The 64120-nt window shown below is 43.4% G+C and overlaps 1 protein-coding gene across 3 annotated transcripts; it reads left to right on the forward strand.

Annotated features, from left to right (window-relative positions):
* The first annotated feature begins 15639 nt into the window (after positions 1–15639).
* On the forward strand, positions 15640–60551 carry lamb4 (laminin, beta 4). 3 transcript variants are annotated; one of them, XM_034535960.1, is made up of 34 exons: positions 15640–15699; positions 17474–17649; positions 18904–19039; positions 19831–19904; positions 20822–21010; positions 23930–23993; positions 24224–24435; positions 25000–25120; positions 25240–25428; positions 30305–30460; positions 30635–30738; positions 31328–31407; positions 32014–32209; positions 32529–32660; positions 32741–32929; positions 34060–34172; positions 45794–45914; positions 46237–46411; positions 46866–47009; positions 47146–47377; positions 47635–47792; positions 48232–48456; positions 50217–50434; positions 50706–50802; positions 50873–51251; positions 52046–52206; positions 52744–52943; positions 53047–53244; positions 53968–54112; positions 54329–54524; positions 57427–57562; positions 57646–57816; positions 59317–59470; positions 59580–60551. In XM_034535960.1, exons 1-34 carry the CDS (start codon positions 15678–15680, stop codon positions 59717–59719), a joined length of 5403 nt encoding a protein of 1800 aa, XP_034391851.1. In that variant the 5' UTR covers positions 15640–15677; the 3' UTR covers positions 59720–60551. The 3 variants fall into 3 exon arrangements, 2 of the variants coding, with proteins under 2 accessions (XP_034391851.1, XP_034391852.1); XM_034535961.1 differs by having other exon boundaries at positions 32744–32929; XR_004609625.1 differs by lacking the exons at positions 57427–57562; positions 57646–57816; positions 59317–59470; positions 59580–60551 and having other exon boundaries at positions 53047–53248; positions 54329–54409.
* The last annotated feature ends 3569 nt before the right edge of the window (positions 60552–64120 follow it).

Below are 64120 nucleotides of genomic sequence, written 5' to 3' on the forward strand. Positions count from 1 at the left end.
CGAGCGTTAGGGAGGGTGCAGTTTCCCGGGGTGGCAGTGACGGCCCGTGCAATAGGGATTCCCCGTTATCCAACGGGGTCTCCCCCCCTTGTTTCATTTACCTAACCAGCCAGTGCCTCCAGTCCTCCTCGGCGGTGCTCCTCCTGCGCTCGGATGGGACCCTCTTGGCTCTCTTCCCTTATCACTAGATGGGTATCTTGATACAAACCTAAACTCAACCACAGAGGATGATATTCCCTAAATTCCACGGCCCTAACCCCAACCGGGTGAAATACTAAAAAACTATTTTCACCTTTCGGCCCTAAACACAACCTTGGTGAAGCGCTAATTAAAACTTATTCAATTTTCAGCCCTAAACACAACCTTTGTGAAGCACTAATTAAAACATACTCATTTTCGGCCCTAAACACAACCTTTGTGAAGCACTAATGAAAACTTATTCAATTTTCGGCCCTAAACACAACCTTTGTGAAGCACTAATTAAAACTTTATTCAATTTTCGGCCCTAATCACAACCGTGATGATTTATGATCACCTAGCCCAGTAGCTTTCCACTTACCACAACCAAGTGGGGTGTAGGTCTGGACTCCAACCAATAATAAAAAAAGACCCCCCTCTTGTTGAATATGATTTTCTGTATACACAATGTTTATTGAATACTTACCTGGTACAAGACAGATTTAAGTTCATGCATTAAAGGATTGTGACAATTGTACAGAAGCGTGCATTACAATGGTCCAATCCAATGTGGTCTTTATTTCACGGCAATATGTTATATCATGCATTCATGTACATGTTAATCTATACATTGTAAATACCTGTTGAATGTGTATTCGGAATTGAGGGATGCTGGTGGGTCACATGTTTAGAGGTACATGCTGGGACCTTTGACCTCTCACAGAACGGAAGTCCACCTGCCTTCTTCCGCTTTCTCAGAGCATGCTAGGAGCACGCTTTGTCCAGCACTTCTCCACAACCTGTAACTAATTAGATTAGTACAGAGCCATTGTATTTTATTTTATTTTCTGACCTGATGAAGGTTTATGCAAACCGAAACGTCGTCATTATTTTGTTGTTTTATTGTTTTATGCTTGTTTAAGCAACAGACCTGAATAAAAGGTAAAACTAAGCTTCGGAGAACTTTTTTCACGGTCACGCACCAGGTGCGCCTCATTAGCCTTTAGCATGACATCCCGCAACCATGAACGACACGAGAACTGGACCACGGTGGAGTACAGCAGAGGCCGTAGACCCCGCCGTCATAGCCCGGACCCCCGCAAGAGGACTGCATCCTCTCACAGAGGTAGGACATCCTCGGGCCACCGGGTGCGCGATGAGCGGACCGATGGAAGAAATGCCGGTCGCGCGCACAGCAGACATGACGAGCGGAACGCAGCGCGACGCGACATCCCCCGGGCCACACATCGCAGCTCTTCACGCCCAGCCCAAAGATCGTATGCTTCAGTGACCAGGACCGGGATAAGACTCGACCAACAGGACTCACAAAAAAGACCATCCTCCCCATGGGGGCGCAGGGAGCGCAGCCGCAGCCATGACCGGACGCGCGCAACGGCGTCCGGGAGGAATCTTCCAACGGAGGAAAAAGGGAGAAATAATTCGACCAAACGCCGAGAAGAACCTCGCGCACATCTGGACCATTCCAACCATCAGCAGGATCACCGCAAATATCAGCGGAGCCCGGTAAGAAGACCCAATAGACACTTTTCCGACCGCAGAAATGACACTTATGAGCCGCGTCGAGACTCGCCTGTGCGGTCCCGCGGAGCGCGCGCCCAAGCCGCTAGTGGCGAACGCCGACCCGACAGAGACTTTTATTATTCGTATCATCACTCACCGGTACGCTTCCGGGAGGCACGGGCCCCAGCCACATACGGCGGAGGTCGTCGGGACACAGACAATAATAATTGGCACCGGAGTATACCGGAACGCTCCCGTAGAACGCACGTCCCGGCCGCGAGCGGCGACCGCCGACGCGAAGAAGAAAGAAAGTTTGACAGGTCTCACCGCTACTCACCTGATCGCTCGCGGGAGACACGAGCCCCTTCCACACACGGCAGACGCCGAAGAGACACGGACAATGATAACGAGCAGGATAACTTACCTTTTCGCTCCCGCGGAGCGCGCGCCCCTGCCGCGAGCGGCAGAAGCCAACGCGACAAAGACTTTGATAATGTTTCTCCGCGTCGGAGCTACAGTGGGAACAGGCGTCACGAAGGAGCTTCACGCTCGGATGGCACCGATACCCACCGGGAACCGACAGGGGAACAACAGAAAAAGAAAAGAAACGGCAAAGACCGACACGGAGGAGACCGCTCCAGCGACAGCAGAGGGGAAGCGACGCAGCACCACGGCTCCTCCAGCCGCGACGAGCCGCAACAGGACAGGCAGAAATCAAACGACCCAGATTTCGCAAGAAAATGTCACATCTTGCACAAGGTAATAAAGACGGTCCACCACTATATTAATATAACGGGAAGAGATCCTCCCTTCACAATTAGGAAAACTATGAGGCATTTAGCCAATTTAATTAAACCTGCGCTGCCTAATGCACGGATTAAAAAACGCATTGAAGACAACGCTGAAGAATGGGCCGACAATACTCTGACCATTCTCAGGGAACACTACGAGGAAACTTCAAAGGCTCAAATGGAGGACTTTAACACACTCACGACCAAAGAATGGCGGGAGCCCTTCGAGATCGCTTCAAAATGGGCCAAACGGAATTTTGGAAAGAGACTGACTAATAAGACAATACGTGAAGCAGAGACAGTCATCACAGAGGCAATAGAGATGCACAACAGGGAGAACAGCTCATCATCGGAGCCTCCATCCTCAGCAGCAGAGAGGGGATCGCCCCCTCCTCTCGATGAGACCCTCCCTGAGTGGCCTCTTCCCTCACAGAATGAGCAGCCTGCACCTCCACCTCCTCGAGCCAGAGGGACTGCAGCAGTCAGACAAGGAGAACGGGAGGAGGCACCTGCTCATGCAACAAACACACAAGTCCGGGAAAACACTGTGCCCCCCACACAAGCCGCGGTGGCACAGAAGGACCGCCCACTACAGACCTGCAACCCAGAGGAAGAATCCTCATCATCTCAAGACAGCGGCGCCACGCCTGACAGGTTGGAGATCACATCCACACCAGAACAACTTCTCCCTCTCGCACAGAGACCAAGACAAATATTGCCACGCCCACTTGTAAAGGGCCCCTCCTTCTCCTTGTCTCCGAAAATTCGGACCAAGCCACGCTCTCACTCCGCACCTTGCAGCCAAAAGGAGCTGCCGGTCGGGGACTCTTCGGATGAATCCACGAACACAGAGCTAGACAGACTTTTTGAGGGGGAACCGACAAGCAACTCCATCTTTACACCGGTAACAGTGAGGAAAATTCAGTCGGCAGTCCAGACCCGCCTGGCCTCACCCCCATCTTCATCACCCACAGGTGGACTCTCAACACCAACAGCAACAAGACCTCATCAAACCACACAGCACCTCTCTTCAAACAACAAGATAAAAGACTGGACTATGAACATTAGAAAGAGATTGGTTATCATAGGAGACTCAAATTTAAGCAGATTCCCGGCATATGACATTGCTGATCTACAAATAGACTCATTCCCAGGGGCCACTTTCAGGAACGGAGAGGCTATTCTGGAGTCCATCTCATCGGAGGTGGAGGTCGACATCATGATCCTGTCCTTCGGGATCTGTAACAGAGTACAGAAGACGGAACAGACGGCCATCAAACAGCTTCAGGGAATGATGAGAATGGCACGGAGACAATTCCCCTGCACCCGGATTTACATCCCACAAGTCAATTATGACCCTGGCCTGCCGGTAAAAGAAAGGAAGCGTCTGGACCAACTCAACATCTACATCGCCACCCTCGAGGACCACATCCCGATGCTGCCAGTCTCGCAGTTCCACACGAACCCAGACAACATCCACTGGACCCCGGAGACGGCGAAGGTGATTCTGGACCACTGGTGTTGTATTTTAAATTGAATGTCCCCATAAACCTGCCACCACAGGAGGGGGATAAATCTGTGATTAATTTAACTAAAAATACCTGCTTCACTAAGGAGCAACTCTCAGTTCTGGCTAGAGGATTAAACTTTATTCCATCATTAGGCACCAACAAGCATATTAAGGAACAAACTAAATTGGATATCCAAAATTATCATAGGAAACTCAAACTAGCAGCGTACTATGAAGGGGCACACGACAGAAGGGCTAAACCTTTCACTCAACGGTCCACATGGACCCCCCCTCTCACAAATCTGCCACAGGAAATTAAGGGAATTATTCATGCTAATGACAGATACCTCAAAAACAGATTCTATGTGCACAAGGTGGCAAACAATCTAGAGGATTTAGAAATGGAGGCTCTTACAGCTCTTTCTAAAAACAAACAGATTATCATTAAACCGGCAGACAAGGGCAGCTCGGTCGTGATCCAAGACAGGAACAATTACTTATGGGAGGGCTACAGACAGCTCAATGATAAAAAATATTACACTAAATTAGAGAAACCAATCTATCCCGACACAATTCCAGAAGTCAAAAAAATACTACAGTCTCTTTATGACAAAAAATTCATAGATTTTAAACAGAAGACTTACTTAGCTGGACCCCCTGTTCCCAGGGCCAGAATATTCTACATGCTGCCAAAGATCCACAAGGAGCCAGAGAAATGGAGCGTTCCCCACAAAATCCCACCAGGTCGCCCTATCGTTTCGGACTGTAGTAGTGAAACATATTGTACGGCGGAATATTTAGACTCTTTTCTTAACCCGCTCTCCACTCTACATCCTAGTTACATCAAAGATACATATTATTTTGTTGAACGGGTTAAGAAACTTACTCTTCCAAAGGATGCAATCCTCTTCACTATAGACATAGATAGTCTATATACAAACATTGAGTTGACAGAGGGCCTCCAAGCCATTAAGAAAACATTCCAGAAGTACCCGGACAAACACAGACCCGAGAAAGAACTCCTCCAACTACTCAACATTAACCTAACGAAGAACGACTTTCTATTCAACGAGGAGTGGTACCTACAGACCAAAGGGACAGCCATGGGGAAGAAATTTGCCCCGGCTTACGCCAACATCTTCATGGCAGACTGGGAGGAGTCAGCACTTAAGTCCTGTGACCTCAAACCTCTACACTACTACCGCTATTTGGACGACATCTGGGGAATTTGGACTCATTCTGAAACAGAATTTGAGGAATTCCTCAAGACATTAAATAACCACAGGGACTCGATTAAAATTAAATCCACTCAGAGCTTCAATTCGGTTGACTTCTTAGACACTACGACTTTTAAAGGACCGGACTTTGACCTCACAAATAGACTTGACATCAAAGTTTTCTTTAAACCGACAGACACCCACGCATTACTCCATAAGAGTAGCTTTCACCCCAAACACACATTTGCAGGACTCATTAAGTCCCAATTGTTGAGGTTCCATAGGATTTGCACCCAAATCAGTGATTTTAAAACAGCTTCTCAGACTCTATTTCATGCACTGACCAGCAGAGGGTACCAGAGATCTTTCTTAAGGGCTTGTGCCAAGACATTTCTGGAGACCAAACCAATAATCATCACGACCAATCTGCCCTTTATTACCACTTACTCACCATCCACAGTACAGGTGGCGCAGAATATCAGGAGAAACTTCCAATCTGGAATTCGAGGAACAGATATCCTACAGGACCACAGTATCATTACAGCATTCAGAAGGAACCCAAACATAAAAGATAGGTTAATTAGGGCAAAAATCGCTCCTTTAACAAAAATTAAACACAAACAGGCGGAATATTTTAATCACCGTAAATGGTTCAGAAACCACAAGTCGGGGGAAATATTCAGAAACCTCAACACAGGAAATTATGAATCCAAAAACTGTATATACTTGGTCGAATGCAAGGTATGTTCCATTCAATATGTGGGGGAAACAAGGAACAACATTGCAACAAGGTGCGCACAGCACAAATACAATATCCTCCACAAGAAGAAAACAGAGACTCCGTTGGTCAAGCATTTTATGGTCCATGGCTGGACAGCATTCAATGTCATGAACATTGAGTGCAATCCGGAATGGTCCGCAGGCCAGAGAAGGAGAGCAGAGAAATCGTGGATTTCCAAACTAAATTCCAGAGAGCCGGGAGGGCTTAACGAGCGTTAGGGAGGGTGCAGTTTCCCGGGGTGGCAGTGACGGCCCGTGCAATAGGGATTCCCCGTTATCCAACGGGGTCTCCCCCCCTTGTTTCATTTACCTAACCCTAACCCTAACCCTAACCCTAACCCTAACCCTAACCCTAACCCCTAACCCTAACCCTAACCCTAACCCTAACCCTAACCCCAACCATTCTATTACGCACCTAAAACTTAACCCTAACCGTTTAACCCTAACCCCAATTCCTAAATAACAAATCTAACCCTAACCCAGTCCTCTTTACTAACCTCAACCATTCTATTACGCACCTCAAACTTAACCCTAACTACTTAACCCTTACCCCGATTCTTAAATAATGAATATAACTCTAACCCAATCTTTTTTACTAACCTCAACCATTGTAACACTTACCTAAACCCAACCCACAATATTACCTCTTCTACCTTACCTTAAAAACCTCTTATAACCTAAAACTGTAGTCCCTTAGATACCAAAACTTAGCCACTTTATCCCCTCCTACCTTCCGACGCTCCCCTCCAAAGGAGTGTCGGATAGGTATGCAGAACCGCTTAATCCAAGCGAGGAAGGGTTCTTGGCGTATTCACACCACCCCTTCCTATTTCTGCTCCCCTTTATTCCGTATTACTCTGTGCAACGGGTTAAATCCGTATATTAGATTCAATTTCCTGGGTCAAAGTGTAAAGGCGAGGGGAATACTAAGTGATATGCGTCGGCCAGTGCATTGCCGTAAGTCTCTATTCAACTGCGAAGTCAGCGGACGACGTGGGGAGATTTATGTGAATATCATATACACCTAACCAGCCAGTGCCATCGGACTACTAGGTCCCCTTTAAAGCGAATATACTTTGACCCAACCCCAATCCACCTTAAAATAATCTTAACCCAATCCAATCAAAACTCAAACCGGGCTCTCTTCTGCGCCTAGTGTTGGTTCCGCTGGGGCAGTCTTGGACCGAGGTCAGCTATGCTGCCACGAAGGGTAACCCTGTTGTCTCTGGCGGTCCACGCGGTTTCCTTCATTGACTGCGGAATTTGGTTTTCACGGACATTGAGAAAACTTACAAACTACGACCCCCTCTCGTATAGCCCCCCTTAGAAATATAGAAGAATAGAACGATAGCTTACCTGATCTCCTTCACTTGGTGTCGGTTCTGCTGGGGGCTTACCTGGTCCGTGGTCAGCTCGGCTGCCGCGAAGATTTCGAATCTGCTTTCTGGGTTTGACTGCTGGGGAACCGACTATAACTGTAGGAGACAGATTAAATAACTTAGAAACTACAACATAATAAGAATTTATAACTACTACAATCATATAACAACCAAGCTAACGTTAACTATAGAAACTACAACAATCCTATAACAACCAACCTAACGTCTAAATAATCTTAACCCAATCCAATCAAAACTCAAACCGGGCTCTCTTCTGCGCCTAATGTTGGTTCCGCTGGGGCAGTCTTGGACCGAGGTCAGCTATGCTGCCACGAAGGGTTAACCCTGTTGTCTCTGGCGGTCCACGCGGTTTCCTTCATTGACTGCGGAATTTGGCTTCCACGGACATTGAGAAAACTTAAAAACTACGTACACCGCCACCTCTCATATAGCCCCCCTTAGAAATATAGAACGATAGCTTACCTGATCTCCTTCACTTGGTGTCGGTTCTGCCGGGGGCTTACCTGGTCCGGGGTCAGCTCGGCTGCCGCGAAGATTTCGAATCTGCTCTCCGGGTTTGACTGCTGGGGAACCGACTATAACTGTGGGGGACAGGTTAAATAATTTAGAAACTACAACAATACTATAACAACCAACCTATTACAGCTAACAAAATACCAATTATCCACTTTTAAATTTTAATTTAAGATTATTAATCAAAGTAAACAACCCAAAACCAGGCATGCGCATACTAATGAGCTCCGCCCCCTCAACTTTGACCCCAAAGATTCAAAAACATGATTGTTCCAAAGATTATCTTACAACAAATCCTTATTACACAGTTATAAATACAAACACCCACACACAGGTGCTTAATACAACCCCCAAACATTAACCATAAGTATTTAAAGATCAGTGAACCTAAAAAAACGAACTAAAAACAGTGTTATACTCAAAAAACGTGGCTACAATTATAAACACTAACACACAGTTGCCTCTTATATATAACCCCCACACATTAACCATAAGTTATTTTAGTTCATTAATCACAATAAACAAGCTTATATCGTTTTTCGCATACTAATGAGCTGCACCACGAGCGAAACACACTTCTGACTACAATTATAAACACTAACACACAGTTGCCTCTTATATATAACCCCACACATTAACTATAAGTTACTTTAGTTCATTAATCACAATAAACAAGCTTATATTGTTTTTCGCATACTAATGAGCTGCACCACGAGCGAAACACACTGCACCAATATAGACCAGGGCTCTCATTTAACACTTATAATAGAACCTTCCTGGGGTCGTGCGGTGTATGGGGCACAGGAAGGGATTCTCAAAATGAGTTATATAGACCTTATATAATATAATAATTGTAAAAATTAAACCAATTAAAAAAAATATACTTTAATTATTTTAACATTTTAAATTTTAATTTTGATACTGCAAAAGTAAAAAAATCTCTAATCTTATAATCTTTCAATTCTGATACCACAAATCTTAATGATAGATATTCATTGATTCTTATCCCTTAAAAGTCCCTTAAATAAACTAAACCTGAACAAACTGCCTAAAAGCACGACTTAACAACCTACAGGCCTCAAACCGAGCCAGTGACCCCTCATATTTGCTGTAAAGTAACACGGCCTGGGACTTGATCATCCCAGGGGGGCCTTCCTCAGAAGAGGGTGTCTTGTGATAATGGCCGAAACACTCAATGATCCTGAGGTCCATAACTGACGAACATGTTCTTTGCAGAAAATTTGAAGAAAGGGGTCACTGTATACCTAACATGGAACCTTAGAAAAGACCAATCGTTAAACCAAGCTTTCCTCGACTCTAAATACAATGATCTAAATTAAGTATTCATGATATAATAAACTACCTTTTAACCTGAATTCTCTATCAACCATATCAACCCTCTGCTCCTCCGATTTATCCACCAACTCGTTCATTTCCCCTAAATAACGATTCTAACCCTAACCCAATCCTTTTTACTAACCCCAACCATTCGATTACGCACGTCAAACTTAACCCTATCTAACCCTAACCCAATCCTTTATACTAACCTCAACCATTCTATTACGCACCTAAAACTTAACCCTAACCGTTTAACCCTAACCCCAATTCCTAAATAACAAATCTAACCCTAACCCAGTCCTCTTTACTAACCTCAACCATTCTATTACGCACCTCAAACTTAACCCTAACTACTTAACCCTTACCCCGATTCTTAAATAATGAATATAACTCTAACCCAATCTTTTTTACTAACCTCAACCATTGTAACACTTACCTAAACCCAACCCACAATATTACCTCTTCTACCTTACCTTAAAAACCTCTTATAACCTAAAACTGTAGTCCCTTAGATACCAAAACTTAGCCACTTTATCCCCTCCTACCTTCCGACGCTCCCCTCCAAAGGAGTGTCGGATAGGTATGCAGAACCGCTTAATCCAAGCGAGGAAGGGTTCTTGGCGTATTCACACCACCCCTTCCTATTTCTGCTCCCCTTTATTCCGTATTACTCTGTGCAACGGGTTAAATCCGTATATTAGATTCAATTTCCTGGGTCAAAGTGTAAAGGCGAGGGGAATACTAAGTGATATGCGTCGGCCAGTGCATTGCCGTAAGTCTCTATTCAACTGCGAAGTCAGCGGACGACGTGGGGAGATTTATGTGAATATCATATACACCTAACCAGCCAGTGCCATCGGACTACTAGGTCCCCTTTAAAGCGAATATACTTTGACCCAACCCCAATCCACCTTAAAATAATCTTAACCCAATCCAATCAAAACTCAAACCGGGCTCTCTTCTGCGCCTAAGTGTTGGTTCCGCTGGGGCAGTCTTGGACCGAGGTCAGCTATGCTGCCACGAAGGGTAACCCTGTTGTCTCTGGCGGTCCACGCGGTTTCCTTCATTGACTGCGGAATTTGGTTTTCACGGACATTGAGAAAACTTACAAACTACGACCCCCTCTCGTATAGCCCCCCTTAGAAATATAGAAGAATAGAACGATAGCTTACCTGATCTCCTTCACTTGGTGTCGGTTCTGCTGGGGGCTTACCTGGTCCGTGGTCAGCTCGGCTGCCGCGAAGATTTCGAATCTGCTATCAGGGTTTGACTGCTGGGGAACCGACTATAACTGTAGGAGACAGATTAAATAACTTAGAAACTACAACATAATAAGAATTTATAACTACTACAATCATATAACAACCAAGCTAACGTTAACTATAGAAACTACAACAATCCTATAACAACCAACCTAACGTCTAAATAATCTTAACCCAATCCAATCAAAACTCAAACCGGGCTCTCTTCTGCGCCTAATGTTGGTTCCGCTGGGGCAGTCTTGGACCGAGGTCAGCTATGCTGCCACGAAGGGTTAACCCTGTTGTCTCTGGCGGTCCACGCGGTTTCCTTCATTGACTGCGGAATTTGGCTTCCACGGACATTGAGAAAACTTAAAAACTACGTACACCGCCACCTCTCATATAGCCCCCCTTAGAAATATAGAACGATAGCTTACCTGATCTCCTTCACTTGGTGTCGGTTCTGCTGGGGGCTTACCTGGTCCGGGGTCAGCTCGGCTGCCGCGAAGATTTCGAATCTGCTCTCCGGGTTTGACTGCTGGGGAACCGACTATAACTGTGGGGGACAGGTTAAATAATTTAGAAACTACAACAATACTATAACAACCAACCTATTACAGCTAACAAAATACCAATTATCCACTTTTAAATTTTAATTTAAGATTATTAATCAAAGTAAACAACCCAAAACCAGGCATGCGCATACTAATGAGCTCCGCCCCCTCAACTTTGACCCCAAAGATTCAAAAACATGATTGTTCCAAAGATTATCTTACAACAAATCCTTATTACACAGTTATAAATACAAACACCCACACACAGGTGCTTAATACAACCCCCAAACATTAACCATAAGTATTTAAAGATCAGTGAACCTAAAAAAACGAACTAAAAACAGTGTTATACTCAAAAAACGTGGCTACAATTATAAACACTAACACACAGTTGCCTCTTATATATAACCCCCACACATTAACCATAAGTTATTTTAGTTCATTAATCACAATAAACAAGCTTATATCGTTTTTCGCATACTAATGAGCTGCACCACGAGCGAAACACACTTCTGACTACAATTATAAACACTAACACACAGTTGCCTCTTATATATAACCCCACACATTAACTATAAGTTACTTTAGTTCATTAATCACAATAAACAAGCTTATATTGTTTTTCGCATACTAATGAGCTGCACCACGAGCGAAACACACTGCACCAATATAGACCAGGGCTCTCATTTAACACTTATAATAGAACCTTCCTGGGGTCGTGCGGTGTATGGGGCACAGGAAGGGATTCTCAAAATGAATTATATAGACCTTATATAATATAATAATTGTAAAAATTAAACCAATTAAAAAAAATATACTTTAATTATTTTAACATTTTAAATTTTAATTTTGATACTGCAAAAGTAAAAAAATCTCTAATCTTATAATCTTTCAATTCTGATACCACAAATCTTAATGATAGATATTCATTGATTCTTATCCCTTAAAAGTCCCTTAAATAAACTAAACCTGAACAAACTGCCTAAAAGCACGACTTAACAACCTACAGGCCTCAAACCGAGCCAGTGACCCCTCATATTTGCTGTAAAGTAACACGGCCTGGGACTTGATCATCCCAGGGGGGCCTTCCTCAGAAGAGGGTGTCTTGTGATAATGGCCGAAACACTCAATGATCCTGAGGTCCATAACTGACGAACATGTTCTTTGCAGAAAATTTGAAGAAAGGGGTCACTGTATACCTAACATGGAACCTTAGAAAAGACCAATCGTTAAACCAAGCTTTCCTCGACTCTAAATACAATGATCTAAATTAAGTATTCATGATATAATAAACTACCTTTTAACCTGAATTCTCTATCAACCATATCAACCCTCTGCTCCTCCGATTTATCCACCAACTCGTTCATTTCCCCTAAATAACGATTCTAACCCTAACCCAATCCTTTTTACTAACCCCAACCATTCGATTACGCACGTCAAACTTAACCCTATCTAACCCTAACCCAATCCTTTATACTAACCTCAACCATTCTATTACGCACCTAAAACTTAACCCTAACCGTTTAACCCTAACCCCAATTCCTAAATAACAAATCTAACCCTAACCCAGTCCTCTTTACTAACCTCAACCATTCTATTACGCACCTCAAACTTAACCCTAACTACTTAACCCTTACCCCGATTCTTAAATAATGAATATAACTCTAACCCAATCTTTTTTACTAACCTCAACCATTGTAACACTTACCTAAACCCAACCCACAATATTACCTCTTCTACCTTACCTTAAAAACCTCTTATAACCTAAAACTGTAGTCCCTTAGATACCAAAACTTAGCCACTTTATCCCCTCCTACCTTCCGACGCTCCCCTCCAAAGGAGTGTCGGATAGGTATGCAGAACCGCTTAATCCAAGCGAGGAAGGGTTCTTGGCGTATTCACACCACCCCTTCCTATTTCTGCTCCCCTTTATTCCGTATTACTCTGTGCAACGGGTTAAATCCGTATATTAGATTCAATTTCCTGGGTCAAAGTGTAAAGGCGAGGGGAATACTAAGTGATATGCGTCGGCCAGTGCATTGCCGTAAGTCTCTATTCAACTGCGAAGTCAGCGGACGACGTGGGGAGATTTATGTGAATATCATATACACCTAACCCTAACCCTAACCCAAGGAGTGTCGGATAGGTATGCAGAACCGCTTAATCCAAGCGAGGAAGGGTTCTTGGCGTATTCACACCACCCCTTCCTATTTCTGCTCCCCTTCATTCCGTATTACTCTGTGCAAAGGGTTAAATCCGTATATATTAGATTCAATTTCCTGTAAAGTGTAAAGGCGAGGGGAATACTAAGTGATATGCGTCGGCCAGTGCATTGCCGTAAGTCTCTATTCAACTGCGAAGTCGTCGGACGACGTGGAGAGATTTATGTGAATATCATATACACCTAACCCCCCTAACCCGCAAAATGTTTTTCAGTGTAGCCACATCCAGCTTCACAGCATGTTCTGAGGCGGCTGGTCCATTCTCATGGCCTGGTGGATGTATGGAGAAGGATGCATGCCGACTGCCGACAGTACACGTGGACTTTAGAGAGGGAAGGATCTCATCAGCCAGGTTAGACCGTATTTGTGTTTTTAATGACCATTTAAATATTTTTTAAATGTGCAGTATTGTTTCTGCTGGTTTTACTGATCATTCTTTGCTTTTATGTCATGTTTTTATTAGAATTTTTTTTCCCCAAGAGCATGTATTGGCATTTTAATTCAGTTTTAACTTTTGATAAGATTTTTAGAGAGGTTCTTATTTATTTCTGGGATGTTTTTAGGCTGAGGAAGAAATATTTTAGCAGTCTTAGGCAGTGGTGGGACCATGGTAAGTTTGAGATTAGGCTTCTTTGTCTGCCAGAGAGGAGGGGGGACAGGGCCTCATCGACCTGGCCAGCCGGACAGCCACTTTTAGAATACAGTTTGTTAAAAAATACCTGACTAGTCCGGAGTTTTTAGTGTGGAGAGATGTGGCCAGCTGCATCCTCAGACGTGCTAACAACCTGGGGCTGGATACTGCTATGTTTTTAATGGATTCTAGCGTTTTAAAATTAAGTGGTTGGCCCTTTTGACTCGTAAAAGGTGCCCACAGTCTGTACTGGTTGCTGAGAGAATCGCTGATTTACAGGGCCAAGCTGGACATCAGCAGCAGCGTCACCCCTGGATTGATGGGAGCACCGCTGAGGTCACGGACCCTGTGCCTGCAGCAGCTAGTGGATGCTTTGGGGCTGAGGCCGAGCGACCCCCCGGCCCTGGGCGTTCTGCTGGGTCTGCATTCTGTCCGGGTGGCGAGGAGGCTTCGGGAGCTGTGGAGGCAGAGGCTATCTACCATGTTTTTACTGAGTGCAAGAAACTTTCAGGTTTCTTCACTCTTTTAACATTGTTTTTTAGTCTTTTTAATGTGGTTTTTACTGAGAAGGTTTTTATCATGGGAGCTGCCTACAGAAAAGCAGAAAAAGAAAAGTGGCAGCTCCTCAACTACCATTTATTTAACATGGAAAAAGCGAGTGGAGAACTGGGAGGGGCAGGAGGCCATGGCAATGTGGCTCAAGCACATTGGAGACTTGGATGCTTTTAAACAACGTTGGTGTTTAAAAACCTTGTTTGTTCTGTTGTTGAAGAGGAGCTGGTGTTTGCGCAGTTTTTTATCAGGTGGTTTATTTATTTAAAAAAAAATCAAGACCTGTGGGTTTTTTTTAAAACACATTGTAAAATTATGAATGTGTGAATAAAGTGTTTTTCAAAAATCAAAAAAAATCTCTCTCTCTTTCTCTGCCTCTGGCTACGTGTGTCTCAGGTGTGCTGTTACCTGCCCAGGTGTGTTCATTCTTTTCGTGTGGCAGCAGAAGCAGGTAGGCTCACATTCACTCTCTCTTTTCCATAAATCAAAGCAAACCTGTTAGATAGCAGATGAATATTGTGTCCCTGAGGTGTAATCAGTAGTTTATGATCGTTGTGTGTAACATCTTAACATTATGTAGTTATTGTTCATTAAGTGACTGAAACCAGCACACGTATTGATGAGGCAGATTATACAATGTTATGATATTATTATACGTAGCTTCTGTGTATTCACTCATATGGAAACAGTGAAGTCATTGCTACCTGTCTGTCTACCTACCTACCCGTCTTCCTGTCTGTCCACCGACCTGCCTCTCTACCTACCCGTCTTTCTGTCTGTCCACCAACCTGGCTCTCTACCTTCCTACTTGTCTACATGCCTACCTGCCTGCCTAACTTCCTACCTTCCTACTTGTCTTCCTGTCTGTCTGTCCACCGACCTGCCTGTATTCCTGCCAGTGCACTCATTGCTTGTCTCTGGGGTCTTCCAAATCAAACAATAGCGGTGTTTACTCTCATAAATTATATTTGAGGATAATCAAAACAAGAAATCCCCACAATTACTGTTGAGGCCCAAACATTCCCCTTAAAGATCATCAGTCCCCAGTGTGTGTGTGTGTGTGTCTCCGTTTGTGTGTGTGTGTGTGTGTGTGTGTGTGTCTCGGTTGATTTGCAAGATAAAACTGAGCTCAGATCAGCCAGCAGACAGTAAATGATGCATTTAACTTGTGTTTGAATCTTTGTACATTTTTAGTGCTCCTGCAGAATCAATTAAACATCTCAGCACAATATGATCTTCATCCTCTTCATCGGTGAGTTCAATCAGGAGAGACTTGTTTAGAATTGAACAATAATTGATTACATATGCATAACATTTGAATAGTGCAAAGTCTTTGACGATTGGACGCCATCCTGAATTAGGATAATCGAGGGGCAGTGATGCTTATAAAGACAATCTCCCAAGTATGAATAAATACATCAATACAATATAAATATATATACATCCCATCAAGTTCAGCGATTTCACTGTCGTCATCTTGTTTTTTGCAACCATTGAACAGGAAGTGACCGCATTTGGATGTAGAGAAGCCGAATATGGCTCTGGTGTTGACCTGTCAATCAGGACAGGATGTTTGGGTGGACGTATCGCGTGTATTGATGAAAACAAAAAACGCGCACACAAAATTTGTCCACTGCATTTAACCTATCCTTAATTAAGGAGCAATGGGCTGCTGTGAAGCTCCCGGGGAGCAACTGGGGGTTCAGTGTCGTGCTCAAGGACACTTCGACATGCAACTATGGGAGAGCGGGGATCGAACCGGGTACCTTCTGGTGACCACTTATCCCCATGAGCTACAGGTTGGATGTATCGTGTGTATTGATCCAGGTTGGATGTATCTGGTCTATTGATCCAGGACTCAATTAAATTCAGTTCATTTTGTATAGCCCAAAAATCACAAATTCGCCTCAGAGGGCTTTACAATCTGTACACATAAGGCATTCCTGACCTTTGACCTCCCATCTGATCAGGAAAAACTCCCCCAAAAAACAGGGAAAACCCTTTCACAGGGAAAAAGGGAAGAAACATTCAGGAGAGCAACAGAGGAGGATCCCTCTCCCTGGATGGAAAGAAGCAATAGATGTCATGTGTACATATGAAAAGCGTTACAGAGTTACAACACATTCAATGAATATGACAGAAATTATGAATAATGAGTAGTAGACATGGACCACGATCCAGACCTCCACAATCCATGAAACAGAAGGAGGAAGAGAGGAGGGGTGGTGCATCAGCAGGTCCATGGCAGGGCTCAGGACCCACTTCAGACACAACCAGATCCAATAGACCCTATGACTCCGGGAAAGAAGTAGAGTTAGTAATGTGCAATGAAGAGACTAAAAAGGAGAGAGAGAAGAAGAGAGAGGAGCTCAGTGTATCCTAAAACATCCCCCAGCAGCCTATACGCCTATAGTAGCATATCTAGGGGCTGGACCAGGTCAAACCTGATTCAGCCCTAACTATAAGCACTATTAAAGAGGAAAGTCTTAAGTCTACTCTTAAACGCGTGATCCAGTTTTTCTTTTTGAGACAAGATGTGCCTGATTTTTTTAAATATTACGTAGATGAGAAAATGTAGTCCTTGAGATTTGCTTCACGTGGGATCAAAGATAACTAGAGATTCTTTACAGTGGTGTTGGATGCCAGGGCAATGCCATCTACAGAAACCACATCACCATATAATTGTTGCACCTGGATGCATCAGGTGTATTGATCCAGGTTGGATGTATTAAGTGTATTGATCCAGGTTGGATGCATCAGGTGTATTGATCCAGGCTGGATGTATCAGGTGTATTGATCCAGGTTGGATATATCAGGTGTATTGATGCTGGGTTACCCTCAGTCAGTTGTTTATGGTATCAAAAAGCAGAAAAAGTGTCTTCAGACATGTAATCACTTGTTGAACTCGTGTAGAATTTTTCTACTTGTTGTCGCTTGCTTTTCTCCTCAGTCTGCTACATTCTTCTTCTACATAGAGTATGATATGTAATGATTCTCGACTGACCTAGTGATCCATCTTCCTGCAGTTTTTCTTCCAGCAGCTCGACTCCAGGAAACCCAGTATCGCCAAGACCAGTGTCCCAGTGGCTCCTGTAATCCCCAGCTGGGTGACTTGATGGTGGGTCGAGCGCCTCGGCTGTCAGCCTCGTCCACCTGTGGTCTGGATGGTCCACAGAACTACTGCATCATTGGATACCTGGAGGTCAGGTCACCTTAAATCAAGATTTCTGTCGAAAGGAAAAGAGAACCGAACCCTCTGCGATGAACTCAAACTGTCGCTTTTTGATAATTGAATAGAAACCTGGGATTCAAGTACAGAATCTAGTCAAAATATAAGTAGTGCAATTAATACAATTAGAAGTAGTATGAGTATGTAGTAGCATTCCGATTTTCACAGAAACACACACACATTTTCTCTGTTCTCTGCTCTCTGTCTGATTGACATGTCTCTGGCTCGAACTCTGACTTTCATACTGCAACATGTTCTGATCCGTCGCTGTATTATCTCACACTGCTCTTTCCACCCTGAGGAATCACCGCTCCTTATTACATTTTCCTTCTTTCTTTTTCCTCCACCTGCAGTTTATTTGTCATCTCTTCATTCTTTACAAACTTTATTCTTTCACAGAAATGTTCCGAACTGTTCTTTTGAGATTTTTCCGTTATTTACCGTACTGTTCTTTACTGTTCTTCACTGTTCTTTACTGTTCCATTATTTAGTGTTCTGTTCTTTACAGTTCTGTTCTTTACTGTTCTTTTCTGTTATTTACTGTTTGGTTCTTTAGTGTTCTGTTCTTCACTGTTCTGTTCTTTACGGGTCTTTACTGTTCGATTCTTTATTGTTCTTTATTGTTCTTTACTTTTTCCTTTCTTTACTGTTCTTTACTGTTCGGTTCTTTAGTGTTCTGTTCTTCACTGTTCTGTTCTTTACGGTTCTGTTCTTTACTCTTCTTTACTGTTCTGTTCCTTACTATTCGGTTCTTCACTGTTCTTTACTGTTTGGTCCTTTGCCGTTCACTGTTCGGTTCTTTACTGTTCCATTATTTACTGTTCTTTGCTGTTTGGTTCTTTACCATTCGGTTCTTTACCGTTTTGTTCTTTACTGTTCTGTCCTTTATTGTTCTTTATTGTTCTGTTCTGTTCGGTTATTTACTGTTCTATTCTTTACTGGTCTTTACTGTTCTTTATTGTTTTTTTACTGTTCGGTTATTTACTGTTCGGTTATTTACTGTTCTGTTCTTTACTGTGCTGTTCTTTATCGTTCTTTTCTTTACTGTTTTGTATTGTTCTTTACTGTTCTTTTCTGTTCTTTACTGTGAAAAATCTAGTGAAGTTGTATTGAAACGGGTCAAATAGTCAGATGCTGCGAAAGGAACTGAGACTTCATAATTGATTGTATACAATGAAGTATTGACAATTATTGATTGGTTTGGTTTAATATGTCTTCATCCATCAGGAGGAGCAAAAATGCTTCACATGTGACTCTCGGCTGCCATACAATCACCATGGCAACCCCAACAGCCACCGCATTGAGAATGTCATCACGACCTTCGACCCCGAGAGAAAAACAAAGTGGTGGCAGTCCGAAAACGGTGGGTTTCAAACAGGGTGAGGGTTTGGGGTAGTGTGAGGGTTCCTACGATCTGAACTCAATGTTTTCTTGCCAGTTCTTTAATTGTTTTTAACTGTTAAATGCAATGTTGTCACATTGTTCAATATATTAAATATCAAGACTATCTTATTACTCTTTTTGAAAACAGTGACATTCACAGTGAAGAGCATCAGGAGCTGATCCACAGTCCGTATGGTAGCCACAGCTAATATCTTAAATCATGTTTTCTGAGATCAATGATTTTCACCTTTTTCTTTCTCACCCGTTCTCTCACTTGTGCTGTTTCATCGGTTTGTTTTTTTGGGATTGAAATATAATAATTAGTTTTCTCCTGTAATGTGGTGAAATGGATCCTCCTCTGTTGCTCTCCTGAAGGTTTCTTCCCTTTTTGTCCCCCTGAAAGGTGTTTTCTGTTTTTTTGGGAGTTTTTCCTGATCAGAGGTCAAAGGTCAGAGATGTCGTATGTGTACAGATTGTAAAGCCCTCTGAGGGGAGTTTGTAATTTGTGATTTTGGGCTATACAAAAACTAAACTGAATTGAATTGAAAGTTAAACCTAATACAGATACTGGTTGCTAATTAGCAGAGCTAATGGTTTCTGAACAGTGTCCACTGTGACTTCTGGGAAATGTAAGAGCATTCAAACAGGTTGGAGAATCAGTGTAAACAGGAGAATATGTTTGGGTAACCGTCAACGTACCATCATCAATAATCATCATATTATCATAGTTCCATATACTAACTCAACTACGTACTGTTGTCTTGTCTGTAGGATTTCATCAAGTCAGCGTCCAGCTTGATCTGGAGACCGTGTTCAAGTTCAGTCATCTGGTCCTCACCTTCAAGGTAAAAACACTTTTCTACATACCTGTTTGTAACAGGTTCCTGCTGTCACGTACGGGTTTCTTCCCCCCGCCTCCAGCACTAAAGGATGAGCACACGCCGTGTATATTTGGTAATGGTCTTTATTTCGTTGCAGACTGTCCCTCTGCTCTCCACTCTCGTGCCTAATTCGTATCCATCTAATATATGGCAAAGACACTCAGACCTTGATCCTATTCAGCTGAGGACAATTAGGCCTATTCCTCGGCACCTGTTCCCAGAACCACTCCCCCACACCTCTCCGCAGCTGAGCCTAACAACGCCCCAGCCACCACACTGTTCAGATTAATTATTAATGATCAGAGGCAGTGAATCAATGGCTTCCCGAACTCTGATTGGCGAATGTAATGTCACAGACGTGCAGTTTGTTTTGCACAATGTTTCTCTGGAACTGTTTGATGCATCCTGACTACAGAACCTTCATTGTCCTTTGGCAGATGGAATTGCTTCTTCAAATTTAGCTACAGTACTATAAGATAATTATCTGGTGTAGAAACCTTTGTCTAACGGTGTACACTCCGGTAGTAGTTATTAGATAATGGTCTGATAAAAGAGGGTTCTGTGGAAACACTATTAAATGTTTTATTGTAATGCCATATGCAAGAACAAGGTTGAGGGTTAAAGCCGTGAGTGGGTTTCTGTACTCTGATAGAAGCCAGTCAAATCTAATAATGAGATAAATGCAATACTATGGCTAATACTAGTACTAATCATTATCGACATCAACATGAATATTAAAATCGCCTACAATAATTAGTTTATAACACTATAACAAATAGAATTGGCTCTATGGTTTTCCAGGTTGGATGTAAAAGACTAAGAACAAGGCTTTCAATGCGCTCTCTCTCTGTCTCTCTGTCTCTCTGTCTCTCTGTCTGCAGAGTTTCCGTCCAGCGGCCATGTTAGTGGAGCGATCAAAAGATTACGGACGGAGCTGGAAGGTTTTTCGGTACTTTGCAGAAGATTGTTTGCTTTCCTTTCCGTCTGTTTCCAATCAGCCAGCCAACAGCATTGACGATATCGTCTGTGACAGCAGATACTCTGGATCAGATCCGTCCACCAACGGAGAGGTAACACATCCAACGCATTTTTATTTAAGTCAAATCCATTTTATACATACACCATAACAAATCAGAAATTTGGCTCAGGGGCTAACATCTATCCTTTTTAGCCCTCACTTTGGAGAAGTCAAAAATCTTCAGATCCAGTATATGTTGGGAAACAGCTGGTGATACCCTCGGGCTGTGCCTCAACTAATTACAGTGCTTGGACACTAAAGGTCTTTGAGGTGGACAGTAGAGTCCCATCCAAGCACTCTAATATAACATTGAGAACAACTTGAGGGAATGCCTCTTATTTAGCTCTACACAACTTTGAAGGCAAGTATGTACCAAGCTAGCAACACGATTGTGGGAGCTTCAGACCCTTGGTAAGACCCCTAAAAGTCCCCTATGTGAGTTGAGGTTGCTAATGTAAAGTTATTTCTAGTGGACAGATTCTTTATTTCAAATTCATTTGAATTTAATGATGGGTGTTATGTTATTGCTCATGCTTCTGATTAGATAGAGCTCAAATTGCCCCCACTAGGAAAGTGTCCCGACAATTTGGAAGCTTTAAAAGAAAAGAAATTTCAGACCTCGCCCCTAAATTGATCAGACCTCTGACATCAGAGACTGTAACTTTGGAGTAGCACCTAATATGTTGATCTACTTGATTCTGTTTTTGGGGATTTTTTCCTGATCTGATGTGAGGTCAAAGGTCAGGGATGTCGTATGTGTACAGATTGTAAAGCCCTCTGAGGCCAATTTGTAATTTGTGATTCTGGGCTATACAAAATAAACTGAATTGAATTGAATATTTACACCTATTACGGGTGTAAGCTGTGTCAAGTCTAAGTTAGACCCCCTTCATGAAAAGTTGTGATTTTGGACAAAGTTGGAGAACAGAATATATTAACTTAATTGGATAACCATAAAAAAAGAATCAGAATCAGCTTTATTGAATTGGAATTTGACTCCGGTTTCACGTACGCTCTCATCGTACATACATATTTAAATTACAAATAACAGGATGAATATAAAGACAACAATAGCAACATGTATGTACAATATAAACAACAACAACAACAGTGAATTGGGATTCAAGTACAGAATCTAGTCAAAATATAAGTAGTGCAATTAATACAATTAGAAGTAGTATGAGTATGTAGTAGCATTCCGATTTTTGCATCATGTGTCTCTACGTGAAGTGTAGACCATGTTGTGTAATTTTCATGTGAAGCTGATGCATTTTAGGCTTATTTGTTTTGGCCAGTAGGGGGTGCTTTGAGAATGTGAACATATACATGCATCATGTGTCTCTACATGAAGTGTAGACCATGCTGTGTACATTTCATGTGAATCTGATGCATTTTAGGCTTATTTGTTTTGGCCAGTAGGGGGCGCTTTGAGAATGTGAACAGATACATGCATCATGTGTCTCTACGTGAAGTCTAGACCACATCATGTAAATTAAAATTAGAAAAAAAAGTGATGAAAAAAGTAACTGTGGCCTGGATTTGAACACATGACTTCTGCTCTCAAGGCAATTGCTTATACCACTACACCACCAATTTGATGAAAAAATGCGTGTAAGGCCAATACATTATTGTCTAAAAATTGTAATTTTCGAATGTTTGTTCTTAGAAATGTGTTCAGGCCTTGACTGGCATCATGCATGATTATTTTTGGAAAGATTGGTTTAGTTAAAGCAACAGTCTATAGCATAACGAAACACAGAAAGGGGGCGTTTATTTGAGTCACGACAAGTGAGAAGCCATGAAAAGTCAGTTCTTATTCTGAATAATCATCCTCAAGTTGATCGGATCTTTTTTGTCGGAGAAAACCTTAAATGTATAACGTCGAAAAAGTGACAAAAATGAGCAAAAACGCGAAAAACTGACAAATTCGGCCAACTTCACCGAATTATTGTAGCGTTCCCTAGTGTTCAAATCGCACAAGATTTTTTTGCATGTTAAGGGTTTGCAATGTGCACATATGTCAAATAATTTCGAGTGATTAGTCACAATAGTGTTGACGCTATGAGCATTGAAACACAAGACAGAACCCTAAGATTTAAAATAATGGTTGACATATTCTAGGTCATCTGGCTTCAATGATCTGATTGATATCATTTTTTTTTATGATTTGGACCCAGCATGTAGTAAAGGCAGTCAATTATGTGTTTTTCACAAAATTAAAAATGGTGGAAAAATCTAAGTAGGCGGACCTTAGGGGTCTGAGAGGCTTTTTTGTAGAGCAGGTGGATATGGACATGTGTGAAAAGTTTCAAGTAAATCCGACATTCTGGGTGAGAGGCGTCACCAGTCAAACTTTGAGGGGGCGCTAGAGAGCAACTACAAAATGAATACATTTGACTCCTTTATCATACGTCTATGTTCACCAAGCCTGACAAGCTTGCCAAATTTGGCTAGTTTTCCAGCTTGCCCCAAAATGCGCCCAATGTGTAAAAATAAAAAGCGGAATAATAATAATACCCCAAGCGAATTCAATAGGGTCCTCTCGGACTGACTTCGTCAGTCGCTCGGACCCTAATAATGCAATTCATAAAGTAATCTGAGTATTACAAAAAGAAAACGGGGCTGAACCAATTTCTACCTGAACTAGAGAAGCAGACAGGCAGTGACAGCGAGGTCGCATTAAATAAGGTGAAGGATCGGTGAGCGTTGGGTTAAGATCTGGGGTAAAAATGTGCAGAGCTGTCAAGTCTGGAGAGGCCGCAGTCAGAGCGGCGAACCTTATAATAACTGGTACTACAACGGATAGTCAGGTCTGCAGAGAGAACTATTGGTTCCATCCCGGACTTGTACACCTCCAGTCAGAAAGCAGCCTGGAAAGATCACTGCAGTGCGACGATAGTTCACTTTGTTGCATAAATATCTGTGTTTGTTCGGGGTGACTTATATTTAAAGATTTTACTCTGTCCAACAGGTGGTGCTGAAAGCTCTAGATCCTATCTTTGAAATAAGGAACCCGTACGCACCAAACATCCAAGGTGAGTTTACCTTTACACCAGAATACTGCTCTCTGTGTATGAAAACCATCTTTAAGTAGGAATATAAACACTTTTCATCTTGTTCATATGAGACACATGAAGAAGAATATGTTATACATGTAAACATTTTCATATGAGACACATGAAGAAGAACATGTTATACATTTACACATGTTCATATGAGACACATGAAGAAGAACATGTTATACATTTAAACATGTCTCTCACAGATCTGATCACCTTAACAAATATCCGTGTGAACTTCACTCGTCTCTTCACGTTGGGCGACATTCTGAGTCGAAGACGCAGGAACCCTCAGGACAAATATTACTACGCTCTGTACAACATGGTGGTCAGAGGGAGCTGCTTCTGTCACGGACATGCCAGCAGGTGTACACCTGTGGACGGAGGACGGGGGGACGTCTTCACCCAGACTGGCATGGTATGGAAAACAAGTAGCTGGGCTCAGTTCTGGACTGGTTTGGATCAGTTCGGCAGACCCATGCCCCCTGAGACGCATGATGTCATTCACATGTGATCAACACAGATTCATCAACAATCTGTCTGATGTCATGAACTGACTGAGACAAATCTGCTCTTTTCTAACATTCAAATCTCTTTCTCTGTATGTGTGTGTGTGTGTGTGTGTGAGTGTGGCATACATATAGGCTATATAATTTAAAATCCACAATCACAAATATCAGTGAATATAATTTGTAAAAAATGGACCGTAATCAGGTGGGCATCCTCCAGCAGAACATAATGGAGATGGAGAGTAAAATAGAAAATGCAAATTTGTCATTAGAATCAGATCTTGTCACACAATCATTTATTTATTATCAGTGTGAAGATAGACCCTAACCCTAGGCTGACTTACATAAAAGGATTCAGGCGATTCAGTGCCCGGTCAGATAGACTTTGGAACCAAATGTTCTGCATAGTCTCTCCTAAGATGAATGTCTGAAACAGTCCACAGATGAAAAGACAGATTATTTCTGTTCTTCAGGTTCATGGTCGGTGTGTTTGTCAGCACAATACAGCCGGAGAGAACTGTGAGAGATGTCAGGAATTTCACCACGACTCACCCTGGAGGCCTGCAGGGAGAAACACAGCCAACACCTGCAGGAGTAAAAGCTGAACCTTTCCACATTTCTTTTAAAACATAAAGTAGGCAACATAACATTTGTTGTGTTGGAATTAGGATGATGGTTATTATTTACTCTTTTTATAATCGTGTCTCTCTCAGGATGCAACTGTAACGGTCACTCGAACTCTTGTCACTTCGACGCCACTCGTTTTGAAGCGACAGGCATGCAGAGCGGTGGTGTGTGTGAAGACTGCCTCCATGACAGGACGGGGTCTCAGTGTGAACGCTGTCGGCCTTTTCTGTTTCAAGATCCACAGAGAACGGCGGACGACCCGCATGCCTGCAGACGTACGGTTCAACTACTTTCATTTATTTACTCTCACCCGTGTGTATTCTCAACTAGACACATTCAACCTCGCTTTTGATATTATTTGTTTTTAGATTCAACCCAAAAGTGACACATTCCAAAATCCACATTAAATAACATCTATACCTGTGAAACATCAATAACCAAATTAATAATGTATTCTGTGTTATTGGATATTGCAAGAAAGTCAATAATAATTAAACCAAACAATGAATCTCGACATAAACTCACAAAAGGAGAAATGAGTGTCTGGGTCTTCAACACATTTGCAAAGATTAACCAGCTGTGTTTAGTTTTAATAGTATTATAATTTAGTATCATTAAGTGTCACATTAGACAAACTATTGAAAAAGACTTGATGCACTTTATGGGTTCTGGAGATGTGGGTTAGGGGGTTAGAGTCGACGTCTTCTCGGGTGTTCCCATAAGGTCTGAATGCTCGTCTGCTCGTCTTTACCTCTGGACAGCATGGGGACGCGGTCCACACGGGACATGTGTGACGACCCTGTCTGCCACTGTGGCTGGTGTCCCTGCAGGTGGGCAGAGGGTCCTCAGAGGATTGGGAACACCTGAGTTCATCAGCAGCTCTGGCAAAACATCTGCCTTGTGTGCCAGTGCTGCTGTTAAAAGGTTCTCTGGTCTCAGTTGGTATCTCTCTCTGTCCTGAGAACCCCGTTTGGCCCTTTGTTAAAGATTATGGTTTGTCGCTACAATACACAACATTACATACACACTTCCCACTCATGCAGATGGTTGGGTTGCAGAAAGTTGGTGTTAGGTCATCTGTTCGTTCTAGGAGTTTTCCAGGTAAAGCGCCCCGGGGAGAACCTGAAATGAGAAGAAACATGTGCCATTACTGCCGTGAGGCAGGCCACTGGAAACACGGCTAGGAGGCAATATGCTGAAGACGGAGGGGTGAGACCTTCTGTCCGGGCTTTAAGTGTTCCTGGTCCTGTTGGGGTGCGGGTTTGGCAAGTTTGACATGTGGAATCTGGCATGGCTGGTGGCCCTCGATGAGTCCTATCGGCCATTTGTCTCAGAAGGGTTTGTAACACAGACTGGTAGTGACATTAAGGTGCCTGTTAAGATTTTGAGGGATACGTGTGCTGTCAACTCCTATGTTCGGGACTCCTTTTTGCCATTTTCGGATGACATGGATACAGGAGATAAAATTCTGATGTGACCATGGTCCTGATTCTCCCCAGAGGCTGAGCTATGTTAAGGGGATTCATGCTGCCAAACGTGACAGACCTCTGTTGAGAGTTTTCTGTCTGCCAGCCTAGTTCTAACCTTTAGGGTAATCCTGGACACAGAAAGTGGCTGAGTCTGCTATCTAAGCTTCAGAAATCCATTCTCTACCATTGACACCAAATATGCATATTTCTTCGACCCTTTCTTTGTTTTGTGCTTAGCAGCTCAACAGTTTTGGGTTTTAGCATTCAGCAACAAGGAATTCTTCAAGATGCCGTGGCTGCCTCAGGGTCTCTAAACCCAACCATATCTGAATGACCACATCATGTGTCCGGTGCTGTTTCAGACACAGCCAGGTCCAATGGACTCTATGAGGCAAGAAGGCACAAAGACTCCGGGGAAGAAGTAGAGTTAGTAATGTGCAATGAAGAGATGTGAATTCTTCCAGAAGGAGAGAGAGAAGAGGAGAGAGGAGCTCCGTGTATCCTAAAACGTCCACCAGAATCCCATAAGCCTATAGCAGCATATCAAGGGGCTGGACCAGTGCAAACCTGATTCAGCCCTAACTATAAGCGCTATTAAAGAGGAAAGTCTTAAGTCTATTCTTAAATGTGGTAACTGTGTCTGCCTCCCGGACTGAAAGTGGAAGCTGGTTCCATAAAAGAGGAGCTTGATAACTGAAGGCTCTGGCTCCCATCCTACTTTTTAGTAGCCCCGCATTTAGTGAGTGCAGCCCTCTAGTGGGGCAATATGGTACTACGAGTTTCTTAAGATATGATGGTGCCTCACTAATCAAGGCTTTGTAGGTGAGGAGAAGAATTTTAAATGTGATTCTTGATTTTACAGGGAGCCAGTGCAGAGCAGCTAATACAGGAGTAATGTGATCTCTTTTCTTAGTTTTTGTGAGTACACGAGCGGCAGCATTCTGGATTAACTGGAGGGACTTAAGAGACTTATTAGAGCATCCTGACAATAAGGAGTTGCCGTAATCCAGTCTAGAAGTAACAAATGTGTAAATCAGTTTTTCTGCATCGCTTTGAGACAAGATGTGGCTGATTTTTTTAATATTCCGTAGATGAAAAAATGCAGTCCTTGAGATTTGCTTCACGTGAGTCCCGATCAAGGATAACTAGAGATTCTTTACAGTGGTGTTGGATGCCAGAGCAATGCCATCCACAGAAACCACATCACCAGATAATTGATCTCTGAGGTGTAAAATAACTTCAGTTTTGTCTGAGTTTAACATCAGGAAGTAGCAGGTCATCCATGTTTTTATGTCTTTAAGACATGCTTGAAGTTTAGCGAGCTGGTTGGTCTCCTCTGGTTTGATCGATAGATATAATTGAGTATCTGCATAACAATGAAAGTTCATGGAGGGTTTCCTGATAATATTGCCAAATTGAGATCGATCTGATAAATAGGATTTAAACCAACTTAGTCCGGTACCTGAAATGGTAATCAACTGATCCAGTCTTTGTCATAGGATGTCAAGGTCAATGGTATCGAATGCAGCACTAAGGTCTAACAAGACCAGTACAGAGATCAGTCCTTTATCAGCACTAAGGACTAACAAGACCAGTACAGAGATGAGTCTTTTATCTGATGCAATTAGGAGGTCATTTGTAATCTTCACCAGTGCTGTCTCTGTGCTGTGGTGTTTTCTAAATCCTGACTGAAACTCCTCAAATAAACTATTCTGATGTAGAAAGTCACACAACTGATTTGCCACTACTTTCTCAAGGATCTTAGAGTGGAAGGGAAATTTAGAGATCGGTCTGTAATTAGCCAACATCTCTGGATCAAGAGTGGGCTTCTTCAGGAGAGGTTTAATTACAGCTACTTTGAAGGAATGTGGTACATGGCCTGTTAGCAAAGACACATTAACAATATCCAGCAGAGAGGTGCCAATTAAAGGCAACACGTCTTTAAGCAGCCTCGTTGGGATGGGGTTCAAGAGACAGGTAGACGGTTTAGAAGTAGAAAACGTTGAAGACAATTGGTCTAGGTTAATGGGAGAAAAGCCATCCAAATATACACCTGGGCATACAGCCGTTTCCAAGGACACTCCACTTGAGGACAGATCGGCACTGGTTGAGGGCAAGAGATCATCAATCTTGCCTCTAATAGTTAGAATCTTTTTATTAAAGAAGTTCATGAAGTCATTACTACTGAGGTATTTAGGAATACACGGCTCCACAGACCTGTGACTCTCTGTCAGCCTGGCTACAGTGCTAAAGAGAAACCTGGGGTTGTTCTTATTGTTCTCTATTACTGATGAGTAATAGGCTGCTCTGATGAGTAATAGGCTGCTCACCAAACTAAGCGTGATTCTTCCAGATTAGTGGAACGCCATATGCTTTCAAGCTTTGGTGATGTTTGCTTTAGTTTTTGGGTCTGAGGGTTCTACCAGGGAGCAAACCTCCTTTGCCTCGCCGTCTTCTTCTTCAGAGGGGCTATCGAGTCTAGTGTCATTCTCAGTAAACCTGTAGCACTATCGACAAGATGATCAATCTGGGACGGACTAAAGTTAGCACAGGAGTCCTCTGTCACATTGAGACGTGGTATTGAATCAAATGCAGAAGGAATCTCTTCTTTAAATGTAGCTACAGCACTGTCAGTTAGACATCTGGTGTAGAAACTTTTGACTAACGGTGTACACTCCGGGAGTATAAACTCAAAAGTTATGAGGTAATGGTCTGACAGAAGAGGGTTCTGTGGGAAGACCTCCAAATGCTCAATGTCAATGCCACGTGCAAGAACAAGGTCGAGGGTGTGGCCAAAGCAGTGAGTGGGTTTCTGTACTCTCTGACAGAAGCCAATCGAGTCCAACAATGAGATAAATGCAGCACTAATGCAATCATTGTCAATATCCACGTGAATAATAAAATCTCCTACAATAATAACCTTATCAGTTTTAAGGACTAAACTTGATAGAAACTCTGAATATTCAGATATAAATTCTGAATATGGACCTGGTGGCCGGTACAGTATAACAAATAGAATTGTCTGTAATGTTTACCAGGTTGGATGTGCCCCCCCCTCTCTACCTCCTTCTGTTTCATGGATTGTGGAGGTCTGGATCATGGTCCATGCCTACTACGAATTATTCATACATTCTGTCATATTCATTGAATGTGTTTATGTAACTCTGTAATGCTGTTCATTCTGTACACATGACATCTATTGCTTCTGTCCATCCAGGGAGAGGGATCCCTTTTCTGTTGCTCTCCTGAAGGTTTCTTCCCTTTTTTCCCTGTGAAAGGGTTTTTTCTATTTTTTTTCTGACATCAGAGACTGTAACTTTGGAGTAGCACCTAATATCTAATGGTTCGGATGCTTGTAAAAATGTTGATCTACTTGATTCTGTTTTGGGGGATTTTTTCCTGATCCGATGTGAGGTCAAAGGTCAGGGATGTCGTATGTTTACAGATTGTAAAGCCCTCTGATGCAAATTTGTAATTTGTGATATTGGGCTATATAAAATAAACTGAATTGAATTGAATGTGAAAGACTAAGAACAAGGCTTTCAAATGAGTTGTAGTGTAATTTAGGTTTAGGATTTATTAATAGGCTACTATCGAGACTTGATGGATCTAAGGTTATCTGAGGTGACAGTATGTTGTGACTATATTCATGTTGTATCTTCATACATTTCTTGTGTTCCAGCATGTGACTGCAACCCAGCGGGTTCAGAGGGAGGCGGTCTGTGTGATGCTCTGAGTGGGACATGTGTCTGTAAAGAAAACGTGGAAGGTCGACACTGTAATCAATGCAAATATGGCTTCTTCAATCTGAGACGGGACGACCCTGCCGGCTGTCAGGGTGGGAAATAACTTGCATGTGACCTATTCTAGCCTTTTCTAAACACATAGCAGTAAAGCACTCCTAAAATATGCAGGGCACAAATATGAGATGATGCTTTGATTCTTCTGATAGAAATGTTGATGCAGATTTGTTTATCATATCTGTCTGATGTGTGTGTGTGTGTGTGTTCAGTGTGCAGGTGCCATGTTTTGGGAAGTGTTGGGTCATGTGATCAGCTGACAGGAAGTTGTGAATGTGTCCCTTTGGCAAGCGGTCCTCTGTGTGATCGATGTCTGGTAGGTTTTATCTCTAGAATATATATATATATATATATATATATATATATATATATATATATATGCCTTTTTAGTGACCTCTGGTGGCCGCTGGGAGTAACTACTAACATATGTATGTTTCTGACTAAACCAACTGGACTTTTGATTAAGATTCAGCTCCATTGTTCACCGTGAATAAAGGAAGCCTTTTCAGACAGGTCAACAGTACGGGTCAAATAAACACACCCAAGGGTGTGGGCTTCTTGGTATTCATTCATTTGACCAGGACAATGCCCAGCTTCATATCTGAACTAGAGTTAGCGAGAAGCTAATGTATATATCTGTAGTTCCATGGGCAGGAACCAGAGAATAACATATGTTAAGAAAATGAATGCCGCAGTATCAGAACACAATTACAAAGAGTACATGTTCACTATATAACACAATAACATTAAGGCTTTACCAGAGGGTATGTTCAGTCTTACTGAATGTTGACTGATTATCTCTCCACACATAAATGCAAACTGAACAACAAGAACCATGCATAGCCCACAAGTGAAGAGAATAATCAGTTATCATTTGAATGCTTTACGATCTGTTTTCTGTTCAGCCAGGTTTCTGGGGTTTGGGACACTCTGAGTTCAGATGTTCAGCGTGTGACTGTGACGTTGGAGGAGCTTACAGCACCACGTATGTTTCCTCTGAACTAATGATTTAGGCCTGGTCTATCTTATGGAGCTCGTAGTACCATATTGCCGCACTAGAGAGCTGCACTCACTAAATGCGGGGCTACTAAAAAGTAGGATGGGAGCAAGAGCCTTCATTTATCAAGCTCCTCTTTTATGGAACCAGCTTCCACTTTCAGTCCTGGAGGCAGACACAGTCACCTCATTTAAGAATAGACTTAAGACTTTCCTCTTTAATAGTGCTTATAGTTAGGGCTGAATCAGGTTTGCCCTGGCCCAGCCCCTATATATGCCTTCCTACAGATTAGTCTAAGAGGTCTTTACAATACCACACCCAATATCACATGACTGAAAAGTCCACATAACAACCTTTGAAAAGGAAAAAGCATCTTGCAATGGGATCATACCAGTCGTCTCCATACAGAACTATAAACTGGTAACAAGGTAAAAATACTACATCTTGTAATAAATGAACAACTTCAACATTTACATGTTTAGGACACAATATTAATTGGTGGATATATTTCATTCATTCTGTTTTACTCTTTGCTACAAAACTGAACATCCAGAGAACAGACTGACAGCAGTGTTGCACTTCCCATCTCCTTAGATGTTCTCCGGAGGATGGACAGTGTCACTGTTTACCCAACATGGTGGGTCGACAATGCTCTGACCCCGCCCCTCGCTACTTCCTGCCTCCACTGGACTACTTCCTGTACGAGGCGGAGCTCGCCGCTCCGCTGCAGAGAAGAAGCTCTTCTACTCCTCTTCCTCCTTCACCGTCTTCTCCTTCTTCTTCTTCTCTGGTGTGTAACGATGAGTATATGTGATGGATGATCAGTGTGAATACTGACAATAATATCTGTCATTAACAGCATCTGTACACACACACACACACATATTTATGTATATGTGTATATATATATGTATATGTATATATATATATCTATGTATATATATGTATATGTATGTATATATATGTATATGTGTATATATGTATATGTATATATGTATATGTGTATATATATGTATGTGTATATATATATATATATATATATGTGTGTATGTGTATGTATATATATATATATATATATATATTTATTTATATATAATCTGTATTTTCAGTTGGACCCAGTTGTTTTACCTCAGTGTGAGAAGTATTACAGAGAGCAGGGTTACGACTTTAAGTTCACCAACGGAAGAGTCGTTCTGGTTCGTAGGACTCGACACCTCGCCCGCCGGTGGAGACGGGGACAGGTTTTATTAATTTCCTTTTGTACTTTAGTTTCGACCAATTGGGGGCCCAGTAATAACTGATATTTGTTTCCTTTCTGCAGCAGAACAGCCTCCCTCTGGACCCGGGTTACGCCCTGCAGATTGTTCCCCGTCAAAGGAAAACTGATCAGTCGATCACCTGGACCGGCCTGGGATTGGTCAGAGTGTTGGAGGGGGCAGGGCTTAGGTTCACTGTGGACAACCTCCCATCACCAATGGATTATCAGCTGGTTATTCGTTATGAGTCAGAGGTGAAGAAAACAGTCAGGGTCCTAGTCATGATTTGTTTTTTACAAACCAAGGGTCTGAAACCACATTAAATCTTTACGGATGTACAAACAAGGAAAAGTATTCATTCCAGACAAATGTTCTGATTTATAAAACTTTGCCTACGCCAGCCAATTGGACAATTTCCTTTAAATTCCAAATCATCGTGTAAATGTACACAGCTGGATCGGCTTCACATCCCGCCCTCTACACACATTCAAACAATGATGGTCAATGCAAAGCACTAGAACTGGGCTGCTAATCAATGAGCCTTCATGGTGAATCACTATGGGGAAGACACTATTGAGAGGAAGAAATTCCAGATTCTTGTGGATGAAATGATCCCTGACATTACAAATGTCAGTATTTATATGTTTACAGCATCACACGGATTGCTTCCAAAATGATGGTGACGATTTGTGTATCCAGGAAAATTTGAAAATGGAAGTTTAAAGGGTGAACACTATTTATTTATTGAAGTTTTGTTGAGGAGAATTTAGCCTGTATCAAGATTTTTATTTCCACATGTTGCTCAATGACACAATCCACATGTGCAGCTTATGAAGATGAGGCACAGATGCAGATGCAAAGAGCACAGCAAGTAAGATGTGCACACTAAATGATTTAACCAAAGAGGAACTTACACATTAGATAAGAGGCAAACTGAACTCCATGTGATAGGGTGAACTCACAAAGAACAAAGCAACAGAGGAGTAATAAAAAGGGACTGACAAATGGGAAAGGGGAACAGGTGAAGCCAATCAGGGCTGACGATAAACAAGTAAGCAAAACCAGATACCAGAGACTTCACTTGAGAAAGACTCACACATATAACCTCAGTTATTCTCTCAAAGAATTGGCATAAACTCTCAAACATTTCTGCGAAGGAAAGTGCTGAAAGAAGGAACTGACTTTTATTCATAATGAGGGAAAGCTAATGGAGGTTTGGGTTGGATCATGGTGTGGATCTGTGGTGAGGCTGTCTGCTGGTTTTCTTTTGAAGTGGAAGCAGTACTACACAATTACACTTTACCTGCATGATGACTTTGATGTTCTGCCTTTTATGTCATTTTTGTCTTCCTGTATTGTAACGTCAGCTGATCTTCCTCTGCAGTCTGCGTCTGATTGGCTGGCTTCAGTCAGCATCGTCACAGTGTCATCAGGCAGCGGCGGCTGCAGCAATGACCCAACAGGAAGTAAAAGTCTGGTTCTTCCTGCAAACTCCAGGTGAGACAGGAAACAACAGAGTCTGTTTACTGGCAGAAATGTCAGTGGACAGTTCAGAGCCTGAAAGTACCTTTGGTGAAGTAAGTCAACCCTCAGATCAGAAAAAGAGAGAGTTGAACCTAACCTGTAACAAACCCTGAGTCTGCCTCTTAGAGACAGACACTCTGTTTTATCCTCTGTATTTTACATTCACCATCAGTATGTTACTCAAATCTCAAATCTAACACTTTTAAAGTGATGACAGTCATTTGTATTTATTATTAATTCAATTCAATTCAGTTTATTTTGTATAGCCCAATATCACAAATTACAAATTTGCCTCAGAGGGCTTTACAATCTGTACACATACGACATCCCTGTCCTAGGACCTCACATCGAATCAGGAAAAACTCCCCGAAAATAACCTTTCACAGGGAAAAAAGGGAAGAAACCTTCAGGAGAGCAACAGAGGAGGATCCCTCTCCCCGGATGGACAGATGCAATAGATGTCATGTGTACAGAATGAACAGCATTTACAAAGTTACATAAACACATTACATGAATATGACAATGTATGAATGGAACTCCAATCCATGAAACAGAAGGAGGTAGAGAGGAGGGGGGGAGGGGCGCATCAGGGCCAACACGGGAGGCCGGCTCAACAGGCATCAGACACAGAAGTCTTAAGTGTATTCTTGAATGAGGTGACTGTGTCTGCCTCCCGGACTGAAAGTGGAAGCTGGTTCCATAAAAGAGGAGCTTGATAACTGAAGGCTCTTGCTCCCATCCTACTTTTTAGGACTCTAGGAACCACAAGTAGCCCCGCATTTAGTGAACGCAGCTCTCTAGTGGGGCAATATGGTACTACAAGCTCCTTAAGATATTATGGTGCATCACCAATCAAGGCTTTGTAGGTGAGGAGAAGAATTTTAAATGTGATTCTTGATTTTACAGGGAGCCAGTGCAGAGCAGCTAATACAGGAGTCATGTGATCTCTTTTCTTAGTTTTTGTGAGCACACGAGCTGCAGCATTCTGGATTAACTGGAGGGACTTAAGAGACTTATTAGAGCAGCCTGATAATAAGGAGTTGCAGTAATCTAGTCTGGAAGTAACAAATGCATGAACCAGCTTTTCTGCATCTTTTTGGGACAAGATGTGCCTTACGTAGATGAAAAAATGCAGTCCTTGAGATTAGCTTAACGTGGGAGTTAAAGGACAAGTCCCGGTCAAAGATAACTAGAGATTATTTACAGTGGTGTTGGATGCCAGGGCAATGCCATCTACAGAAACCACATCACCAGATAATTGATCTCTGAGGTGTTCAGGGCCAGTAAAATAACTTCAGTTTTGTCTGAGTTTAACATCAGGAAGTTGCAGGTCATCCATGTTTTTATGTCTTTAAGACATTCTTGAATTTTAGCGAGCTGGTTGGTCTCCTCTGGTTTGATCGATAGATATAATTGAGTATCATCTGCATAGCAATGAACGTTTATGGAGTGTTTCCTTATAATGTTGCCCAAAGGAAGCATATATAAGGTAAATAAAATTGGTCCAAGCACAGAACCTTGTGGAACTCCGTGATTAACGTTGGTGGTCATTGAGGCTTCATCGTTTACAAATACAAATTGAGATTGATCTGATAAATAGGATTTAAACCAACTTAGTGCGGTACCTGAAATGCCAATCGACTGATCCAATCTCTGTAATAGGATGTCATGATCAATGGTGTCGAACGCAGCACTAAGGTCTAATAATACCAGTACGGAGATGAGTCCTTTATCTGATGCAATTAGAAGGTCATTTGTAATTTTCACCAGTGCTGTCTCTGTGCTGTGGTGTTTTCTAAATCCTGACTGAAACTCCTCAAATAAACTATTCTGATGTAGAAAGTCACACAACTGATTTGCGACTACTTTCTCAAGGATAATAATAATAATAATAATAATGCATTTAATTTATATAGCGCTTTTCATAATACTCAAAGACACTTCACATAATTAAAACATCCTAAAAGCTAAAAATAAGAATAGCTAAAATACAGGTAAAACAAATAAAACAAATAAATAGGGACTTTTGAGTCGCTCAAACCCTGATAAGAAAGAAAACAAAAACAAACAATTACACATTAAAAGCAGTTCTGAACAGGTGGGTTTTGATTTGCGATTTGAATAAGGAAAGATCAGTGCAGTCTCGGATGAGTTTGGGTAGAGAGTTCCAGAGGGAGGGGGCAGATATGGAGAAGGCTCTGTCACCCCACGTCCGGTGCTTGGTCCTATGTGGGATGGACAGGAGATCGGCATCAGAGGAGCGGAGCTGACGGGATGGAGTGTGGTGGTGGAGCAGTTCGGTGAGGTAGGAGGGGGCCTGATTATGGAGGGCTTTGTGAGTGAGGAGAATGATTTTATATTGGATCCGTTGTGGGACGGGGAGCCAGTGAAGGCTCTGGAGAACAGGGGTGATGTGATCACGGGAAGGGGAGTGGGTGAGCAGGCGAGCAGCAGGGTTCTGGATGCATTGGAGTTTCTTTAGGATTTTGGAAGATGTGCCATAAAGAATACTATTGCAATAGTCAATTCTGGAGGTGATGAAGGCGTGGATTAAAGTTTCAGCAGCAGATGAGGAAAGTGATGGGCGGAGACGGGCAATGTTTTTTAGGTGGAAGAAGGAAGTTCTGGTGATTTGTTTGATGTGATGTTCAAATGAGAGGTTCCTGTCAAACATGACTCCGAGGTTGCGGACGTGTGGGGAGGGAGACAGAGTGGAGTTGTCGATGGTGAGGCAGAAGTTGTGACTGGTTTTGGTGAGAGATTTGGGGCCAATGATGATCATATCCGATTTATCACAGTTGAGTTTGAGAAAATTGGTTTGCATCCATGATTTAATGTCAGTGAGGCAGTTGGTCAGAGTGGAGTTAGTAGTAGTGGTAATGGCTTTTGTGGAGATGTAGAGCTGGACATCATTAGCGTAGCAGTGGTAGAGGAGACCGTGATGACGTATGATGTTACCAAGAGGGAGCAGGTAGAGGATGAACAGAAGAGGACCAAGCACCGAACCCTGGGGGACGCCCTGAGACAGAGGAGCAGTGGAGGAGGTGCAGTCCTCTTTTATGGAACCAGCTTCCACTTTCAGTCCGGGAGGCAGACACAGTCACCTCATTCAAGAATGGACTTAAGACTTTCCTGTTTGATAGTGCTTATAGTTAGGGCTGAATCAGGTTTGCCCTGGTCGAGCCACTTGATATGTTGCTATAGGCTTATAGGCTGCTGGGGGATGTTTTAGGATACACTGAGCACCTATCTCATCTTCTCTCTCTCCTTATGGATGAATTTACATCTCTCCATTGCACCTTATTAACTCTGCTTCCTCCCCGGAGTCGTTGTGACTTCACGTCTCATAGGGTCCATTGGACCTGGAGGTGTCTGATGCCTGGTGAGCCGGCCTCCCGCGTTGGCCCTGCTGATGCCCCGCCCCCCCTCCTCTCTACCTCCTTCTCTTTCATGGATTGGAGTTCCATTCATACATTGTCATATTCATGTAATGTGTTTATGTAACTTTGTAAATGCTGTTCATTCTGTACACATGACATCTATTGCTTCTGTCCATCCGGGGAGAGGGATCCTCCTCTGTTGCTCTCCTGAAGGTTTCTTCCCTTTTTTCCCTGTCAAAGGTTATTTTTGGGGAGTTTTTCCTGATCCGATGTGAGGTCAAAGGTCAGGGATGTCGTATGTGTACAGATTGTAAAGCCCTCTGAGGCAAATTTGTAATTTGTGATATTGGGCTATACAAAATAAACTGAATTGAATTGAATTGAAAAAAGTTGTTGATGCTGATAAATTGTTGTCTGTTTGTTAGATATGATTTGAGCCAGGAGAGAGCAGTTCCGGTGATGTTGAGGGACGATTCGAGGTGGGAGAGAAGGATGTTGTGGTTGATGGTGTCGAAGGCTGCAGTGAGATCCAGGAGAAGGAGAATGTTGAGGTGGCCAGAGTCTGAGGAGAGGAGGAGGTCATTGGTGACTTTGAGAAGGGCTGTTTCGGTGCTGTGCTGTGAGCGGAAACCAGATTGAAATGGCTCGAACAGATTGTTGGAAATGAGGTGGGTTTTGAGTTGTGCAGCGACGACGCGTTCCAGTATTTTTGACAGGAAGGGAAGATTTGAGATGGGCCGGAAATTGCTCATGGTCTCAGGGTCGAGTCCAGGTTTCTTGAGGATGGGGATCTTCGAGAGGAAGGGAAGGTTAGAGATTGGTCGGTAGTTAGCCAACTCCTCAGGATTAAGAGTGGGCTTTTTCAGGGGAGGTTTAATTACAGCTACTTTGAAGGAATGTGGTACATGGCCTGTTAGCAAAGACACATTAACAATATCCAGCAGAGAGGTGCCAATTAAAGGCAACACGTCTTTAAGCAGCCTCGTTAGGATGGGGTCTAAGAGACAGGTAGACGGTTTAGAAGTAGAAACCGTTGAAGACAATTGGTCTAGGTTAATGGGAGAAAAGCCATCCAAATATACACCTGGGCATACAGCCGTTTCCAAGGACACTCCACTTGAGGACAGATCGGCAGTGGTTGAGGCAAAGAGATCATCAATCTTGCCTCTAATAGTTAAAATCTTTTCATTGAAGAAGTTCATGAAGTCATTACTACTGAGGTCTATAGGAATACACGGCTCCACAGAGCTGTGACTCTCTGTCAGCCTGGCTACAGTGCTAAAGAGAACCCTGGGGTTGTTCTTATTTTTCTCTATTACTGATGAGTAATAGGCTGCTCTGGCATTACGGAGAGCCTTTTTTATATGTTTTAAGGCTATTTTGCCAAACTAAGCATGATTCTTCCAGATTGGTGGAACGCCATATGCTTTCGAGCTTTCGTGGAGTTTGCTTTAGTTTGCGGGTCTGAGGGTTCTACCAGGGAGCAAACCTCCTTTGCCTCACTGTCTTTTTCTTCACTGGGGCTATCGAGTCTAGTGTCATTCTCAGTGAGCCTGTAGCACTATCGACAATATGATCAATCTGGGACGGACTAAAGTTAGCACAGGAGTCCTCTGTCACATTGAGACGTGGTATTGAATCAAATGCAGAAGGAATCTCTTCTTTAAATTTAGCTACAGCACTGTCAGTTAGACATCTGGTGTAGAAACTTTTGACAAACGGTGTATACTCCGGGAGTATGAACTCAAAAGTTATGAGGTAATGGTCTGACAGAAGAGGGTTCTGTGGGAAGACCTCCAAATGCTCAATGTCAATGCCATATGCAAGAACAAGGTGGAGGGTGTGGCCAAAGCAGTGAGTGGGTTTCTGTACTCTCTGACAGAAGCCAATCGAGTCCAACAATGAGATGAATGCAGTACTAAGGCTATCATTATAAATATCCACGTGAATATTAAAATCTCCTACAATAATAACCTTATCGGTTTTAAGGACTAAACTTGATAAAAACTCTGAAAATTCAGATATAAATTCTGAATATGGACCTGGTGGCCGGTACAGTATAACAAATAAAATTGGCTGTAATGTTTTCCAGGTTGGATGTGAAAGACTAAGAACAAGGCTTTCAAATGAGTTGTAGTTTAGTTTAGGTTTAGGATTCATTAATAGGCTTGAGTCAAAGATGGCTGCTACTCCACCTCCTCGGCCGGAGCCTCGAGGAATGTGAGTATTAATATGACTTGGAGGAGTTGATTCATTTAGGCTGACATATTCTTCATGGCTCAGCCAGGTTTCAGTAAGACACAATAAATCAATGTGATTGTCTGATATTAAATCATTTACTAATACAGCTTTAGATGACAGAGACCTAATATTTAGGAGTCCACATTTAATTATCCTGTTTTGTTGCACTGTTGCAGTAGTGATGTTAACCTGTATGAGGTTATTTTGTATGACTCCTCTTCTGGATACTTTTGATTTAATTAATTTAAGTGGCCGTGGGACAGACACAGTCTCTATAGAGTTAAGGTTAAGGGTGGGTAACTGCTCGGATGGAAGTGCAGAGAAGGGTGGAAGACTACAACTCTGCTTCTGCTTCCTGATCTGAACTCAGTCATGGATTAAGTTCGTTAATCAACTTGGCCATGTTTGCAGAAATGAGACGTGCTCCATCCCAAGTGGGATGAATGCCGTCTCGACTCATCAGATCAGGCTTTCCCCAGAAAGTCTGCCAGTTATCTATGTAGCCCACATTGTTTGCTGGGCACCACCTGGACAACCAGCGGTTGAATGACGACATGCGGCTATACATGTCATCATTGATCAGATTGGGGAGAGGGCCAGAGAAAACTACGGTGTCCGACATTGTCTTGGCATAAGTACACACCGATTCCACATTAATTTTAGTGACCTCCGACCGCCGCAGTCGGGACACATTACTGTAACTACGCTCATCTTTAGCCAGCAGTTTTAAACAAGATTCAATGTCGCCCGCTCTGGCCCCCGGGATGCATATGACTTTGGTCCCTGGCTTCGTTATCTTCACGTTTCTGACTATGGAGCTACCTATAACCAGAGTGGGTTTGTCAGCGGGTGTGTCGCTGAGTGGGGAAAACTGGTTCGAAACGTGAAGAGGTTGGTGGTGCTCAGTGGACTTCTGTTTAGACTTAAAACCCCTTCGAACAGTCACCCAGCCATCCGGCTGCTCGGGGGCTGCCGAGGAGCCGTGCATCTAACCCACTTAGAACTGCCTCCAACCTAGCAAATGAACTACACTTGTTGCATGTACCGTTATCATTAAGGGAGGCAAAAGAATAGCTATACATAAGACACTCTGAGCAAGAGGGAGCGGGAGGGGGAGAGGAGGAAAACATTGCAAGCTGCTAAGCTGACAACCGGAAGTGATGCAATAGCCTTACCGGAAAGAGAGAGAGCGATGCGTTTAGGAACCTCAAGTTCTCATACCTTAATCATTAATATTGTCAACATTGTGAACACATGTAGAAATGTAGATAAATAAAGCTGAATCCTGAATAAAACTTAACTGTGTTAACTTATTGACACTTTTCCACTTTTGTTTAAAGACAAATGTAGACAGTCCATTCATGGATTATGCACATGAATATCTTGCCATGGTGAATCGTAGTATCAGAGTTCCATTTAATATCAAGATGGCGCCGCAGATGGCTGCCTCGGTACTGCGCTGTCGTACTTTTTCTGTTTTTGTTTGTTCGTCTCGTTTCCAGCTCTCCCTCTCTGATCACATTCAGCAGGGAGGAACTTTTAAACTTCCGTCAATCCACTGGTCAAACTCTTTCACCGCTCTTCATTGAACCGGAAAGCTTTACAGAGATTCTGGTTGGAGGAGCAGCGGCTCTTCTCGGAATTTGCTGGAGACGCCGACGGGGAAAAACAGAGCAAACCTCAGCAAAGAACAGACAGCATATTAAGTGTAGCACTAGGGATAGAAACACACTGGACCACTGCTACACTGTGCTAATGGACGCATATCGCTCAGTCCCTCGTGCAGCTTTGGGACTCTCTGATCATTGTCTTAGTTCATCTTCTCCCGTCCTACAGACAGAAACTAAAATCTGCAAAGCCTGTGGTGAGGACTGTGAGGAGATGGACCAATGAGGCCAAGCTGGAGCTACAGTCCTGCTTGGTCTCCACTGATTGGAGTGTTTTTGAGGCTGCTTATAGCAGCAGCCTCAAAAACACTCCAATCAGTGGAGACCAAGCAGGCCTGGATGAGCTCACTGACACTGTGACATCATACATCAGTTTTTGTGAGGACATGCATGTGCCGACTAAAACCTTCTGCACATACAACAACAATAAACCCTGGTTAACTGCAAGACTCAGGCAGCTTCGTCGGGCTAAAGAGAGGCATACAGAGTTGGGGACAGGACTCTGTGCAACCAGGCCAGAAACACCCTGACGAGGGAGATCAAGGTAGCTAAGAAGAGCTACACTGGAAAGAAGATTTTCAGCCAACGACCCCACGTCAGTTTGGAGAGACCTGGAAGTACTCACGAACTACAGGAGACCACCCCCCACACTGAGCACAATCACCGACTGGCTGACGACCTGAATGTCTTCTACTGCAGGTTTGATAAGCCCACTTCCACCCACCAATTGCCCCATCATCAAACAACCACCTACACTCTCTGCATCTTTCTCATCTCTCCCAAACAGCCCCCTTCCGGCACTGAGGATCTGCAAAGAGTATGTGGGTCGGCTCTTTCACAGACTGAAGATCAGGAAGGCTCCGGGCCCAGACGGTGTGTCCCTCTCCTGCCTGAAAGTCTGTGCTGACCATATGGCCCCCATCTTCACGCAGATCTTCAACCGATCACTGGCGCTGTGTGAAGTCCCATCATGCTTCAAGCGCTCTATGATCATCCCGGTCCCCAAGAAATCCTCCATCACAGGATTGATTGACTACAGGCCCTGTGGTCATGAAATCCTTTGAGAGACTGGTGTTTACTCATCTGAAGGACATCACAGGGCCCCTGCTGGACCCCCTGCAGTTTGCCTACCGGGCAAACAGGTCAGTGGATGGTGCAGTCAACATGGGACTGCACCATGTGCTGCAACACCTCGACTCCCCAGGGACATATGAGGGTCATGTTTGTGGATCTCAGCTCAGCGTTCAACACCATCATCCCGGAGGTACTTCAAAACAAACTCTCCCAGCTCAGCGTGCCCGCATCCACCTGTCAGTGGATCAGTAACTTCCTGACAGACAGGATGCAGCAGGTGAGGCTGGGAAAAACCACATCCAGCACGTGGACTATCAGCACTGGCGCCCCCCAGAGATGTGTGCTCTCCCCACTGCTCTTCTCCCTATACACCAACGACTGCACCTCAGAGGACTGTCTGTTGAACTCCTGAAGTTCGCAGACGGTCATCGGCCTCATCAGGACCGGTGATGAGTCTACGTACAGACAGGAGGTTGAACAGCTGGTCCTCTGGTGTGGTCAGAACAACCTGGAGCTGAACAAGCCCAAAACTGTGGAGATGACAGTGGACTTTAGGAGGAGCCCCCCCCACCCCCCCCAACCCCTTCCTGCGCCATCTCAGGAAGCATAAACTCTTCCTGTGCCAGCTCAGGAAGTACAACCTGCCTCAGGAGCTGCTGAACCTGTTCTACTCCTTGAATATAATTTCACCAGAAACTGCTCCACATCTAACCTCACTGTAACTCCACTTCATGTCTCTGACCACTTCTTCATCTCGTACTCTCTCCCAAGAAACCCACTCTCGACCTGTCTGAAGTCAATAACTACAGACCTGTCTCTCTCATCCCCTTCCTTTCCAAAACTCTAGAGAGCAAGCTATCTTTAACCAAGTCTCCTCCTTTCTACACAGTAACAACTTTATGGACCCCCACCAGTCTGGATTCAAGGCAGGCCACTCAACAGAGACTGCCCTCCTTGCTGTCTCTGAGCAGCTTCACACTCTCTCTCCTCTGTCCTTATCCTTCTAGACCTTTCCGCTGCCTTTGACACAGTGAACCACCAGATCCTCATGTCCTCCCTCCAGGACCTGGTATCTCAGGCACCGCGCTCTCACTCTTCTCATCCTATCTCACCGACCGCTCTTACCGGGTAACCTGGAGAGGATCTGTGTCTGAGCCTTGTCCTCTGACTACTGGGGTCCCTCAGGGCTCAGTCCTTGGTCCTCTTCTCTTCTCTCTGTACACCAACTCTCTCGGCTCTGTCATTCGCTCGCATGGCTTCACCTACCACAGCTATGCTGACGACACCCAACTGATCCTCTCGTTTCCCCAATCTGAAACACAGGTAGCAGCACGAATCTCTGCCTGTCTGACCGACATCTCTCAGTGGATGTCCGCACACCACCTGAAAATTAACCCGGACAAGACTGAACTTCTCCTCCTTCCAGGAAAAGGCTCTCCCACCCACGACCTGACTATTAACTTCAACAACTCAGTGCTGGCTCCGACTCTGACTGCCAGGAACCTTGATGTGACACTCGACAGTCAACTCTCCCTGACTGCCAACATTACCGCAATAACACGCTCCTGTAGGTACATGCTGTACAACATCAGGAGAATACGACCTCTTCTCACTCAGAAGGCGGCACAGGTTCTGGTCCAGGCTCTGGTCATCTCACGGCTAGACTATTGCAACTCCCTCCTGGCAGGTCTACCTGCTAATGCCATTCGACCTCTACAGCTCATCCAGAATGCAGCTGCTCGACTGGTCTTCAACCTCCCGAAATTTACCCACACTACTCCGCTCCTCCGCGACCTTCACTGGTTACCGGTGGCCGCCCGCATCCGCTTCAAAACATTGGTACTTGCGTACCGTGCTGCGAACAGATCGGGTCCGGTCTACATCCAGGACATGGTCAAACCGTACACCCCAGCTCGTTCACTTCGCTCGGCTTCTGCCAATCGGCTTGTAGCTCCTTCACTTCGAGCTAAACACTCAACAAAATAACGACTGTTTGCTGTGCTGGCTCCTCATTGGTGAAACGAGCTCCCCATTGACATCAGGACAGCAGAAAGTCTCTACATCTTCCATCGCAAACTAAAAACACATCTTTTTCGACTATACCTTGAATAGGGAAGGTAGAGCCGTAGTAGCACTCTAGTAGCACTTAAATGTCCCTTACCGATAGCACTTTGTAATTTAGCACTTTAGTGCCAAAACCACCAGACCCAGGAACAGCTTATTTCCACTGGATGTCAGTCTGATGAACACTTAATCAGACACATCCATCTGCACTACTTGCACTATCACCACTTTCTGCATTAACATCCCTGTAACTAGTTTGTGTTACCCTCCCTCCCTAACACAGAGACACAGGAGACCGAACTCGGTTTACGGATCTTTATTTGTCCGGGACACAGTTGTGCTCTTCGGCCTTGCCCCTGAGCGCCCTCCTGTGTCCGTACTCGGCTTCCGTCACGGCAACGTCCAACACCCCCTAGGGAAAGCACATCATTAGACCCAGCTGAGGCCAATTAGGTCTCCACCTGGTACCGTTCCCTGAGCGCACTCCCCCAATTCCCCTCTGCAGCTGAGCTTAACCACGCCCCACCACCACAATCCCCAATTCATTGTCACTGTTGTTGTTTTTATATTGTACATACATGTTGCTACTCTGTTGTCTTTAATGTCTTTTTATATTTATCCTGTCATTTATAATTTAAATATTTATGTGCGACGAGAGCGTTCGTGTAACCGGAGTCAAATTCCATGTATATGCACACATACATGGCCAATAAAGCTGATGCTGATTCTGATTCTGATTCTGATGTTTGTTTCATTCACCAAGCAAAAGCTAAACAATTTCAATGTTAACTCTGAGTTCAGGGTTAGTCAACTCAGGGTTTGGGGTTAGTCAACTCAGAGTTCAGGGTCACATTCAGAGTTTGTTAAACCTGCATTCTGAAACAAAGCCCATGTGTTAAGTTGGAGACATAAAACATCGTAGACTGCTTCCTCCTTTGTTTCTGGCAGACAGCAGGTATTATTCACAGAGTGACCACTAGAGGCCGCTGTTCGGTAAAAGTCAGCTTGTACCAATGATTATCAGTTACATATCATATATTGGATCCGATTACCAAAACAAAACTGAAGACAGTTTGTTCTTTTGTTTACTATTATTTGGCTGTTTATGTTTTTGATACCGTCGTTGTTTGATTATTGTTTGTTCATCTGCTTGTTTGTTTGTCTCCAGGTGGGGTATTCTGGACTCTGCGGTGTGTCTGAATGCAGGCAGTCAGTACTTTGTGGACATTGTCTTTACTAAACAGCCCGGATCAGACAGCCTGTCCAACTCACACATTTTGGTCGACTCGGTGAGCAAGTCTTCTGTTCAGCTGGCGATAACAAAGCAGCAGTCAGAGTCCATGTCCTGTTGGATAGGGTTACGGTTGGGGTTAACCCATCTGTTCAACTGGTGATAATCAATAAAGTCAGTAAACAAGGTTGAGTGCATTTATAACTTTTCTAAAATCCAAAACACAAAAATGTAAAAGTGCCTAACACAATAAATGAATTGGTTTAAGATGTTTCCTTCAGTATTACGTCCTGAATGACATACTCTGTGTGTTCTTACGTCCTGAATGATGTACTCTGTGTATTTTTACATCCTGAATGATGTACTCTGTGTGTTCTCAGATGGGTTTGATCCCGAGTACCGATACTGTCCAGGGCTTCTGCTCCCAGAGTGACTCTTTACGCCTCTTTCGCTGCATCGGATTGGCTGTTGAGCTCAAACCAGAGGAGTCACTGAGAGAGGTCTGTGAGGGGCTCATCGGGAGTACGTCAGCACGAGTACACAACGGAGCTGTGTGTGAGTACACAACACATATATACACATACACAACACACAAGTACATAACACATATATACACAACACACGATTACACAGCACACATATACAGAACGGAGCTGTGTGTGAGTACACAATACACACACAACAACACACAAGTACACCAGAGCTGTGTGTGAGTACACAACAAACATATACAGAACACACAAGTACACAACACGCATATACAGAACACACAGGTACACAACAGAGTTTTGTCTCAATACACGACACACACACACAAGTACACAACACATATATACACAACACTTACACAACACACGAGTACACAACACATATATATACACAACACACAAATACACAACACATATATACACAACCGAGTTGTGTGTGTGTGTGAGTACACAACACACATATACAGAACACACAATGACACACACACACACACACAACACATTAACTGTCCTGTTCTCAGTGTGCAGGTGTAATGTTGCCGGATCTCTCGGACCATCTTGCAGTAAACTGGGAGGTTTCTGTGAATGTAAACCCAACGTGATTGGCCGTTGCTGTGATACCTGTGCACCACTGACGTTTGATTTAGGACCCGACGGCTGTAAATGTAAGGAACTCTAACAACCACAAGCTAAAACAGGAGTGACAATAAAGTTTGAAGTGTTTTATTAAGAATGTATCATTTTAAAAATAATGAATGACAATCAGTGTTTGATGATTTTTCTCTGCTGTTTTGTTTGCAGCATGCGAATGTGAACCTCGTGGTTCAGTATCAGAGCTTTGCAATCAGGTCAGAGGTCAATGTGTGTGTCGTTCAGAGGTCACGGGTCGACGCTGTGATCGCTGTCAGACTGCATTCTGGGGATTCCCTTTCTGTCAACCCTGTCAATGTAACGAGCTGTCGGAAGTGTGTGATGAACAAACCGGAGAGTGCCTGAACTGCAGGGAACATGCCACCGGACCAATGTGTGAGAGGTTAATATAAACACGTATGTAACAGGCCACAATCTGGCAGGTTACACAATAATATATGTATAAATATACAACAGCCCACAATGAGACAGGTGATATATACTGTGTGTGTATATATATATATATATATATATATATATATATACATATATATATATATATACTGACAACGTCATATGCTCTCAAGTATTACAGAACGTGTCAGTACAGACAGACCGTACTGTAAATGTTCTGGTTCTGATCCTGTGTTGCTGATGCAGGTGTGTGGAGGGCTACTATGGTAACCCGGTCTCCAGACAGCCCTGTCAGCCCTGCCTGTGTCCTGGAGTTACAAACAGCGGACGATTCTTTGCCACTTCATGCCAACACGACCCACAATCTCTCAGTCTCACCTGTGACTGCAGGGAGGGGCACACAGGTAAGAGCTGACCTCTGGGGGCAGATAGGAGCCCTTAAGAGTCCTGATGGGAATAAATGGTTTCTTGTGGTCCGGCAGGTACAAAGGCACCTTAAAGTCTGATCTCACACGGATAGGTCGCCAATGATGTGCTCACAATTACTAGTTTCATTAATAAAATTATAGCTGCACCATTCTGTGCAAGCATACAATTCAAACATTTATATAACGTTTCATTAATTTCCTTTAATAATAATCCAGTCCGGCAGATACAAAGGCATTAACTAGGAGTTCTGTGTTTCTTTAATTTGCTGTTTGAAAGCAAGGATAAGATGAGGCCTATTGTTTGTTTTCTACATTTACATGGATCATGTGATCACATAAAGACGTCCAACAGTTTCAGACAGGACCCTTGTTTACATTTACATGGATCATGTGACCACAGCACTTTGAATCTCAGGTCCACGCTGCAACAGATGCAGCCCTGGTTTCTATGGCGACCTGGCGTTGCCAGGCGCCAGCTGTGAGGAGTGTCCCTGCAACAACAACATAAACACTGGAGACCGTAACTCATGCAACAGCCAAACAGGAGAATGTCAGCGCTGTCTCTACAACACAACGGGCCCCCAATGCCAGGACTGCAAACCTGGGTACTACGGGAACGCCCTGGACCAGGACTGCAAAGGTAATGACCAGATAATAATAATGATCATGTTAATAGTAATAATAACATTAAACAATAAACAATAATGTTATTAATAATAACATTAATAATATTAGTAGTAATAATAATGTTAATATAATGTTCATGTTAATATAATGTTATTAATAATAATGTTAATAGTAATAATAACATTAATATTATTAATAATGAAAATAAAAATAAAAATGTTAATATTAATGTTAATAGTTAATTTACTGGTCTATGTTCCGGCGGTCACGAACTCTGGGTCGGGACCGAAAGAACGAGGTCTCGGATACAAGCAGTCAAAATGAGTTTCCTCTGTAGGGATCAGACTTAGAGATAGGGTAAGGAGATGAGTTTCCTCTGTAGGGGGGCGGGGTCAGCCTTAGCAATAGGGTAAGGAAATGAGTTTCCTCTATAGGGGCGCCGGGCTCAGCCTTAGAGATAGGGTAAGGAGATGAGTTTCCTCTGTAGGGGGCTCAGCCTTAGATATAGGGTAAGGAGATGAGTTCCCTCTGTAGGGCTCAGCCTTAGAGATAGGGTAAGGAGATGAGTTTCATCTGTAGGGCTCAGCCTTAGAGATAGGGTAAGGAGATGAGTTTCCTCTGTAGGGCTCAGCCTTAGAGATAGGGTAAGGAGATGAGTTTCCTCTGTAGGGCTCAGTCTTAGAGATAGGGTAAGGAGACGAGTTTCCTCTGTAGGGCTCAGCCTTAGAGATAGGGTAAGGAGATGAGTTTCCTCCTTAGGGCTCAGCCTTAGAGATATGGTAAGGAGATGAGTTTCCTCTGTAGGGCTCAGTCTTAGAGATAAGGTAAGGAGATGAGTTTCCTCTGTAGGGCTCAGTCTTAGAGATAGGGTAAGGAGATGAGTTTCCTCCTTAGGGCTCAGTCTTAGATATAGGGTAAGGAGATGAGTTTCCTCTGTCGGGCTCAGCCTTAGAGATAGGGTAAGGAGATGAGTTTCCTCTATAGGGGGGCCGGGCTCAGCCTTAGAGATAGGGTAAGGAGATGAGTTTCCTCTGTATGGGGGTGGGCTCAGCCTTAGCAATAGGGTAAGGAGATGAGTTTCCTCTATAGGGGGGCCGGGCTCAGCCTTAGAGATAGGGTAAGGAGATGAGTTTCCTCTGTAGGGGGGCGGGCTCAGCCTTAGCGATAGGGTAAGGAGATGAGTTTCCTCTGTAGGGGGGCCAGGCTCAGACTTAGAGATAAGGTAAGGAGATGAGTTTCCTCTGTAGCGCGGGCCGGGCTCGGACATAGAGATAGGGAGCTCGGACATCAGGAAGGAACTTGGAGTTGAGGCGTTACTCCTTCGAGTCAAAAGGAGTCAGCTTAGGTGGTTCAGGCATCTAATTCGGATTTCTCCTGGGGGCCTCCCACTGGAAGTTTTCAGGGCACGTCCATCTGGTAGGAGATGCCGGGAAGACCCAGGACACGCTGTAGGGATCCCCCAGAATGAGCTGGAAAATGTTGCGGTTGAGAGGGAAGCCTGGGTCAGCCTGTCGGGTCTGCTGCCAGGCTCTGTTCTGTGTACGGGGTCTCATTTATTCAATTCAGTTTATAAAATAAACTGAATTGAATAAAGGAGACCCCGTGTCTGTCCTCAAGGTGTTCTGGTACCCTAACCAGCTCAGATGGGATCAGAAAGGTTTCTCCTTCATCAAAACCCCATCGAGAGAGATGGTAGAAATGTGACGACGTTGGTTGTGACTGCTAGTCAAATGTGTTTTTCCTTCTCTGATATATTTATTGTACATTTCCAAGAGTGCTCTTGTGACCGGCGGGGGACAGAGGTGACTCAGTGTCCTCTAGGGAGTCCTTGTTTCTGTAATTCAAGGACGGGACAGTGTCCCTGCAGGACGGGGGTGGTAGGCACCCTTTGTGACGAGTGTGTGGACGGATATTGGAACCTGGACGGTGCATCGGGGTGTCAAACCTGCAGCTGTGATTCTGTGAACTCCTTCTCCAACATCTGCAACAAGGTAAGAGGCACCAGCACAGACACTTCCCGGTTCATGGCTTTGATTTGTTCCATTCATGGTACTGACCTCACACTACAGAGCAGAATCACAGAAAGCACCCTGAACACTGTTGTAATGTGTAACTTGAAGGGATAAAACAACTAAACTTGATCAGCAGGTAGCGTTTACACTTTAGTTTTTCTTAATACTAGACACACAATAAATCAATAAATAATCACTGATGAAGGATTGATCAGAACACATGCATTGACTGAAGCAGTGATGCGTTCAGGTGACGGGACACTGTCTGTGTCAACCTGAGTTTGGAGGAAGACAGTGTGACGAATGTGGAGAAAATCATTTTGGGAATCCGGACCGGCAGTGCATCTGTGAGTGACGACACAAACACATTCCCTCCGTGAATCGTCATGTTTTTTTAACTCGTCATGTCTCTCTCAGCTTGTGACTGTAATGTTGAGGGGACTGAGCGCCCGTCATGTGATCCTGAAACCGGTGAGTGTCTCTGCCGGGTCGGCGTTTCCGGGATTTTCTGTGATGAGTGCGCCCCTGGATATGATTTGGTGTTCCCGATCTGCGGCGAGTGCCATCCATGCAACGCTCTCTGGGCTGGAGACGTCACCGATATCCAGCGAGCCACCTTGAGGATGAGAACCTTCATTCCTCGCCACGCCGATGTCAACATGTGGCCCGGCGACAGTCGCCTGCAACAGATGTTGAAGATGCACTCCGAGTTGGACAGCCTCGCCAACCTGACGGGACTCTCCCCGCCAACGCTGGAGAAGCTGGAGAAGCTGGAGAAACTGTGTGCAAAGATCAGGTACAGTCTGAAGTTGTACAGCCTCACAGAAGTGACTGCAGACACAGAGTTACACATTCATAGTTAATTTAAATGAATGTGTCCACAGATTAATATCTTCTCCTCACTGTTTGAGCTTGTTTATCCTCACTTCCTCAGTGATCGGGCCATTTCCATGTTCTTCCCTCCTTTATTCTACACCTGCTTCCATTTCTCCACACAATATTTATCCTTTAACATAAATGTAAACTAAATCCACACATTAAAAAAAACATTCACACATATATTTCAGATGCACACTGCATTATGTCCCCAACTGAAGCCTAGGGGAGGCGGGAGTAACAATGGATGTATCATTACCCGAGGGAGAATAACTCACAGGTAACAAAGGGATAAACAAAAGGTGGTTTTATTAACCAAAGACAAAACAAGAACTACTTCCTCAAAGTGAGGAAGCGACGATACTCAAAGTATTAAGTGATATGGCAGTAGCTAATATGAACCATACAACAAATAGCACACTATCGACCACACGTAACAGCACCAGTACACAGCTTGTACTCTTCTATGGGGCGATGAACGGGTCCTCGCTCCTTTGCGCCCCGTCGAGGGCACATGCAGGACGCCGGCCTGCCAGTCTGACGTTTTTTTCTCTCGTAGAGTGCGGGACCTGTTTTATTAATGTTAATCTGCACCTGAAATGTTCAATAAAGTGTTCAGTCCGGGAGCTCCTGAGCTCCTGTCCGGCACTGCTACCTCCTTCGTATCACGTGGCCCTCCGAAACAAACATTGTTAAACACTTTCTTCCTCACAGGAAGCTGCAAGATGCCATCGACCCAAATGTTATCCTGATCGATCCGTCTGCTCTCCTAAACACTGAAATGGACAACATTGGTCTGGAGTTCAGAAAGCTGCTGAACAACATGAAGGCAAAACGTCGGCCGAATCCAGACGATGAAGATGAATACCCAGACGGTACAGTGATGTTGTTCTGGTTCTAGATGGGCCTTTTCTGATTCCCCTTCACTTTATTGTGTTCCAGAATCTGACCCACAATAACTCAGTGACAGGGTGGTATACTTTAGATTATACTTTTTATTACGGCGGCCATTCAGGTTGGAAACAGATCTCTTGGTGGTGCACTGGCCCTGATTCAATGATATCACTTAGTTTGATGATAAATGGCAAGGCCCCTTTACTTTGTGTTGGAATCTACAGACTCGCTCATCTCTGAGCTGCTGCTGTGCTTCACTTTCAAAGTCTTGTTTTGGAGTGATTTGAACATGCATGTCCTTTATGCTGCCCCTCTGGTTCCTCTTTACTTTCTGTAAAGGTTGTGGTTTTACTCTTGAAAGTGATATTATAGACCCTCCTTCCACATCCTGCTTCTTCTCCCTCCTCTGTCTGCTGCTTTCATATGAAACACACGTACAGAACCGACTGTGCTGCTTTATGCACTTGTTCTACTTTAGCTGATCTGTGAACTCATTGTCTTCTCTGATCCCTTTGTAGAGCTGCTGGCTGAAGTCCAGAAGCTTCATGAAGCCTTCATGTTGGACGAGAAGAGAGTGAGAAACGCCAACAAAGCTGTGGAGGACTCCATGGACACCAGGCAGGAAGTCAAACATAAACTGAACATGTGCAGCAGCAGAGGAGACATGGCGTCGCTGGAGAAGGTCCATGAGCTCAGTGTGGCCAATCTCAACCGAATGGTGAGTACCAACTTGCAGAGTCACGTGACTCACGCATCAACCAATCAGAGCAGCATCAGCTTATATTGGTAACCTTTCACCATTGTATTGTGGTCTGATGCAGATCTGCGGAGGACCCGGTCTAGAGGACTGCTCAGGATGTGGTGGAGCTCTGTGTGTTCTGGATTTGGGAAAAAATAAATGTGGAGGTCCAAACTGTGATGGAGTCGTTCGAGTTAGTCAGAAAGCTTCAGGGACAGCAGAGAGAGTGAAGGAGCAACTCATCACACTTCCATCCCGTCTGCAGGCGTCCAGGAACAAGGCAGGTATACACTGGGAGGACTGGTGCTAGACCTGGAACAGACTAGAGGTCCAGTCCACTTCAGAGGGTTTTAAGAGGGTCCAGATAAACCAGCTTTTAATGCCTGAGTCCAGAATTAATTAGTTCCACGGAACAAGGCAAATTCGTGATTCATGATATTAGGATTGATAAATAATTTACAATAGAATTGTAATTTGAAAATAAATAGCTCTACAAGTGTAGACGCTTCTTAATCTCACTCATTTAAAAGCCGACAATGAATAAGTAAACTCTACAGTCACTTGAAGTACAAACGGATTGTAAATTGATACGAATATAATCCAGACACAAAATGAAAGTTGAGTTTATGATACATGTGCATGACTAAGCCCATCCCCACAGACGAAGCAGTGGTTACTCAATGGCCAGTCGGCTTCATGTCTGAAGAATTAACATTTCACATATATGGGTTTCTTTCCTCTTTGCCCCGACTCCTGTTGCCTTATTTATTTCTTACTATTCACATGTCGTGTGTTCAAGACTCTGAAAACCAAGTTTCCCCCCGGACGCTTCACAGCAGCCCACTGCTCCTCATGCTTACGATAGCTAAATGCAGAGGGCAGATTGTATACTACTACAATACTACTCATTGTTTCAAACTACTGAGACACAAGTGGAGGTGACACTGGGTCACTTTACTGCTTCACTCTTTAATACATGTTTTAACTCTGTATTTTGTGTCAGATCAACGATGCCAAACAACAAGCTCAGGACACCAAAGACCAGGCCAAAGACCTCCAGGACCGGATCAACAACAACATTGACTCCCTCAGCAGAGAGAAAAATAAAACCAATGAGCTCATCCAGCAAGTCAAAGACTACCTCATAGGTCAGTGTTCAGGTGACATTACAGGAACCTGGTCCTCACCTTGAGGACTGTGGATCAGTTTAAAGTGCTGACTCCACCCACGCTCGACAGTGTTATTGTCATCACAAGAAAACATAGATGAAACAAATCTTTGAACAGGTTAATGCACCTAGTGATATGATATGGAACAAAGTTCATACATAAAGATACTCATTAATCAGGTTTCCTCCCTGACAGATGAGATGGTTCCTCCAGAGGACATTGAGAAAATGGCCCAAGCTGTTCTGGACATCCAGATGCCACGATCACCAGATCAGATCCGATCAATGATCAATGACATCAATAATCTGCTGTCCAACACAAACAATTCCCCCAAAACCCTGGAGCACGCCAAGACTACCCAGAACCTGCTGCAGGAAGCTCAGGAACTCAAGTCAGTGTCTGAAACTAACTAACTAACCAACCAACTAACCCACTCACTCACTCACTTAATATAGCATGTGAACCTTCAACCCAAACTATTATGAAAACACAAAACTTTAACAACAAAACTTAGGCTAAAACTTAAGCTAAAACATATGTATATGTCAAACTTATGAGTTGTACATTAACTAGAGATCGATAATATGTCGAACAAATCTTTTTCCACTCTCTCCTTTCTTTGCTCCTATTGGCATTTGCAAGATTCCAGCCAAAGGGTTACAAAACTATTTTAATGAACTGTAATGATAATATTCATCATCAAGGTGACATGTTGGACTTTTTTTATTTTTAGAGTTTTAACTTAACCACCAAAATAAGAAACTTTTATAACAATTTGAACAAAACTTTAACACAAACCTCAAACTAAAAGTTGGAAACATTCAAATAAAACATTCAATTCAATTCAGTTTATTTTGTATAGCCCAATATCACAAATTACAAATTTGCCTCAGAGGGCTTTACAATCTGTACACATACGACATCCCTGACCTTTGACCTCACATCGAATCAGGAAAAACTCCCCAAAAATAACCTTTGACAGGGAAAAAAGTGAAGAAACCTTCTGGAGAGCAACAGAGGAGGATCCCTCTCCCCGGATGGACAGATGAATAGATGTCATGTGACCAGATGAACAGAGTTACAGAGTTACATAAACACATTACATGAATATAACAATGTATGAATGGAACTCCAATCCATGAAACAGAAGGAGGTAGAGAGGAGGGGGGGCGGGGCATCAGCAGGGTTAGTTGGTTGGTCTCCTCTGCTTTGATCGATAGATATAATTGAGTATCATCTGCATAGCAATGAAAGTTTACGGAGTGTTTCCTGATAATGTTGCCCAAAGGAAGCATATATAAGGTAAATAAAATTGGTCCAAGCACAGAACCTTGTGGAACTCTGTGATTAACGTTGGTGGTCATTGAGGCTTCATTGTTTACAAATACAAATTGAGATCGATCTGATAAATAGGATTTAAACCAACTTAGTGAGGTACCTGAAATGCCAATCAACATGTAACCTAATTTCAACTAATATAACGAAACACGGTCCTGAAACAACGTGCCTCTCCAAGCCTCATCTCTGGAAAAACATGAAAGCTCTGTTAGCTTGAACTCCCCTGGAAGATTCAATTCAGTTTATTCTGTATAGCCCAAAATCACAAATTCCAAACTCCCCTTAGAAGGCTTTACAATCTGTACACATACAACATCCCTGTCCCAGGACCTCACATCAGATCAGGAAAAACTATTACGGGGGAAAAAGGGAAGACACCTTCAAGAGAGCAAAAGAGGAGGATCCCTCTCCCCGGATGGACAGAAGCAATAGATGTCATGTGACCAGATGAACAATAGATGTCATGTGTACAGAATGAACAGAGTTACAGAGTTACAACACAGTCAATGAATATTACAGAAATTATGAATAAGGAGTAGAAGGCATGGACCACTATCCAGACCTCCACAATCCATGAAACAGAAGGGGAAAGAGAAGAGAGGGCGCTGTTAAAGAGGAAAGTCTTAAGTCTATTCTTAAATGAGGTGACTGTGTCTGCCTCCCGGACTGAAAGTGGAAGCTTGTTCCATAAAAGAGGAGCTTGATAACTGAAGGCTCTGGCTTCCATCCTACTTTTTAGGACTCTAGGAACCACAAGTAGCCCCGCATTTAGTGTGGGGCAATATGGTACTACAAGCTCCTTAAGATATGATGGTGCATCACCAATCAAGGCTTTGTAGGTGAGGAGAAGAATTTTAAATGTGATTCTTGACTTTACAGGGAGCCAGTGCAGAGCAGCTAATACAGGAGTCATGTGATCTCTTTTCTTAGTTTGTGTGAGTACACGAGCTGCAGCATTCTGGATCAACTGGAGGGACTTAAGAGACTTATTAGAGCAGCCTGATAATAAGGAGTTGCAGTAATCTAGTCTAGAAGTAACAAACGCGTAAACCAGTTTTTCTGAGACGAGATGTGCCTGATTTTTTAAATATTACTTAGATGAAAAAATGCAGTCCTTGAGATTTGCTTCACGTGGGAGTTAAAGGACAAGTCCTGATCAAAGATAACGCTGAGATTCTTTACAGTGGTGTTGGCAATGCCATCTACAGAAACGACATTACCAGATAATTGATCTCTGAGGTGTTCAGGGCCCAGTAAAATAACTTCAGTTTTAGGGTTAGTGTTAAAGTTTATGGAATGTTTCCTGATAATATTACCCAAAGGAAGCATATATAAGGTAATTAAAATTGGTCCAAGCACAGAACCTTGTGGAACTCCGTGATTAACGTTGGTGGTCATTAAGGCTTCATTGTTTACAAATACTAACTGAGATTGATCTGATTAATAGGATTTAAACCAACTTAGTGCGGTACCTGAAATGCCAATCGACTGATCCAGTCTCTGTAATAGGATGTCATGGTCAATGGTATCGAATGCAGTACTAAGGTCTAACAAGACCAGTACAGAGATGAGTCCTTTATCAGCACTAAGGTCTAACAAGACCAGTACAGAGATGAGTCCAGTACAGAGATGAGTCCTTTATCAGCACTAAGGTCTAACAAGACCAGTACAGAGATGAGTCCTTTATCAGCACTAAGGTCTAATAAAACAACTACAGAGATGAGTCCTTTATCTGATGCAATTAGGTCATTAGTAATTTTCACCAGTGCTGTCTCTGTGCTGTGGTGTTTTCTAAACTGACTGAAACTCAAATAAACTACCATGAAGCCCAGTAGTTTGTTTTGACCTCCTAGCTTATCGATTAGTGACCTCACTGATCTGATATCTGACAACAGGGTCTTCATGAAGACAACGTTGTATTTTGAAGCTGTCTTGTTATTGTTTCTTATGTTAAGGGAGCGGACAAAGAACATTGATGTGACCAAGATCAGCAGAGATATTTATGGAGCAGAGAAAGCTCAGGACAAAGCCAACAACGACCTGGACACCGGCAGCCGAGACAAAGACATGGCCAAAGACCAAATCAAAGACGTAAAGATCAAACATCTTTCAATTGAGTTCAGCTTTGCCAGGTGCTGCTATGTTTCAATAAGTAATTACATTTTTTTTCTCAGATGAACGACAAACTAGACGACATTGAGACAAAGCTGATGAATCGTCGATCTGAAGATCTGCAGGACAAGATCAAAGACCTGAAGAGGAAAACTGAGCAGAACAGAGAGACAGCCAAAAATGCCAGAGAGGCTGCAGACTCTGCTTTAAACCAGACTACTGCCCCAGAACCAGTAAGACTACAGAACTAGTATGACTACTGACACATAACCAGTAAGACTACTGCCAGAGAACCAGTACGACTACTGACACAGAACCAGTAAGCCTGCCTTCCAGCTCAGCGCCTGTTTTACTGCTGCAGCCACACCGATCCGCCTGTCGATCTCCCACTCCATCTTACCCTCACTCGTGAACAAGACCCTGAGATACTTGAACTCCTTTGGTTGGGATAGGCACTCCGTCCCCACCTGGAGGGAGGAATCCACCTTTTTTTGGGCAGAACACCATGGCCTCAGATTTGTAGGTGCTAACTCTCATCCCCGCTGCTTCACACTCAAACCGCCCCAGTGAATACTGGAGGTCACAGTCCGAGGAGGCCGACAGGGCCATATCATTTGCTAATAGCCGCGAGGCGATTCCGAGACCCCAAGTCTCCCAAACCTGACGTTCTCTTACTGCATGTGTACAGAAACCAGATGGGACATTGCAATGGGTCCGGCACCCTGTACTCCCGCAGCACCCTCCACAAAAACAAAACAGAGGAACCCGGTTGAAGTTCACAAAGCACATGTAGACTTATTGTGCAAACTCCCAGGACCCCTCCATTAGTCTTGCGGGGTTAAAGAGCTGGTCCACTCGGGTGTTCTGGGCCCAGGTACACTTATGAGCCACCTTTTGTTGGAACATGGTGTTCGTTATGGACAAACCTTGGCGAGCACAGAAGTCCAACAGCGAGATACCACTTGGGTTTAGATTGGGCAAGCCATTCCTCCCAATCACCCCCCAGTAGGTTTCTCTGTCATTGCCTATGTGAGTGTTGAAGTCTCCCTGGAGTACTATGGACTCCAAGAAGGCCGGGTACTCCGAACTGCTGTTTGGTGCATAAGCACAGGCCACCTGGTCTGCATAGCACCCGACCCCGATGCTTATGTATGCCTATATCAAAACTACCTTGTATATCAAAAATCTTAGAGACGGTTGTGGCCCACCAACTTAGTGCTGCACTGGAGAGGCACACTTTTTATCACAACGTCCAGCCCTCTACTGAAACCGCTCTCCTGAGGGTTTCTAATGATATATTAATGTCTTCTGATCCGGGTGATTGCTCTGTGTTAGTACTTCTCGACCTCAGCTCTTCTTTCGACATATATGTAGTACGCTTTATGCAGTATGCAGTACATACTGTTTGAGTATGGAGTAGGCAGTAAGCAGTACAACATTGAGAATGTAGTATTCAGTATGCAGTACATACTATTTGAGTATGCAGCATGCAGTACAGATTGAGAATGTAGTATGCATACTCAAAAGTACATCCTTTTTTAGTATGTAGTATGCAGTACAAATTGAGATTGTAGTACGCTTTATGCAGTATGCAGTACAGATTGAGAATGTAGTATTCAGTATATAGTACAGATTGAGTATGCAGTATGAGTATGTAGTATTCAATATGCAGTACATACTGTTTGAGTACACAGTATGAATGATTTTGATCACCATCTTTGTTTATGTAACAGAAGCTGGATGATGCAATGAAGCTGTTTGAGCTTTTAAACCAGAAAAGGTCCAATCAGATAGTTGAAGATGAAGCTGGAGAACGCCTGAGGAAGATGATGGAGGAGGCTGAGAAAATAAAGGAACAGGTGGAGAACAAACTTCTACAGCTACAAGGTATTATTAGTACTTTGACTTGTATTGTGACATCATAACAAATGTATTGAACAGGAACAGGAGTAATACTGTAGTATACCAGTGTCATACATGTACTGTGTGTTGTCAGATCTGGAGGAGAAGATCCAGCAGCTGATCAAGAATAAAGAGGACAAAGCAGCTGAAGTCTCCACGTTGTTAGAAACTGTGGATTCACTTCGAAAGGAAATCTCCAAACGGGCCGAAGGATACGTCAGCTGTACTTCATGAATACTACTTGGTACTACATAGTGTAATACTGCACCCCATAATATACTGAGTTCTACATACTGTAATACTGCCCCCCATAAATACTACTGAGCACTACATACCCTAATACTGCACCCCATAAATACTACTGAGTACTACATGCTGTTATACTGCTCATCATAAATACTACTGAGTACTACATACTGTAATACTGCACCCCATAAATACTACTGAGTACTACATGCTGTTATACTGCACATCATAAATACTACGGAGCACTACATACTGTAATACTGCACCCCATAAATACTACTGAGTACTACATGCTGTTATACTGCACATCATAAATACTACTGAGTACTACATAGTGTAATACTGCACCCCATAAATACTACTGAGTACTACATGCTGTTATACTGCACATCATAAATACTACTGAGTACTACATAGTGTAATACTGCACCCCATAAATACTACTGAGTACTACATGCTGTTATACTGCACATCATAAATACTACTGAGTACTACATAGTGTAATACTGCACCCCATAAATACTACTGAGTACTACATGCTGTTATACTGCACATCATAAATACTACTGAGTACTACATAGTGTAATACTGCATGTCATAAATACTACTGAGCACTACATACTGAATGCTCTGCCACCACACATACGTGCACAAAACACGTACAAACCGTTCCAGCATAACCTGAAGGAATGGCTTCAATCAGGTGTGTAATCATTGATGTGCTCTCTATCTTGATGCTTGTTTCTCCTATATGTGCATTTGTTTTGTATGTGTATGTTGTATTGTAGCTGGGTTTGTTCTGCCTGATTCATGCTGCAGCCCGTTATGTCTCTGCTCTATTGTTGTACACTTTCTTTTTGCTGTGTATTGGTTTTGTTTATATGTTGTTGTCAGTTTGTCTATGAATTTTATTCCCATTTTATTTTGAGATGTTGTTATTTTAGGCTGCCTTACAAACATCTGGCCAGGGACAGCAGATGGAAATTAGCCTCTCTGGGTCACTTACAGTCCTACTGTTGATTAGTGTGCATTGTCCCTGCAAAATAAATGAATAAAATAAATAAATAATACTGCATCCCATAAATACTACTGAGTACTACATGCTGTTATACTGCACATCATAAATACTACTGAGCACTACATACTGTAATACTGCACCCCATAATACTACAAAGTTGTACATACTGTAATACTAAATCCCTATAATACTACTGAGTTCTACATACTATAATACTGCACCTCATAGATACCACTGAGTACTACATACTGTTATACTGCACATCATAAATACTACATGCTGTTATACTGCACATCATAAATACTACATGCTGTTATACTGCACATCATAAATACTACTGAGTACTACATAGTGTAATACTGTATGTCATAATACTACTGAGTTCTACACACTGTAATACTGCACCCCTTAATACTACTGAGTTCTACATTATGTAATACTGCACCACATAAATACTACTGAGTACGATATACTGTAATACTGCACCTCGTAAATACTACTGATTACTACATACTGAAATACTGCACCCCATAAACAGTACTTGGTAGTACTTACTGAAACACAGGTCTTACTTACTACTCAGTACTACAGGTTGACAAACCAGTACTTTCAAAGTTTCAGACGTGAACCTTTAAGAGATTGTTTTTCTATATTCATTTTTTGACACTACATCGCATGTACTTATGATGTACTATAATTTAGAATATACACGATGCAACCTATTTGGGTGTCCTGACCCTTATGTTAGTCACTTCTGTCTTAAAACATTTTTGTTTTAAATTAGTTTTTCCTAATGCTTCACATTAAATCTAAATACAGAAAACAAAACTTGGGATACATTTTCTGGATTTTTTCAAACTTTTATAACATATGTGTATTGTTCAAAGTTGTGCAGTTGACATTCATTCAATTAAAAAAAAAATGTGTGAATGTTTTTTTCATTTAATTGATTCTGTAATATATAAGTACTGTGAATGGTTAAAGAGCATGTTGTCTTCTAATCAGAATTCCTTTTACCAAAGAGGAAGTGAACAGCAATCCTTTTTCTTTTGGTTAAAAAAGTCCTACCTGACCACAGCACCACTGAACTCACAGGTGTAACCACCCAACAGTGATGTCTGCAGTACACCTCTTTCTTACTGCAGTAGACCTGTACGTGACTGCAGTAGACCTGTTTGTCACTACAGTAGACCTCTTTCTTACTGCAGTAGACCTGTACGTGACTGCAGTAGACCTGTTTGTCACTACAGTAGACCTCTTTCTTACTGCAGTAGACCTGTATGTGACCGCAGTAGACCTGTTTGTCACTGCAGTAGACCTGTACGTGACTGCAGTAGACCTGTGACTGCAGTAGACCTTTTTGTCACTGCAGTAGACCTGTACGTGACTGCAGTAGACCTGTGACTGCAGTAGACCTTTTTGTCACTGCAGTAGACCTGTACGTGACTGCAGTAGACCTGTTTGTCACTACAGTAGAACTCTTTCTTACTGCAGTAGACCTGTACGTGACCGCAGTAGACCTTTTTGTCACTGCAGTAGACCTGTACGTGACTGCAGTAGACCTGTGACTGCAGTAGACCTGTTTGTCACTACAGTAGACCTCTTTCTTACTGCAGTAGACCTGTACGTGACCGCAGTAGACCTTTTTGTCACTGCAGTAGACCTGTACGTGACCGCAGTAGACCTGTGACTGCAGTAGACCTGTTTGTCACTGCAGTAGACCTGTACGTGACTGCAGTAGACCTGTGACTGCAGTAGACCTTTTTGTCACTGCAGTAGACCTGTACGTGACTGCAGTAGACCTGTGACTGCAGTAGACCTTTTTGTCACTGCAGTAGACCTGTACGTGACTGCAGTAGACCTGTTTGTCACTACAGTAGAACTCTTTCTTACTGCAGTAGACCTGTACGTGACCGCAGTAGACCTTTTTGTCACTGCAGTAGACCTGTACGTGACCGCAGTAGACCTGTGACTGCAGTAGACCTGTTTGTCACTGCAGTAGACCTGTACGTGACTGCAGTAGACCTGTGACTGCAGTAGACCTTTTTGTCACTGCAGTAGACCTGTACGTGACTGCAGTAGACCTGTGACTGCAGTAGACCTGTGTCACTGCAGTAGACCTGTGACTGCAGTAGACCTATGTGTCACTGCAGTAGACCTGTTTGTCACCGCAGTAGACCTTTTTGTCACTGCAGTAGACCTGTACGTGACCGCAGTAGACCTTTTTGTCACTGCAGTAGACCTCTTTCTTACTGCAGTAGACCTGTACGTGACTGCAGTAGACCTGTGACTGCAGTAGACCTGTTTGTCACTGCAGTAGACCTGTACGTGACTGCAGTAGACCTGTGACTGCAGTAGACCTGTTTGTCACTGCAGTAGACCTGTACGTGACCGCAGTAGACCTGTGACTGCAGTAGACCTGTTTGTCACTGCAGTAGACCTGTACGTGACTGCAGTAGACCTGTGACTGCAGTAGACCTGTTTGTCACTACAGTAGACCTCTTTCTTACTGCAGTAGACCTGTACGTGACCGCAGTAGACCTTTTTGTCACTGCAGTAGACCTGTACGTGACCGCAGTAGACCTGTGACTGCAGTAGACCTGTTTGTCACTGCAGTAGACCTGTACGTGACTGCAGTAGACCTGTGACTGCAGTAGACCTTTTTGTCACTGCAGTAGACCTGTACGTGACTGCAGTAGACCTGTGACTGCAGTAGACCTTTTTGTCACTGCAGTAGACCTGTACGTGACTGCAGTAGACCTGTTTGTCACTACAGTAGAACTCTTTCTTACTGCAGTAGACCTGTACGTGACCGCAGTAGACCTTTTTGTCACTGCAGTAGACCTGTACGTGACCGCAGTAGACCTGTGACTGCAGTAGACCTGTTTGTCACTGCAGTAGACCTGTACGTGACTGCAGTAGACCTGTGACTGCAGTAGACCTTTTTGTCACTGCAGTAGACCTGTACGTGACTGCAGTAGACCTGTGACTGCAGTAGACCTGTGTCACTGCAGTAGACCTGTGACTGCAGTAGACCTATGTGTCACTGCAGTAGACCTGTTTGTCACCGCAGTAGACCTTTTTGTCACTGCAGTAGACCTGTACGTGACCGCAGTAGACCTTTTTGTCACTGCAGTAGACCTCTTTCTTACTGCAGTAGACCTGTACGTGACTGCAGTAGACCTGTGACTGCAGTAGACCTATGTGTCACTGCAGTAGACCTGTTTGTCACCGCAGTAGACCTTTTTGTCACCGCAGTAGACCTGTATGTGACTGCAGTAGACCTATGTGTCACTGCAGTAGACCTATGTGTCACTGCAGTAGACGTACGTGACCGCAGTAGACCTGTACGTGACTGCAGTAGAATATAA

This window comes from Cyclopterus lumpus, chromosome 6 (assembly GCF_009769545.1).
Source record: "Cyclopterus lumpus isolate fCycLum1 chromosome 6, fCycLum1.pri, whole genome shotgun sequence".
Classification (NCBI taxonomy): domain Eukaryota; kingdom Metazoa; phylum Chordata; class Actinopteri; order Perciformes; family Cyclopteridae; genus Cyclopterus; species Cyclopterus lumpus.

Bases quoted from the DNA above. Each gene is read 5' to 3' on its own strand.
- lamb4 (XM_034535960.1), top strand. From the start codon at position 15,678: ATGATCTTCATCCTCTTCATCG. The intron at 23,994-24,223 runs GTGAGTTTACCT...TGTCTCTCACAG, and splicing joins GTACGCACCAAACATCCAAG to ATCTGATCACCTTAACAAAT. The intron at 30,461-30,634 runs GTGGGAAATAAC...GTGTGTGTTCAG, and splicing joins CGACCCTGCCGGCTGTCAGG to TGTGCAGGTGCCATGTTTTG.